This window comes from Pleurodeles waltl, chromosome 4_1, assembly GCF_031143425.1.
Source record: "Pleurodeles waltl isolate 20211129_DDA chromosome 4_1, aPleWal1.hap1.20221129, whole genome shotgun sequence".
Classification (NCBI taxonomy): domain Eukaryota; kingdom Metazoa; phylum Chordata; class Amphibia; order Caudata; family Salamandridae; genus Pleurodeles; species Pleurodeles waltl.
The window spans coordinates 41,837,600-41,909,688 of NC_090442.1; the positions used below are offsets into that span (position 1 = coordinate 41,837,600).

The 72,089-nt window shown below is 42.4% G+C and overlaps 7 non-coding genes across 7 annotated transcripts; all 7 read right to left on the bottom strand.

Annotated features, from left to right (window-relative positions):
- Nucleotides 1-23,193: 23,193 nt before the first annotated feature.
- On the bottom strand, nt 23,194-23,266 carry TRNAR-UCG (transfer RNA arginine (anticodon UCG)). Its single transcript has one exon. It is a non-coding gene; the product is annotated as a tRNA-Arg (tRNA).
- Nucleotides 23,267-26,841: 3,575 nt separating this feature from the next.
- On the bottom strand, nt 26,842-26,914 carry TRNAR-UCG (transfer RNA arginine (anticodon UCG)). Its single transcript has one exon. It is a non-coding gene; the product is annotated as a tRNA-Arg (tRNA).
- A 1,751-nt stretch (nt 26,915-28,665) lies between these two features.
- TRNAR-UCG (transfer RNA arginine (anticodon UCG)) lies at nt 28,666-28,738 on the bottom strand. The gene has a single exon. It is a non-coding gene; the product is annotated as a tRNA-Arg (tRNA).
- A 3,577-nt stretch (nt 28,739-32,315) lies between these two features.
- On the bottom strand, nt 32,316-32,388 carry TRNAR-UCG (transfer RNA arginine (anticodon UCG)). The gene has a single exon. It is a non-coding gene; the product is annotated as a tRNA-Arg (tRNA).
- Nucleotides 32,389-35,964: 3,576 nt separating this feature from the next.
- TRNAR-UCG (transfer RNA arginine (anticodon UCG)) lies at nt 35,965-36,037 on the bottom strand. Its single transcript has one exon. It is a non-coding gene; the product is annotated as a tRNA-Arg (tRNA).
- Nucleotides 36,038-37,789: 1,752 nt separating this feature from the next.
- Nucleotides 37,790-37,862, bottom strand: TRNAR-UCG (transfer RNA arginine (anticodon UCG)). The gene has a single exon. It is a non-coding gene; the product is annotated as a tRNA-Arg (tRNA).
- A 1,755-nt stretch (nt 37,863-39,617) lies between these two features.
- On the bottom strand, nt 39,618-39,690 carry TRNAR-UCG (transfer RNA arginine (anticodon UCG)). Its single transcript has one exon. It is a non-coding gene; the product is annotated as a tRNA-Arg (tRNA).
- Nucleotides 39,691-72,089: the final 32,399 nt, after the last annotated feature.

Here is a 72,089-nt window from a genome sequence, read left to right on the forward strand (position 1 = left end):
TTTTATGCTGCAATGGTATTTTTGGATTATTTGAAAAGAGAATGAAACTGCTTTAATAGTAGTTCAGACTTCCCATTTCTTGACTTGCTAATTTGCTCCCTGAATTAGCTTATACAAGTGACATGAACAGGGCCTTGACCTACGCACGCACCTGAAAGGCTGTCACCACCTCTAGAAATAAAATTCACAGCAGCTCAAAACATTCATTTTGAAAGAGAATATTTCAAGTGAGTCCAAGTTTAATTTCAATAAAGAAAGCTGTATAAAATGACACGCTGCACATTTGGGTAACCAACATGACACTTTTCAGTGAAGAAGTGGAATGGTTCTGTTGCAATATACTATCACCCTGGCAAGCTGCTACGAGGAAGAGTAAACAATATGATTAGGTTTCAGCAAAAATGTATTAGTTCAGGGTGTGCACCTCCGATAGACTTAAACTTACACATCCTGGTCTGTGAGAGTAGTGCCCTATCCATTGCGGCATTGAGGGTAATCTGCAAGACAGAGTTCCAAAATCATCCTTTCATCTCAGTTCATGGCCACATACAGTATTTCTGCAGTCATTCGTTTCACTTTTCTGTCTTTAATTAAACTGACCATTTTAAACCTCCGGCACCCACCACTTCAATCTTACAGTTTTTGTGCTATCATAGGGCCTTGGAACTTTTGGCAAGTGGACAGAAGCAGTCAGAGAACCACATCACAATACATACTCCTTTGCCTGATACCTTTCACAACAAACTGCTCTTGGAAAAAGACGTTAACCGGTTCTTGCTCTCAGACAGACACAGAAAGCCTATCACCACCTCTACGAACATATTTCAATCAAACCAATATATATCATTCAACAATTATGCCTCTGTATCAATATAACTACAACTCGAGACAGAAAGGAATTTAAAAAACAATCTGCCCATTTGAATAACCAGCAGAGTTTTAAGGACGTACAAATTGGAATGTGACAATTTCAGAGTTCCTCATTCAAAAGAAGTATGTGAGATAGTATCTCAGAAAGATCTCAAGTTTATAGCAAAAATGGTTGTAAGGGTGATTTATACCACACAATTGCAACTAGGTGCCTCAATCTGCAAGAGACAAGTCCTTGACAGATTACACAATTGGGGCAACAGCAAAGGCAGCAATTGTGTCAATCCTTTATGATTCTTCTCCAGTACTATATTTTTTCTGAGGGACTGTGAGAAAACAGGGCTGATTGCAGAGGCCCCGTAACTTTTTGCCCCCATTTTCCTCTTTTTGCTGGTGTTTTCCTGACTTTGTTGGTGCCCTGGGTACTGCTAACCAGTCCCAGGGCCTGTGCTCTGTGTAAAATGGATATGCAAATTAGGCTAATTATAATTGGCTAAGTTAACCTACCTATAAGTCCCTAGTATATGGTAGGGCATGTAGGTTTAGGGACCACAGCATAGGTGGTGCACACCTAGGTGCATTGCTGAGGTGCCCAGTGTCATTTTAAAAGCAAGCCTGCCTTGCTGGCTGCTTTTAAATTAAAGTTATATGCAAATTCGACTTTGGAATTAAAGGTACTTCCAAAGTCTTAAACTACCTTATTTTTACATATAAGTCACCCCTAAGGTGTGCCCTATGTGCCCCTAGGGCTGGGTGCCATGTAACTATAAGCAGGGACTTTATAAAAATAGATTTATAAGCCCTGGTGAGGTAAAAACAGCCAAATTTGTTTTTCCCTCATTGAAGTAAATGGCCTTCATAGGCTAGAATGGGCAGACTTTATTTTAAATTTTAAAGTCTCCTTAAATGTTACATACCAAGAATTTGGTATCAAATTGATTGTTGTAATAAATCCCACAACTTCCAGTTGTTAGATTTAATATAACTTGTCCAGGTAAAAAGTTTAGACTTTACCTAAAAAGTTGCCAATTTCAGCTCTGCATTGTTTTTGCTGCTGTGCTCTGATTGGCCAGCCTGCAGCAGCTTCTGCCAGGCTGCCTTGATGAGGTGTGAAGTGGCCAGGCTTCACACAAAGGAATGTGCTTGGGGGAGAGAATCTCCCCTCAGCAGATGGTGAGGCAGGAAGGGGGAGGGCTGCCAAACTGGTCTTCAAAGGCAGAGAAGGACATTTGGAGCACCCAGCAACACCCCCACATCCTGCAACCCCAGACAATTAGGTGCCACCTTGATTAGATTAGGAGAGGGCAGGAGAGGGGTGTGTTTATGATTTTTAGCCACACCAGTGCGTGGGCTCAGCCAGATGTAACCTCCAAAAATCAGATTCATCCATGTTGGATTTTTAGAGACTGTTGCCTTGTGGGATGGATTTTTGCCACACTTCCCAGGAAGTGGTCATCACAGGGGGACGACCCTGTCCCTGATTGGAGAACCAGGGCCCCCCTGCTTTTCACCCAGGAGCAAGGATAAAACTGGCAGACCTGCACCCACGCCTCAGATCCCCACCAAATTTCAAGAAGAAAGAACTTAAGGAGAAGAAGGACTGCCCTGCTGGACCCCTGGCCTGCACCTGGAACCTGCACTCAGAAGGACTGCACCAGCTGCACACTTGGGCTTCACCACAAGAAGGACTTTGCCTGGCTTCAACTGGTTCAAGGAGGGACTCCCTGTTTGCTACAGGTGAAAAATTGCTAAACCAGAGTCCCCTGCACCAACTCCTGAAGAAAGCGACCAGCTGACCACTGTCCAGTGGCCAAAAAGGAGTTTGCGCCAGGTGCATTCTGGGAGTTGAAGTCCGCACCCCCAAGGACCATCACAGAACTTCTGGACCCTTGGGGTGAGCTGTGGACCCCAAAAGAACCTTAAAAGAACATCTGGGTGAAGCCCCAGAAGTTTGGAAAAGATTTGAGAATTTTGGGAAAAAAGCTCCAGAGAGGGACCGACCCGCCGCGGAAATTCTAGCCGGCTTGCCTCAACCGCGACCCGGCCTGACTTCGTGGTTCGTCCCGGTAAAGAAAAACATCCAAAAAAGAGACTAAGTCCGAACGTAAAAAGTTGACCGGGACCTCCCAGCCATCGTATCCGAGAAGGGCTCCATGGACGTCGGATCAAGATCCAGGTTTACCCCGGTCGAAGGATTTTCATCTCGAAAAAACGACTGAGTCCGAAGGTAAAAGTCTCCACCGAGGAAACCCACATCGCGTATCCGGACAAGGGCTCCAGGAGGTCGGATTCAACTGGCAGGTTCGTCCCGGTGAAGAAAAACTTCAAAATAAAGACTAAGTCAGAAGGTAACTTTTTAACCGAGGCCTCCCGCGACCTGTAGACCTGCAGGGCTCCATCGCGGTCGGCCTGAAAGTTTGACTTTGCCCCGGTCGAGGTGCAACCAGATGACCCGATTGGCGCTTTTTGTTTCTAAGCGCTAGAAAAGTAATAATTCTTTAAAAATTCATATCTCCGGTTCCCCTGAACCGATTTTAATCGTTTTTGTGTCATTTTAAAGATAAAAATATAAACTATTTTCATAAATTGGTTTTGGATTTTTAAACTGTTTCCTGTGTTTTATTTAATTACTGTTTTGTGATATTTGAATGCTTTACACTTTGTCTCCTAAGTTAAGCCTTAACGCTCGTTGCCAAGCTACCAAGGGTTGAGCTGGGATTAATTTACTGAGACCTAACTGTACCTATGTGGAGGTTAGTGGCTTGTTGCTAGGTGTAGGTACCTACCTGCCCTACCAATAACCCATTTTCCAACAGGGACAATTAGCATTATTCCTGGAGAAAATCATAGAGCTTCTACGCATGCATAGTTTCTGCTTTCTGCACGCACACACTCCCTGCACTGCATCTACCCACAGTTCTGTTAAGAATGATTGTGCCGTGTCATATTGTTGCATACGTATTGCATATCCATGGAATTTATGAAGAGGTACTTTGGTATGGCAGAAGGACAGAAAAGTAGCAATGCTGAAGGCACAACGTGACTGAGTGTGCAGTTTGCATTGGGCTTTCTTAATGAGTGAGAGTGAAAGGAGTATTGTAAGAGTGTGTTTCCAGTTTGTATGTAAAGATAAGTTGGGTGCTGTGAGAAAAAGACTCAACCATGAAGCTACGCGAACCCTCAATTTTCTGATCCGAAGTCAGACGCCTTATCCATTAGGCCACATTGTCACTGACTGCAATAGGTTTGGGTGTTTAGGGTTAGGTGGTATGAATGGATGAGGAACATATCAATTACTGGTGCTCAGGACAGGATCCCATACCGTTCTTCATCTTCTTTCCATCAAAGGAGTTTTTTCAAACAATATCTAGATAATTTCCAAAGTTTCATATCTTATGATGTGCTTTTTTGCCGTTAATCCTCCTTTCTTCTTTTATTGAATACTCTGTTTTATGCTGCAATGGTATTTTGGGATTATTTGAAAAGAGAATGAAACTGCTTTAACAGTAGTTCAGACTTCCCATTTCTTGACTTGCTAATTTGCTCCCTGAATTAGCTTATACAAGTGACATGAACAGGGCCTTGACCTAAGCACGTACCTGAAAGCCTGTCACCACCTCTAGAAATAAAATTCACAGCAGCTCAAAACATTAATTTTGAAAGAGAATATTTCAAGTGAGTCCAAGTTTAATTTCAATAAAGAAAGCTGTATAAAATGACACGCTGCACATTTGGGTAACCAGCATGACACTTTTCAGTGAAGAAGTGGAATGGTTCTGTTGCAATATACTATCACCCTGGCAAGCTGCTACGAGGAAGAGTAAACAATATGATTAGGTTTCAGCAAAAATGTATTAGTTCAGGGTGTGCACCTCAGATAGACTTAAACTTACACACCCTGGTCTGTGAGAGTAGTGCCCTATCCATTGCGGCATTGAGGGTAATCTGCAAGACAGAGTTCCAAAATCATCCATTTATCTCAGTTCATGGCCACATAGAGTATTTCTGCAGTCATTCGTTTCACTTTTCTGTCTTTAATTAAACTGACCATTTTAAACCTCCGGCACCCACCACTTCAATCTTTCCGTTTTTGTGCTATCATAGGGCCTTGGAACTTTTGGCAAGTGGACAGAAACAGTCAGAGAACCACATCACAATACATACTCCTTTGCCTGATACCTTTCACAACAAATTGCTCTTGGAAAAAGACGTTAACCGGCCCTTTCTCTCAGACAGACACAGAAAGCCTATCACCACCTCTACGAACATATTTCAATCAAACCAATATATATCATTCAACAATTATGCCTCTGTATCAATATAACTACAACTCGAGACAGAAAGGAATTTAAAAAACAATCTGCCCATTTGAATAACCCGCAGAGTTTTAAGGACGTACAAATTGGAATGTGTCAATTTCAGAGTTCCTCATTCATAAGAAGTCTGTGAGATAGTATCTCAGAAAGATATCAAGTTTATAGCAAAAATGGTTGTAAGGGTGATTTTTACCACACAATTGCAACTAGGTGCCTCAATCTGCAAGAGACCAGTCCTTGACAGATTACACAACTGGGGCAACAGCAAAGGCAGCAATTGTGTCAATCCTTTATGATTCTTCTCTAGTACTATACTTTTTCTGAGGGACAATTTGCATTGTTCCTGGAGAAAATCATAGAGCTTCTACCCATGCATAGTTTCTGCTTTCTGCACGCACACACTCCATGCACTGAATCTACCCACAGTTCTATTCAGAATGACTTGGGCCATGTCATGTTATTGCATACGTATTGCATATCCATGGCATTTATGAAGAGGTACTTTGGTATGGCAGAAAGACAGAAAAGTAGCGATGCTGAAGGCATAACTTGACTGATTGTGCAGTTTGCATTGGGCTTTCTTAATGAGTGAGAGTGAAAGGAGTATTGTAAGAGTGTGCCTCGAGTTTGTATGTAAAGATAGGTTGGGTGCTGTGAGAAAAAGTCTCAACTATGAAGGGACTCGAACCCTCAATCTTCTGATCCAAAGTCAGACGCCTTAGCCATTATGCCACATCACCACTGACTGCAATATGTTTGGGTGTTTAGGGTTAGGTGGTATGAATGGATGTGGAAAATATCAATTACAGGTGCGCAGGACAGGATCCCATACCGTACTTCATCTTCTTTCCATCAAAGGAGTTTTTTCCAACAATATCTAGATAATTTCCAAAGTTTCATATCTTATGCTGCGCTTTTTTCCCGTTAATCCTCCTTTCTTCTTTTATTGAATACTCTGTTTTATGCTGCAATGGTATTTTTGGATTATTTGAAAAGAGAATGAAACTGCTTTGGCAGTAGTTCAGACTTCCCATTTCTTGACTTGCTAATTTGCTCCCTGAATTAGCTTATACAAGTGACATGAACAGGGCCTTGACCTAAGCACGTACCTGAAAGCCTGTCACCACCTCTAGAAATAAAATTCACAGCAGCTCAAAACATTAATTTTGAAAGAGAATATTTCAAGTGAGTCCAAGTTTAATTTCAATAAAGAAAGCTGTATAAAATGACACGCTGCACATTTGGGTAACCAGCATGACTCTTTTCAGTGAAGAAGTGGTATGGTTCTGTTGCAATATACTATCACCCTGGCAAGCTGCTACGAGGAAGAGTAAACAATATGATTAGGTTTCAGCAAAAATGTATTAGTTCAGGGTGTGCACCTCCGATAGACTTAAACTTACACACCCTGGTCTGTGAGAGTAGTGCCCTATCCATTGCGGCATTGAGGGTAATCTGCAAGACAGAGTTCCAAAATCATCCTTTCATCTCAGTTCATGGCCACATAGAGTATTTCTGCAGTCATTCATTTCACTTTTCTGTCTTTAATTAAACTGACCATTTTAAACCTCCGGCACCCACCACTTCAATCTTACCGTTTTTGTTCTATCATAGGGCCTTGGAACTTTTGGCAAGTGGACAGAAGCAGTCAGAGAACCACATCACAATACATACTCCTTTGCCTGATACCTTTCACAACAAACTGCTCTTGGAAAAAGACGTTAAACGGTCCTTGCTCTCAGACAGACACAGAAAGCCTATCACCACCTCTACAAACATATTTCAATCAAACCAATATATATCATTCAACAATTATGCCTCTGTATCAATATAACTACAACTCGAGACAGAAAGGAATTTAAAAAAACAATCTGCCCATTTGAATAACCAGCAGAGTTTTAAGGACGTACAAATTGGAATGTGACAATTTCAAGGTTCCTCATTCATAAGAAGTCTGTGAGATAGTATCTCAGAAAGATCTCAAGTTTATAGCAAAAATGGTTGTAAGGGTGATTTTTACCACACAATTGCAACTAGGTGCCTCAATCTGCAAGAGACCAGTCCTTGACAGATTACACAACTGGGGCAACAGCAAAGGCAGCAATTGTGTCAATCCTTTATGATTCTTCTCTAGTACTATACTTTTTCTGAGGGACAATTTGCATTATTCCTGGAGAAAATCATAGAGCTTCTACCCATGCATAGTTTCTGCTTTCTGCACGCACACAGTCCCTGCACTGAATCTACCCACAGTTCTGTTCAGAATGATTGTGCCATGTCATATTGTTGTATACGTATTGCATATCCATGGCATTTATGAAGAGGTACTTTGGTATGGCAGAAAGACAGAAAAGTAGCAATGCTGAAGGCATAACGTGACTGATTGTGCAGTTTGCATTGGGCTTTCTTAATGAGTGAGAGTGAAAGGAGTATTGTAAGAGTGTGCCTCGAGTTTGTATGTAAAGATAGGTTGGGTGCTGTGAGAAAAAGTCTCAACTATGAAGGGACTCTAACCCTCAATCTTCTGATCCAAAGTCAGACGCCTTATCCATTATGCCACATGACCACTGACTGCAATATGTTTGGGTGTTTAGGGTTAGGTGGTATGAATGGATGTGGAAAATATCAATTACAGGTGCGCAGGACAGGATCCCATACCGTACTTCATCTTCTTTCCATCAAAGGAGTTTTTTCCAACAATATCTAGATAATTTCCAAAGTTTCATATCTTATGCTGCGCTTTTTTCCCGTTAATCCTCCTTTCTTCTTTATTGAATACTCTGTTTTATGCTGCAATGGTATTTTTGGATTATTTGAAAAGAGAATGAAACTGCTTTGGCAGTAGTTCAGACTTCCCATTTCTTGACTTGCTAATTTGCTCCCTGAATTAGCTTATACAAGTGACATGAACAGGGCCTTGACCTAAGCACGTACCTGAAAGCCTGTCACCACCTCTAGAAATAAAATTCACAGCAGCTCAAAACATTAATTTTGAAAGAGAATATTTCAAGTGAGTCCAAGTTTAATTTCAATAAAGAAAGCTGTATAAAATGACACGCTGCACATTTGGGTAACCAGCATGACTCTTTTCAGTGAAGAAGTGGTATGGTTCTGTTGCAATATACTATCACCCTGGCAAGCTGCTACGAGGAAGAGTAAACAATATGATTAGGTTTCAGCAAAAATGTATTAGTTCAGGGTTTGCACCTCCGATAGACTTAAACTTACACACCCTGGTCTGTGAGAGTAGTGCCCTATCCATTGCGGCATTGAGGGTAATCTGCAAGACAGAGTTCCAAAATCATCCTTTCATCTCAGTTCATGGCCACATACAGTATTTCTGCAGTCATTCATTTCACTTTTCTGTCTTTAATTAAACTGACCATTTTAAACCTCCGGCACCCACCACTTCAATCTTACCGTTTTTGTTCTATCATAGGGCCTTGGAACTTTTGGCAAGTGGACAGAAGCAGTCAGAGAACCACATCACAATACATACTCCTTTGCCTGATACCTTTCACAACAAACTGCTCTTGGAAAAAGACGTTAACCGGTCCTTGCTCTCAGACAGACACAGAAAGCCTATCACCACCTCTACAAACATATTTCAATCAAACCAATATATATCATTCAACAATTATGCCTCTGTATCAATATAACTACAACTCGAGACAGAAAGGAATTTAAAAAACAATCTGCCCATTTGAATAACCAGCAGAGTTTTAAGGACGTACAAATTGGAATGTGACAATTTCAAGGTTCCTCATTCATAAGAAGTCTGTGAGATAGTATCTCAGAAAGATCTCAAGTTTATAGCAAAAATGGTTGTAAGGGTGATTTTTACCACACAATTGCAACTAGGTGCCTCAATCTGCAAGAGACCAGTCCTTGACAGTTTACACAACTGGGGCAACAGGAAAGGCAGCAATTGTGTCAATCCTTTATGATTCTTCTCTAGTACTATACTTTTTCTGAGGGACAATTTGCATTATTCCTGGAGAAAATCATAGAGCTTCTACCCATGCATAGTTTCTGCTTTCTGCACGCACACACTCCCTGCACTGAATCTACCCACAGTTCTGTTCAGAATGATTGTGCCATGTCATATTGTTGTATACGTATTGCATATCCATGGCATTTATGAAGAGGTACTTTGGTATGGCAGAAAGACAGAAAAGTAGCAATGCTGAAGGCATAACGTGACTGATTGTGCAGTTTGCAGTGGGCTTTCTTAATGAGTGAGAGTGAAAGGAGTATTTTAAGAGTGTGTTTCCAGTTTGTATGTAAAGATAAGTTGGGTGCTGTGAGAAAAAGACTCAACCATGAAGGGACTCGAACCCTCAATCCTCTGATCCGAAGTCAGAAGCATTATCCATTAGGCCACATGGTCACTGACTTCAATTTGTTTGGTTGTTTAGGGTTAGGTGGTATGAATGGATGTGGAACATATCAATTACTGGTGCGCAGGACAGGATCCCATACCGTTCTTCATCTTCTTTCCATCAAAGGAGTTTTTTCAAACAATATCTAGCTAATTTCCAAAGTTTCATATCTTATGCTGTGCTTTTTTGCCGTTAATCCTCCTTTCTTCTTTTACTGAATACTCTGTTTTATGCTGCAATGGTATTTTTGGATTATTTGAAAAGAGAATGAAACTGCTTTGACAGTAGTTCAGACTTCCCATTTCTTGACTTGCTAATTTGCTCCCTGAATTAGCTTATACAAGTGACATGAACAGGGCCTTGACCTAAGCACGTACCTGAAAGCCTGTCACCACCTCTAGAAATAAAATTCACAGCAGCTCAAAACATTCATTTTGAAAGAGAATATTTCAACTGAGTCCAAGTTTAATTTCAATAAAGAAAGTTGTATAAAATGACACGCTGCACATTTGGGTAACCAGCATGACTCTTTTCAGTGAAGAAGTGGAATGGTTCTGTTGCAATATACTATCACCCTGGTAAGCTGCTACGAGGAAGAGTAAACAATATGATTAGGTTTCAGCAAAAATGTATTAGTTCAGGGTGTGCACCTCAGATAGACTTAGGGGCATATTTATACTCTGTTTGCGCCGAATTTGCGTCGTTTTTTTCGACGCAAATTTGACGCAAAACTAACTCCATATTTATACTTTGGCGTTAGACGCGTCTAGCGCCAAAGTTCATGGAGTTAGCGTCATTTTTTGGCGTGAACACCTCCCTTGCGTTATTGATATGCAAGCGAGGCGTTCCCGTCTTAAAAAATGACTCTGAGGCATGTGCGTGGTATTTATACTCCCGGGCAAAAATGACGCCCGGGAGTGGGCGGGGCAAAAAAACCCGCATTTGCGCCTCTTTTTAACGCCTGGGTCAGGGCAGGCGTTAAGGGACCTGTGGTCTCAGAATGAGCCCAGAGGTGCCCTCCCCTGCCCCCAGGGACACCCCCTGCCACCCTTGCCCACCCCAGGAGGACACCCAAGGATGGAGGGACCCATCCCAGGGAAGAAAAGGTAAGTTGGGGTAAGTATTTTTTTTAATTTTCTCTTTTGGCATAGGGGGGCCTGATTTGTGCCCCCCTACATGCCACTATGCCCAATGACCATGCCCAGGGGACATAAGTCCCCTGGGCATGGCCATTGGGCAAGGGGGCATGACTCCTGTCTTTGGTAAGACAGGAGTCATGTTGATGGGGGATGGGCGTCGAAAGAAAATGGCGCAAATCGGGTTAAGACTATTTTTTTGCCTCGACCTGACTTGCCCCATTTTTTAGACGCCCATACGCCATTTTCCCCTACGCCGGCGCTGCCTGGTGTACGTGTTTTTTTTTCGCGCACACCAGGCAGCGCCGGTCGGCTAACGCCGGCTAACGCCATTCTATAAATACGGCGCCCGCATGGTGCTTCAGAATGGCGTTAGCCGGCGCTAATTTTTTTGACGCTAAACTGCGTTAGCGCAGATTAGCGTCAAAAAGTATAAATACGGGCCTTAAACTTACACACCCTGGTCTGTGAGAGTAGTGCCCTATCCATTGCGGCATTGAGGGTAATCTGCAAGACAGAGTTCCAAAATCATCCTTTCATCTCAGTTCATGGCCACATACAGTATTTCTGCAGTCATTCGTTTCACTTTTCTGTCTTTAATTAAACTGACCATTTTAAACCTCCGGCACCCACCACTTCAATCTTACCGTTTTTGTGCTATCATAGGGCCTTGGAACTTTTGGCAAGTGGACAGAAGCAGTCAGAGAACCACACCACAATGCATACTCCTTTGCCTGATACCTTTCACAACAAACTGCTCTTGGAAAAAGACGTTAACCGGTCCTTGCTCTCAGACAGACACAGAAAGCCTATCACCACCTCTACGAACATATTTCAATCAAACCAATATAAATCATTCAACAATTATGCCTCTGTATCAATATAACTACAACTCGAGACAGAAAGGAATTTAAAAAACAATCTGCCCATGTGAATAACCAGCAGAGTTTTAAGGACGTACAAATTGGAATGTGACAATTTCAGAGTTCCTCATTCATAAGAAGTCTGTGAGATAGTATCTCAGAAAGATCTCAAGTTTATAGCAAAAATGGTTGAAAGGGTGATTTTTACCACACAATTGCAACTAGGTGCCTCAATCTGCAAGACACCAGTCTTTGACAGATTACACAACTGGGGCAACAGCAAAGGCAGCAATTGTGTCAATCCTTTATGATTCTTCTCTAGTACTATACTTTTTCTGAGGGACAATTTGCATTATTCCTGGAGAAAATCATAGAGCTTCTACCCATGCATAGTTTCTGCTTTCTGCACGCACACACTCCCTGCACTGAATCTACCCACAGTTCTGTTCGGAATGATTGTGCCATGTCATATTGTTGTATACGTATTGCATATCCGTGGCATTTATGAAGAGGTACTTTGGTATGGCAGAAAGACAGAAAAGTAGCAATGCTGAAGGCATAACGTGATTGATTGTGCAGTTTGCATTGGGCTTTCTTAATGAGTGAGAGTGAAAGGAGTATTGTAAGAGTGTATTTCCAGTTTGTATGTAAAGATAATTTGGGTGCTGTGAGAAAAAGACTCAACCATGAAGGGACTCAAACCCTCAATCTTCTGATCCGAAGTCAGACGCCATATCCATTAGGCCACATGGTAACTGACTGCAATATGTTTGGGTGTTTAGGGTTAGGTGGTATGAATGGATGTGGAACATATCAATTACAGGTGCGCAGGACAGGATCCCATACCGTTCTTCATCTTCTTTCCATCAAAGGAGTTTTTTCAAACAATATCTAGATAATTTCCAAAGTTTCATATCTTATGATGTGCTTTTTTGCCGTTAATCCTCCTATCTTCTTTTATTGAATACTCTGTTTTATGGTGCTTTGGTATTTTTGGATTATTTGAAAAGAGAATGAAACTGCTTTGACAGTAGTTGAGACTTCCCATTTATTGACTTGCTAATTTGCTCCCTGAATTAGCTTATGCAAGTGACATGAACAGGGCCTTGACCTAAGCACGTACCTGAAAGCCTGTCACCACCTCTAGAAATAAAATTCACAGCCGCTCAAGACATTCATTTTGAAAGAGAATATTTCAAGTGAGTCCAAGTTTAATTTCAATAAAGAAAGCTGTATAAAATGACACGCTGCACATTTGGGTAACCAGCATGACACTTTTCAGTGAAGAAGTGGAATGCTTCTGTTGCAATATACTATCACCCTGGTAAGCTGCTACGAGGAAGAGTAAACAATATGATGAGGTTTCAGCAAAAATTTATTAGTTCAGGGTGTGCACCTCAGATAGACTTAAACTTACACACCCTGGTCTGTGAGAGTAGTGCCCTATCCATTGCGGCATTGAGGGAAATCTGCAAGACAGAGTTCCAAAATCATCCTTTCATCTCAGTTCATGGCCACATACAGTATTTCTGCAGTCATTCGTTTCACTTTTCTGTCTTTAATTAAACTGACCATTTTAAACCTCCGGCACCCACCACTTCAATCTTACAATTTTTGTGCTATCATAGGGCCTTGGAACTTTTGGCAAGTGGACAGAAGCAGTCAGAGAACCACATCACAATGCATACTCCTTTGCCTGATACCTTTCACAACAAACTGCTCTTGGAAAAAGACGTTAACCGGTCCTTGCTCTCAGACAGACACAGAAAGCCTATCACCACCTCTACGAACATATTTCAATCAAACCAATATATATCATTCAACAATTATGCCTCTGTATCAACATAACTACAACTCGAGACAGAAAGGAATTTAAAAAACAATCTGCCCATTTGAATAACCAGCACAGTTTTAAGGACGTACACATTGGAATGTGACAATTTCAGAGTTCCTCATCCATAAGAAGTCTGTGAGATAGTATCTCAGAAAGATCTCAAGTTTATAGCAAAAATGGTTGTAAGGGTGATTTTTACCACACAATTTCAACTAGGTGCCTCAATCTGCAAGAGACCAGTCCTTGACAGATTACACAACTGGGGCAACAGCAAAAGCAGCAATTGTGTCAATCCTTTATGATTCTTTTCTAGTACTATACTTTTTCTGAGGGACAATTTGCATTATTCCTGGAGAAAATCATAGAGCTTCTACCCATGCATAGTGTCTGCTTTCTGCATGCACACACTCCCTGCACTGAATCTACCCACAGTTCTGTTCAGAATGATTGTGCCATGTCATATTGTTGTGTACGTATTGCATATCCGTGGCATTTATGAAGAGGTACTTTGGTATGGCAGAAAGACAGAAAAGTAGCAATGCTGAAGGCATAACGTGACTGATTGTGCAGTTTGCATTGGGCTTTCTTAATGAGTGAGAGTGAAAGGAGTATTGTAAGAGTGTATTTCCAGTTTGTATGTAAAGATAAGTTGGGTGCTGTCAGAATAAGACTCAACCATGAAGGGACTCGAACCCTCAATCTCTGATCCAAAGTCAGACCCCTTATCCATTAGGCCACATGGTCACTGACTGCAATATGTTTGGGTGTTTAGGGTTAGGTGGTATGAATGGATGTGGAACATATCAATTACAGGTGCGCAGGACAGGATCCCATACCGTTCTTCATCTTCTTTCCATCAAAGGAGTTTTTTCAAACAATATCTAGATAATTTCCAAAGTTTCATATCTTATGCTGTGCTTTTTTGCCGTTAATCCTCCTTTCTTCTTTTATTGAATACTCTGTTTTATGCTGCAATGGTATTTTTGGATTATTTGAAAAGAGAATGAAACTGCTTTGACAGTAGTTCAGACTTCCCATTTCTTGACTTGCTAATTTGCTCCCTGAATTAGCTTATTCAAGTGACATGAACAGAGCCTTGACCTAAGCACGTACCTGAAAGCCTGTCACCACCTATAGAAATAAAATTCACAGCAGCTCAAAACATTCATTTTGAAAGAGAATATTTCAAGTGAGTCCAAGTTTAATTTCAATAAAGAAAGCTGTATAAAATGGCACGCTGCACATTTGGGTAACCAGCATGACTCTATTCAGTGAAGAAGTGGAATGGTTCTGTTGCAATATACTATCACCCTGGCAAGCTGCTACGAGGAAGAGTAAACAATATGATTAGGTTTCAGCAAAAATGTATTAGTTCAGGGTGTGCACCTCAGATAGACTTAAACTTACACACCCTGGTCTGTGAGAGTAGTGCCCTATCCATTGCGGCATTGAGGGTAATCTGCAAGACAGGGTTCCAAAATCATCCTTTCATCTCAGTTCATGGCCACATACAGTATTTCTGCAGTCATTCGTTTCACTTTTCTGTCTTTAATTAAACTGACCATTTTAAACCTCCGGCACCCACCACTTCAATCTTACCGTTTTTGTGCTATCATAGGGCCTTGGAACTTTTGGCAAGTGGACAGAAGCAGTCAGAGAACCACATCACAATACATACTCCTTTGCCTGATACCTTTCACAACAAACTGCTCTTGGAAAAAGACGTTAACCGGTCCTTGCTCTCAGACAGACACAGAAAGCCTATCACCACCTCTACGAACATATTTCAATCAAACCAATATATATCATTCAACAATTATGCCTCTGTATCAATATAACTACAACTCGAGACAGAAAGGAATTTAAAAAACAATCTGCCCATTTGAATAACCAGCAGAGTTTTAAGGACGTACAAATTGGAATGTGACAATTTCAGAGTTCCTCATTCATAAGAAGTCTGTGAGATAGAATCTCAGAAAGATCTCAAGTTTATAGCAAAAATGGTTGTAAGGGTGATCTTTACCACACAATTGCAACTAGGTGCCTCAATCTGAAAGATACCAGTCCTTGACAGATTACACAACTGGGGCAACAGCAAAGGCAGCAATTGTGTCAATCCTTTATGATTCTTCTCTAGTACTATACTTTTTCTGAGGGACAATTTGCATTATTCCTGGAGAAAATCATAGAGCTTCTACCGTTGCATAGTTTCTGCTTTCTGCACGCACACACTCCCTGCACTGAATCTACCCACAGTTCTGTTCAGAATGATTGTGCGTGTCATATTGTTGTGTACGTATTGCATATCCGTGGCATTTATGAAGAGGTACTTTGGTATGGCAGAAAGACAGAAAAGTAGCAATGCTGAAGGCATAACGTGATTGATTGTGCAGTTTGCATTGGGCTTTCTTAATGAGTGAGAGTGAAAGGAGTATTGTAAGAGTGTATTTCCAGTTTGTATGTAAAGATAATTTGGGTGCTGTGAGAAAAAGACTCAACCATGAAGGGACTCAAACCCTCAATCTTCTGATCCGAAGTCAGACGCCATATCCATTAGGCCACATGGTAACTGACTGCAATATGTTTGGGTGTTTAGGGTTAGGTGGTATGAATGGATGTGGAACATATCAATTACAGGTGCGCAGGACAGGATCCCATACCGTTCTTCATCTTCTTTCCATCAAAGGAGTTTTTTCAAACAATATCTAGATAATTTCCAAAGTTTCATATCTTATGATGTGCTTTTTTGCCGTTAATCCTCCTATCTTCTTTTATTGAATACTCTGTTTTATGGTGCAATGGTATTTTTGGATTATTTGAAAAGAGAATGAAACTGCTTTGACAGTAGTTGAGACTTCCCATTTATTGACTTGCTAATTTGCTCCCTGAATTAGCTTATGCAAGTGACATGAACAGGGCCTTGACCTAAGCACGTACCTGAAAGCCTGTCACCACCTCTAGAAATAAAATTCACAGCAGCTCAAGACATTCATTTTGAAAGAGAATATTTCAAGTGAGTCCAAGTTTAATTTCAATAAAGAAAGCTGTATAAAATGACACGCTGCACATTTGGGTAACCAGCATGACACTTTTCAGTGAAGAAGTGGAATGCTTCTGTTGCAATATACTATCACCCTGGTAAGCTGCTACGAGGAAGAGTAAACAATATGATGAGGTTTCAGCAAAAATTTATTAGTTCAGGGTGTGCACCTCAGATAGACTTAAACTTACACACCCTGGTCTGTGAGAGTAGTGCCCTATCCATTGCGGCATTGAGGGAAATCTGCAAGACAGAGTTCCAAAATCATCCTTTCATCTCAGTTCATGGCCACATACAGTATTTCTGCAGTCATTCGTTTCACTTTTCTGTCTTTAATTAAACTGACCATTTTAAACCTCCGGCACCCACCACTTCAATCTTACAATTTTTGTGCTATCATAGGGCCTTGGAACTTTTGGCAAGTGGACAGAAGCAGTCAGAGAACCACATCACAATGCATACTCCTTTGCCTGATACCTTTCACAACAAACTGCTCTTGGAAAAAGACGTTAACCGGTCCTTGCTCTCAGACAGACACAGAAAGCCTATCACCACCTCTACGAACATATTTCAATCAAACCAATATATATCATTCAACAATTATGCCTCTGTATCAACATAACTACAACTCGAGACAGAAAGGAATTTAAAAAACAATCTGCCCATTTGAATAACCAGCACAGTTTTAAGGACGTACACATTGGAATGTGACAATTTCAGAGTTCCTCATCCATAAGAAGTCTGTGAGATAGTATCTCAGAAAGATCTCAAGTTTATAGCAAAAATGGTTGTAAGGGTGATTTTTACCACACAATTTCAACTAGGTGCCTCAATCTGCAAGAGACCAGTCCTTGACAGATTACACAACTGGGGCAACAGCAAAAGCAGCAATTGTGTCAATCCTTTATGATTCTTTTCTAGTACTATACTTTTTCTGAGGGACAATTTGCATTATTCCTGGAGAAAATCATAGAGCTTCTACCCATGCATAGTGTCTGCTTTCTGCATGCACACACTCCCTGCACTGAATCTACCCACAGTTCTGTTCAGAATGATTGTGCCATGTCATATTGTTGTGTACGTATTGCATATCCGTGGCATTTATGAAGAGGTACTTTGGTATGGCAGAAAGACAGAAAAGTAGCAATGCTGAAGGCATAACGTGACTGATTGTGCAGTTTGCATTGGGCTTTCTTAATGAGTGAGAGTGAAAGGAGTATTGTAAGAGTGTATTTCCAGTTTGTATGTAAAGATAAGTTGGGTGCTGTCAGAATAAGACTCAACCATGAAGGGACTCGAACCCTCAATCTCTGATCCAAAGTCAGACCCCTTATCCATTAGGCCACATGGTCACTGACTGCAATATGTTTGGGTGTTTAGGGTTAGGTGGTATGAATGGATGTGGAACATATCAATTACAGGTGCGCAGGACAGGATCCCATACCGTTCTTCATCTTCTTTCCATCAAAGGAGTTTTTTCAAACAATATCTAGATAATTTCCAAAGTTTCATATCTTATGCTGTGCTTTTTTGCCATTAATCCTCCTTTCTTCTTTTATTGAATACTCTGTTTTATGCTGCAATGGTATTTTTGGATTATTTGAAAAGAGAATGAAACTGCTTTGACAGTAGTTCAGACTTCCCATTTCTTGACTTGCTAATTTGCTCCCTGAATTAGCTTATTCAAGTGACATGAACAGAGCCTTGACCTAAGCACGTACCTGAAAGCCTGTCACCACCTATAGAAATAAAATTCACAGCAGCTCAAAACATTCATTTTGAAAGAGAATATTTCAAGTGAGTCCAAGTTTAATTTCAATAAAGAAAGCTGTATAAAATGGCACGCTGCACATTTGGGTAACCAGCATGACTCTTTTCAGTGAAGAAGTGGAATGGTTCTGTTGCAATATACTATCACCCTGGCAAGCTGCTACGAGGAAGAGTAAACAATATGATTAGGTTTCAGCAAAAATGTATTAGTTCAGGGTGTGCACCTCAGATAGACTTAAACTTACACACCCTGGTCTGTGAGAGTAGTGCCCTATCCATTGCGGCATTGAGGGTAATCTGCAAGACAGGGTTCCAAAATCATCCTTTCATCTCAGTTCATGGCCACATACAGTATTTCTGCAGTCATTCGTTTCACTTTTCTGTCTTTAATTAAACTGACCATTTTAAACCTCCGGCACCCACCACTTCAATCTTACCGTTTTTGTGCTATCATAGGGCCTTGGAACTTTTGGCAAGTGGACAGAAGCAGTCAGAGAACCACATCACAATACATACTCCTTTGCCTGATACCTTTCACAACAAACTGCTCTTGGAAAAAGACGTTAACCGGTCCTTGCTCTCAGACAGACACAGAAAGCCTATCACCACCTCTACGAACATATTTCAATCAAACCAATATATATCATTCAACAATTATGCCTCTGTATCAATATAACTACAACTCGAGACAGAAAGGAATTTAAAAAACAATCTGCCCATTTGAATAACCAGCAGAGTTTTAAGGACGTACAAATTGGAATGTGACAATTTCAGAGTTCCTCATTCATAAGAAGTCTGTGAGATAGAATCTCAGAAAGATCTCAAGTTTATAGCAAAAATGGTTGTAAGGGTGATCTTTACCACACAATTGCAACTAGGTGCCTCAATCTGAAAGATACCAGTCCTTGACAGATTACACAACTGGGGCAACAGCAAAAGCAGCAATTGTGTCAATCCTTTATGATTCTTTTCAAGTACTATACTTTTTCTGAGGGACAATTTGCATTATTCCTGGAGAAAATCATAGAGCTTCTACCGTTGCATAGTTTCTGCTTTCTGCACGCACACACTCCCTGCACTGAATCTACCCACAGTTCTGTTCAGAATGATTGTGCGTGTCATATTGTTGTGTACGTATTGCATATCCGTGGCATTTATGAAGAGGTACTTTGGTATGGCAGAAAGACAGAAAAGTAGCAATGCTGAAGGCATAACGTGACTGATTGTGCAGTTTGCATTGGGCTTTCTTAATGAGTGAGAGTGAAAGGAGTATTGTAAGAGTGTGTTTCCAGTTTGTATGTAAAGATAAGTTGGGTGCTGTGAGAAAAAGACTCACCCATGAAAGGACTCGAACCCTCAATCTTCTGATCCGAAGTCAGACGCCTTATCCATTAGGCCACATGGTCACTGACTGCAATATGTTTGGCTGTTTAAGGTTAGGTGGTATGAATGGATGTGGAACATATCAATTACAGGTGCGCAGGACAGGATCCCATACCGTTCTTCATCTTCTTTCCATCAAAGGAGTTTTTTCAAACAATATCTAGATAATTTCCAAAGTTTCATATCTTATGCTGTGCTTTTTTGCCGTTAATCCTCCTTTCTTCTTTTATTGAATACTCTGTTTTATGCTGCAATGGTATTTTTGGATTATTTGAAAAGAGAAAGAAACTGCTTTGACAGTAGTTCAGACTTCCCATTTCTTGACTTGCTAATTTGCTCCCTGAATTAGTTTATACAAGTGACATGAACAGGGCCTTGACCTAAGCACGTACCTGAAAGCCTGTCACCACCTCTAGAAATAAAATTCACAGCAGCTCAAAACATTCCTTTTGAAAGAGAATATTTCAAGTGAGTCCAAGTTTAATTTCAATAAAGAAAGCTGTATCAAATGACACGCTGCACATTTGGGTAACCAGCATGACTCTTTTCAGTGAAGAAGTGGAATGGTTCTGTTGCAATATACTATCACCCTGGCAAGCTGCTATGAGGAAGAGTAAACAATATGATTAGGTTTCAGCAAAAATGTATTAGTTCAGGGTGTGCACCTCAGATAGACTTAAGTTACACACCCTGGTCTGTGAGAGTAGTGCCCTATCCATTGCGGCATTGAGGGTAATCTGCAAGACAGAGTTCCAAAATCATCCTTTCATCTCAGTTCATGGCCACATACAGTATTTCTGCAGTCATTCGTTTCACTTTTCTGTCTTTAATTAAACTGACCATTTTAAACCTCCGGCACTCACCACTTCAATCTTACCGTTTGTGTGCTATCATAGGGCCTTGGAACTTTTGGCAAGTGGACAGAAGCAGTCAGAGAACCACATCACAATACATACTCCTTTGCCTGATACCTTTCACAACAAACTGCTCTTGGAAAAAGACGTTAACCGGTCCTTGCTCTCAGACAGACACAGAAAGCCTATCACCACCTCTACGAACATATTTCAATCAAACCAATATATATCATTCAACAATTATGCCTCTGTATCAATATAACTACAACTCGAGACAGAAAGGAATTTAAAAAACAATCTGCCCATTTGAATAACCAGCAGAGTTTTAAGGACGTACAAATTGGAATGTGACAATTTCAGAGTTCCTCATTCATAAGAAGTCTGTGAGATAGAATCTCAGAAAGATCTCAAGTTTATAGCAAAAATGGTTGTAAGGGTGATCTTTACCACACAATTGCAACTAGGTGCCTCAATCTGAAAGAGACCAGTCCTTGACAGATTACACAACTGGGGCAACAGCAAAAGCAGCAATTGTGTCAATCCTTTATGATTCTTTTCAAGTACTATACTTTTTCTGAGGGACAATTTGCATTATTCCTGGAGAAAATCATAGAGCTTCTACCGTTGCATAGTTTCTGCTTTCTGCACACACACACTCCCTGCACTGAATCTACCCACAGTTCTGTTCAGAATGATTGTGCCATGTCATATTGTTGTGTACGTATTGCATATCCGTGGCATTTATGAAGAGGTACTTTGGTATGGCAGAAAGACAGAAAAGTAGCAATGCTGAAGGCATAACGTGACTGATTGTGCAGTTTGCATTGGGCTTTCTTAATGAGTGAGAGTGAAAGGAGTATTGTAAGAGTGTGTTTCCAGTTTGTATGTAAAGATAAGTTGGGTGCTGTGAGAAAAAGACTCACCCATGAAAGGACTCGAACCCTCAATCTTCTGATCCAAAGTCAGGCGCCTTATCCATTAGGCCACATGGTCACTGACTGCAATATGTTTGGCTGTTTAAGGTTAGGTGGTATGAATGGATGTGGAACATATCAATTACAGGTGCGCAGGACAGGATCCCATACCGTTCTTCATCTTCTTTCCATCAAAGGAGTTTTTTCAAACAATATCTAGATAATTTCCAAAGTTTCATATCTTATGCTGTGCTTTTTTGCCGTTAATCCTCCTTTCTTCTTTTATTGAATACTCTGTTTTATGCTGCAATGGTATTTTTGGATTATTTGAAAAGAGAATGAAACTGCTTTGACAGTAGTTCAGACTTCCCATTTCTTGACTTGCTAATTTGCTCCCTGAATTAGCTTATACAAGTGACATGAACAGGGCCTTGACCTAAGCACATACCTGAAAGCCTGTCACCACCTCTAGAAATAAAATTCACAGCAGCTCAAAACATTCATTTTGAAAGAGAATATTTCAAGTGAGTGCAAGTTTAATTTCAATAAAGAAAGCTGTATAAAATGACACGCTGCACATTTGGGTAACCAGCATGACTCTTTTCAGTGAAGAAGTGGAATGGTTCTGTTGCAATATACTATCACCCTGGCAAGCTGCTACGAGGAAGAGTAAACAATATGATTAGGTTTCAGCAAAAATGTATTAGTTCAGGGTGTGCACCTCAGATAGACTTAAACTTACACACCCTGGTCTGTGAGAGTAGTGCCCTATCCATTGCGGCATTGAGGGTAATCTGCAAGACAGAGTTCCAAAATCATCCTTTCATCTCAGTTCATGGCCACATACAGTATTTCTGCAGTCATTCGTTTCACTTTTCTGTCCTTAATTAAACTGACCATTTTAAACCTCCGGCACCCACCACTTCAATCTTACCGTTTTTGTGCTATCATAGGGCCTTGGAACTTTTGGCAAGTGGACAGATGCAGTCAGAGAACCACATCACAATACATACTCCTTTGCCTGATACCTTTCACAACAAACTGCTCTTGGAAAAAGACGTTAACCGGTCCTTGCTCTCAGACAGACACAGAAAGCCTATCACCACCTCTACGAACATATTTCAATCAAACCAATATATATCATTCAACAATTATGCCTCTGTATCAATATAACTACAACTCGAGACAGAAAGGAATTTAAAAAACAATCTGCCAGTTTGAATAACCAGCAGAGTTTTAAGGACGTACAAATTGGAATGTGACAATTTCAGAGTTCCTCATTCATAAGAAGTCTGTGAGATAGTATCTCAGAAAGATCTCAAGTTTATAGCAAAAATGGTTGTAAGGGTGATCTTTACCACACAATTGCAACTAGGTGCCTCAATCTGCAAGAGACCACTCCTTGACAGATTACACAACTGGGGCAACAGCAAAGGCAGCAATTGTGTCAATCCTTTATGATTCTTTTCTAGTACTATACTTTTTCTGAGGGACAATTTGCATTATTCCTGGAGAAAATCATAGAGCTTCTACCCATGCATAGTTTCTGCTTTCTGCAACCACACACTCCCTGTACTGAATCTACCCACAGTTCTGTTCAGAATGATTGTGCCATGTCATATTGTTGTGTACGTATTGCATATCCGTGGCATTTATGAAGAGGTACTTTGGTATGGCAGAAAGACAGAAAAGTAGCAATGCTGAAGGCATAACGTGACTGACTGTGCAGTTTGCATTGGGCTTTCTTAATGAGTGAGAGTGAAAGGAGTATTGTAAGAGTGTGTTTCCAGTTTGTATGTAAAGATAAGTTGGGTGCTGTGAGAAAAAGACTCAACCATGAAGGGACTCGAACCCTCACTCTTCTGAACCGAAGTCAGACGCCTTATCCATTAGGCCACATGGTCACTGACTGCAATATGTTTGGGTGTTTAGGGTTAGGTGGTATGAATGGATGTGGAACATATCAATTACAGGTGCGCAGGACAGGATCCCATACCGTTCTTCATCTTCTTTCCATCAAAGGAGTTTTTTCAAACAATATCTAGATAATTTCCAAAGTTTCATATTTTATGATGTGCTTTTTTGCCGTTAATCCTCCTATCTTCTTTTATTGAATACTCTGTTTTATGCTGCAATGGTATTTTTGGATTATTTGAAAAGAGAATGAAACTGCTTTGACAGTAGTTCAGACTTCCCATTTATTGACTTGCTAATTTGCTCCCTGAATTAGCTTATACAAGTGACATGAACAGGGCCTTGACCTAAGCACGTACCTGAAAGCCTGTCACCACCTCTAGAAATAAAATTCACAGCAGCTCAAAACATTCATTTTGAAAGAGAATATTTCAAGTGAGTCCAAGTTTAATTTCAATAAAGAAAGCTGTATAAAATGACACGCTGCACATTTGGGTAACCAGTATGACTCTTTTCAGTGAAGAAGTGGAATGGTTCTGTTGCAATATACTATCACCCTGGCAAGCTGCTATGAGGAAGAGTAAACAATATGATTAGGTTTCAGCAAAAATGTATAAGTTCAGGGTGTGCACCTCAGATAGACTTAAACTTACACACCCTGGTCTGTGAGAGTAGTGCCCTATCCATTGCGGCATTGAGGGTAATCTGCAAGACAGAGTTCCAAAATCATCCTTTCATCTCAGTTCATGGCCACATACAGTATTTCTGCAATCATTTGTTTCACTTTTCTGTCTTTAATTAAACTGACCATTTTAAACCTCCGGCACCCACCACTTCAATCTTACCGTTTTTGTGCTATCATAGGGCCTTGGACCTTTTGGCAAGTGGACAGAAGGAGTCAGAGAACCACATCACAATACATACTCCTTTGCCTGATACCTTTCACAACAAACTGCTCTTGGAAAAAGACGTTAACCGGTCCTTGCTCTCAGACAGACACAGAAAGCCTATCACCACCTCTACGAACATATTTCAATCAAACCAATATATATCATTCAACAATTATGCCTCTGTATCAATATAACTACAACTCGAGACAGAAAGGAATTTAAAAATCAATCTGCCCATTTGAATAACCAGCAGAGTTTTAAGGACGTACAAATTGGAATGTGACAATTTCAGAGTTCCTCATTCATAAGAAGTCTGTGAGATAGTATCTCAGAAAGATCTCAAGTTTATGGCAAAAATGGTTGTAAGGGTGATTTTTACCACACAATTGCAACTAGGTGCCTCAATCTGCAAGAGACCAGTCCTTGACAGATTACACAACTGGGGCAACAGCAAAGGCAGCAATTGTGTCAATCCTTTATGATTCTTCTCTAGTACTATACTTTTTCTGAGGGACAATTTGCATTATTCCTGGAGAAAATCATAGAGCTTCTACCCATGCATAGTTTCTGCTTTCTGCACGCACACACTCCCTGCACTGAATCTACCCACAGTTCTGTTCAGAATGATTGTGCCATGTCATATTGTTGTATACGTATTGCAGATCCGTGGCATTTATGAAGAGGTACTTTGGTATGGCAGAAAACAGAAAAGTAGCAATGCTGAAGGCATAACGTGACTGATTGTGCAGTTTTCATTGGGCTTTCTTAATGAGTGAGAGTGAAAGGAGTATTGTAAGAGTGTGTTTCCAGTTTGTATGTAAAGATAAGTTGGGTGCTGTGAGAAAAAGACTCTACCATGAAGGGACTCGAACCCTTAATCTTCGGATCCGAAGTTAGACGCCTTATCCATTAGGCCACATGGTCACTGACTGCAATATGTTTGCGTGTTTAGGGTTAGGTGGTATGAATGGATGTGGAACATATCAATTACAGGTGCGCAGGACACGATCCCATACCGTTCTTCATCTTCTTTCCATCAAAGGAGTTTTTTCAAACAATATCTAGATAATTTCCAAAGTTTCATATCTTATGCTGTGCTTTTTTGCCGTTAATCCTCCTTTCTTCTTTTATTGAATACTCTGTTTTATGTTGCAATGGTATTTTTGGATTATTTGAAGAGAGAATGAAACTGCTTTGACAGTAGTTCAGACTTCCCATTTCTTGACTTGCTAATTTGCTCCCTGAATTAGCTTATTAAAGTGACATGAACAGGGCCTTGACCTAAGCACGTACCTGAAAGCCTGTCACCATCTCTAGAAATAAAATTCACAGCAGCTCAAAACATTCATTTTGAAAGAGAATATTTCAAGTGAGTCCAAGTTTAATTTCAATAAAGAAAGCTGTATAAAATGACACGCTACACATTTGGATAACTAGCATGACACTTTTCAGTGAAGAAGTGGAATGGTTCTGTTGCAATATACTATCACCCTGGCAAGCTGCTACGAGGAAGAGTAAACAATATGATTAGGTTTCAGCAAAAATGTATTAGTTCAGGGTGTGCACCTCAGATAGACTTAAACTTACACACCCTGGTCTGTGAGAGTAGTGCCCTATCCATTGCGGCATTGAGGGTAATCTGCAAGACAGAGTTCCAAAATCATCCTTTCATCTCAGTTCATGGCCACATACAGTATTTCTGCAGTCATTCGTTTCACTTTTCTGTCTTTAATTAAACTGACCATTTTAAACCTCCGGCACCCACCACTTCAATCTTACCGTTTTTGTGCTATCATAGGGCCTTGGAACTTTTGGCAAGTGGACAGAAGCAGTCAGAGAACCACATCACAATACATACTCCTTTGCCTGATACCTTTCACAACAAACTGCTCTTGGAAAAAGACGTTAACCGGTCCTTGCTCTCAGACAGACACAGAAAGCCTATCACCACCTCTACGAACATATTTCAATCAAACCAATATATATCATTCAACAATTATGCCTCTGTATCAATATAACTACAACTCGAGACAGAAAGGAATTTAAAAAACAATCTGCCCATTTGAATAACCAGCAGAGTTTTAAGGACGTACAAATTGGAATGTGACAATTTCAGAGTTCCTCATTCATAAGAAGTCTGTGAGATAGTATCTCAGAAAGATCTCAAGTTTATAGCAAAAATGGTTGTAAGTGTGATCTTTACCACACAATTGCAACTAGGTGCCTCAATCTGCAAGAGATCAGTCCTTGACAGATTACACAACTGGGGCAACAGCAAAGGCAGCAATTGTGTCAATCCTTTATGATTCTTTTCTAGTACTATACTTTTTCTGAGGGACAATTTGCATTATTCCTGGAGAAAATCATAGACCTTCTACCCATGCATAGTTTCTGCTTTCTGCACGCACACACTCCTGCACTGAATCTACCCACAGTTCTGTTCAGAATGATTGTGCCATGTCATATTGTTGTGTACGTATTGCATATCCGTGGCATTTATGAAGAGGTACTTTGGTATGGCAGAAAGACAGAAAAGTAGCAATGCTGAAGGCATAACGTGACTGATTGTGCAGTTTGCATTGGGCTTTCGTAATGAGTGAGAGTGAAAGGAGTATTGTAAGAGTGTGTTTCCAGTTTGTATGTAAAGATAAGTTGGGTGCTGTGAGAAAAAGACTCAACCATGAAGGGACTCAAACCCTCAATCTTCTGATCCGAAGTCAGACGCCTTATCCATTAGGCCACATGGTCACTGACTGCAATATGTTTGGGTGTTTAGGGTTAGGTGGTATGAATGGATGTGGAACATATCAATTACAGGTGCGCAGGACAGGATCCCATACTGTTCTTCATCTTCTTTCCATCAAAGGAGTTTTTTCAAACAATATCTAGATAATTTCCAAAGTTTCATATCTTATGCTGTGCTTTTTTGCCGTTAATCCTCCTTTCTTCTTTTATTGAATACTCTGTTTTATGCTGCAATGGTATTTTTGGATTATTTGAAAAGAGAATGAAACTGCTTTGACAGTAGTTCAGACTTCCCATTTCTTGACTTGCTAATTTGCTCCCTGAATTAGCTTATACAAGTGATATGAACAGGGCCTTGACCTAAGCACGTACCTGAAAGCCTGTCGCCACCTCTAGAAATAAAATTCACAGCAGCTCACAACATTCATTTTGAAAGAGAATATTTCAAGTGAGTCCAAGTTTAATTTCAATAAAGAAAGTTGTATAAAATGACACGATGCACATTTGGGTAACCAGCATGACTCTTTCAGTGAAGAAGTGGAATGGTTCTGTTGCAATAAACTATCACCCTGGTAAGCTGCTATGAGGAAGAGTAAACAATATGATTAGGTTTCAGCAAAAATGTATTAGTTCAGGGTGTGCACCTCAGATAGACTTAAACTTACAAACCCTGGTCTGTGAGAGTAATGCCCTCTCCATTGCGGCATTGAGGGTAATCTGCAAGACAGAGTTCCAAAATCATCCTTTCATCTCAGTTCAGGGCCACATACAGTATTTCTGCAGTCATTCGTTTCACTTTTCTGTCTTTAATTAAACTGACCATTTTAAACCTCCGGCACCCACCACTTCAATCTTACCGTTTTTGTGCTATCATAGGGCCTTGGAACTTTTGGCAAGTGGACAGAAGCAGTCAGAGAACCATATCACAATGCATACTCCTTTGCCTGATACCTTTCACAACAAACTGCTCTTGGAAAAAGACGTTAACCGGTCCTTGCTCTCAGACAGACACAGAAAGCCTATCACCACCTCTACGAACATATTTCAATCAAACCAATATATATCATTCAACAGTTATGCCTCTGTATCAATATAACTACAACTCGCGACAGAAAGGAATTTAAAAAACAATCTGCCCATTTGAATAGCCAGCAGAGTTTTAAGGACGTACAAATTGGAATGTGACAATTTCAGAGTTCCTCATTCATAAGAAGTCTGTGAGATAGTATCTCAGAAAGATCTCAAGTTTATAGCAAAAATGGTGGTAAGGGTGATTTTTACCACACAATTGCAACTAGTTGCCTCAATCTGCAAGAGACCAGTCCTTGACAGATTACACAACTGGGGCAACAGCAAAGGCAGCAATTGTGTCAATCCTTTATGATTCTTCTCTAGTACTATACTTTTTCTGAGGGACAATTTGCATTATTCCTGGAGAAAATCATAGAGCTTCTAACCATGCATAGTTTCTGCTTTCTGCACGCACACACTCCCTGCACTGAATCTACCCACAGTTCTGTTCGGAATGATTGTGCCATGTCATATTGTTGTATACGTATTGCATATCCGTGGCATTTATGAAGAGGTACTTTGGTATGGCAGAAAGACAGAAAAGTAGCAATGCTGAAGTCATAACGTGACTGATTGTGCAGTTTGCATTGGGCTTTCTTAATGAGTGAGAGTGAAAGGAGTATTGTAAGAGTGTATTTCCAGTTTGTATGTAAAGATAAGTTGGGGGCTGTGAGAAAAAGACTCAACCATGAAGGGACTCGAACCCTCAATCTTCTGATCCGAAGTCAGACACCTTATCCATTAGGCCACATGGTCACTGACTGCAATATGTTTGGGTGTTTAGGGTTAGGTGGTATGAATGGATGTGGAACATATCAATTACAGGTGCGCAGGACAGGATCCCATACCATTCTTCATCTTCTTTCCATCAAAGGAGTTTTTTCAAACAATATCTAGATAATTTCTAAAGTTTCATATCTTATGATGTGCTTTTTTGCCGTTAATCCTCCTATCTTCTCTTATTGAATACTCTGTTTTATGCTGCAATGGTATTTTGGGATTATTTGAAAAGAGAATGAAACTGCTTTGACAGTAGTTCAGACTTCCCATTTCTTGACTTGCTAATTTGCTCCCTGAATTAGCTTATACAAGTGACATGAACAGGGCCTTGACCTAAGCACGTACCTGAAAGCCTGTCACCACCTCTAGAAATAAAATTCACAGCAGCTCAAAACATTCATTTTGAAAGAGAATATTTCAAGTGAGTCCAAATTTAATTTCAATAAAGAAAGCTGTATAAAATGACACGCTGCACATTTGGGTAACCAGCATGACTCTTTTCAGTGAAGAAGTGGAATGGTTCTGTTGCAATATACTATCACCCTGGCAAGCTGCTACGAGGAAGAGTAAACAATATGATTAGGTTTCAGCAAAAATGTATTAGTTCAGGGTGTGCACCTCAGATAGACTTAAACTTACACACCCTGGTCTGTGAGAGTAGTGCCCTATCCATTGCGGCATTGAGGGTAATCTGCAAGACAGAGTTCCAAAATCATCCTTTCATCTCAGTTCATGGCCACATACAGTATTTCTGCAGTCATTCGTTTCACTTTTCTGTCTTTAATTAAACTGACCATTTTAAACCTCCGGCACCCACCACTTCAATCTTACCGTTTCTGTGCTATCATAGGGTCTTGGACCTTTTGGCAAGTGGACAGAAGCAGTCAGAGAACCACATCACAATACATACTCCTTTGCCTGATACCTTTCACAACAAACTGCTCTTGGAAAAAGACGTTAACCGGTCCTTGCTCTCAGACAGACACAGAAAGCCTATCACCACCTCTACGAACATATTTCAATCAAACCAATATATATCATTCAACAATTATGCCTCTGTATCAATATAACTACAACTCGAGACAGAAAGGAATTTAAAAAACAATCTGCCCATTTGAATGACCAGCAGAGTTTTAAGGACGTACAAATTGGAATGTGACAATTTCAGAGTTCCTCATTCATAAGAAGTCTGTGAGATAGTATCTCAGAAAGATCTCAAGTTTATAGCAAAAATGGTTGTAAGGGTGATTTTTACCACACAATTGCAACTAGGTGCCTCAATCTGCAAGAGACCAGTCCTTGACAGATTACACAACTGGGGCAACAGCAAAGGCAGCAATTGTGTCAATCCTTTATGATTCTTCTCTAGTACTATACTTTTTCTGAGGGACAATTTGCATTATTCCTGGAGAAAATCATAGAGCTTCTACCCATGCATAGTTTCTGCTTTCTTCACGCACACACTCCCTGCACTGAATCTACCCACAGTTCTGTTCGGAATGATTGTGCCATGTCATATTGTTGTATACGTATTGCATATCCGTGGCATTTATGAAGAGGTACTTTGGTATGGCAGAAAGACAGAAAAGTAGCAATGCTGAAGGCATAACGTGACTGATTGTGCAGTTTGCATTGGGCTTTCTTCATGAGTGAGAGTGAAAGGAGTATTGTAAGAGTGTATTTCCAGTTTGTATGTAAAGATAAGTTGGGTGCTGTGAGAAAAAGGTTCAACCATGAAGGGACTCGAACCCTCAATCTTCTGATCCGAAGTCAGACGCCTTATCCATAAGGCCACATGGTCACTGACTGCAATAGATTTGGGTGTTTAGGGTTAGGTGGTATGAATGGATGTGGAACATATCAATTACAGTTGCGCAGGACAGGATCCCATACCGTTCTTCATCTTCTTTCCATCAAAGGAGTTTTTTCAAACAATATCTAGATAATTTCCAAAGTTTCATATCTTATGATGTGCTTTTTTGCCGTTAATCCTCCTATCTTCTTTTATTGAATACTCTGTTTTATGCTGCAATGGTATTTTTGGATTATTTGAAAAGAGAATGAAACTGCTTTGACAGTAGTTCAGACTTCCCATTTATTGACTTGCTAATTTGCTCCCTGAATTAGCTTATACAAGTGACATGAACAGGACCTTGACCTAAGCACGTACCTGAAAGCCTGTCACCACCTCTAGAAATAAAATTCACAGCAGCTCAAAACATTCATTTTGAAAGAGAATATTTCAAGTGAGTCCAAGTTTAATTTCAATAAAGAAAGCTGTATAAAATGACACGCTGCACATTTGGGTAACCAGCATGACACTTTTCAGTGAAGAAGTGGAATGGTTCTGTTGCAATATACTATCACCCTGGCAAGCTGCTATGAGGAAGAGTAAACCATATGATTAGGTTTCAGCAAAAATGTATTAGTTCAGGGTGTGCACCTCAGATAGACTTAAACTTACACACCCTGGTCTGTGAGAGTAGTGCCCTATCCATTGCGGCATTGAGGGTAATCTGCAAGACAGAGTTCCAAAATCATCCTTTCATCTCAGTTCATGGCCACATACAGTATTTCTGCAGTCATTCGTTTCACTTTTCTGTCTTTAATTAAACTGAACATTTTAAACCTCCGGCACCCACCACTTCAATCTTACCGTTTTTGTGCTATCATAGGGCCTTGGAACTTTTGGCAAGTGGACAGAAGCAGTCAGAGAACCACATCACAATACATACTCCTTTGCCTGATACCTTTCACAACAAACTGCTCTTGGAAAAAGAAGTTAACCGGTCCTTGTTCTCAGACAGACACAGAAAGCCTATCACCACCTCTACGAACATATTTCAATCAAACCAATATATATCATTCAACAATTATGCCTCTGTATCAATATAACTACAACTCGAGACAGAAAGGAATTTAAAAAACAATCTACCCATTTGAATAACCAGCATAGTTTTAAGGACGTACACATTGGAATGTGACAATTTCAGAGTGCCTCATTCATAAGAAGTCTGTGAGATAGTATCTCAGAAAGATCTCAAGTTTATAGCAAAAATGGTTGTTAGGGTGATTTTTACCACACAATTGCAACTAGGTGCCTCAATCTGCAAGAGACCAGTCCTTGACAGATTACACAACTGGGGCAACAGCAAAGGCAGCAATTGTGTCAATCCTTTATGATTCTTCTCTAGTACTATACTTTTTCTGAGGGACAATTTGCATTATTCCTGGAGAAAATCATAGAGCTTCTACCCATGCATAGTTTCTGCTTTCTGCACGCACACACTCCCTGCACTGAATCTACCCACAGTTCTGTTCGGAATGATTGTGCCATGTCATATTGTTGTATACGTATTGCATATCCGTGGCATTTATGAAGAGGTACTTTGGTATGGCAGAAAGACAGAAAAGTAGCAATGCTGAAGTCATAACGTGACTGATTGTGCAGTTTGCATTGGGCTTTCTTAATGAGTGAGAGTGAAAGGAGTATTGTAAGAGTGTATTTCCAGTTTGTATGTAAAGATAAGTTGGGTGCTGGGAGAAAAAGACTCAACCATGAAGGGACTCGAACCCTCAATCTTCTGATCCGAAGTCAGACACCTTATCCATTAGGCCACATGGTCACTGACTGCAATATGGTTGGGTGTTTAGGGTTAGGTGGTATGAATGGATGTGGAACATATCAATTACAGGTGCGCAGGACAGGATCCCATACCATTCTTCATCTTCTTTCCATCAAAGGAGTTTTTTCAAACAATATCTAGATAATTTCTAAAGTTTCATATCTTATGATGTGCTTTTTTGCCGTTAATCCTCCTATCTTCTCTTATTGAATACTCTGTTTTATGCTGCAATGGTATTTTGGGATTATTTGAAAAGAGAATGAAACTGCTTTGACAGTAGTTCAGACTTCCCATTTCTTGACTTGCTAATTTGCTCCCTGAATTAGCTTATACAAGTGACATGAACAGGGCCTTGACCTAAGCACGTACCTGAAAGCCTGTCACCACCTCTAGAAATAAAATTCACAGCAGCTCAAAACATTCATTTTGAAAGAGAATATTTCAAGTGAGTCCAAGTTTAATTTCAATAAAGAAAGCTGTATAAAATGACACGCTGCACATTTGGGTAACCAGCATGACTCTTTTCAGTGAAGAAGTGGAATGGTTCTGTTGCAATATACTATCACCCTGGCAAGCTGCTACGAGGAAGAGTAAACAATATGATTAGGTTTCAGCAAAAATGTATTAGTTCAGGGTGTGCACCTCAGATAGACTTAAACTTACACACCCTGGTCTGTGAGAGTAGTGCCCTATCCATTGCGGCATTGAGGGTAATCTGCAAGACAGAGTTCCAAAATCATCCTTTCATCTCAGTTCATGGCCACATACAGTATTTCTGCAGTCATTCGTTTCACTTTTCTGTCTTTAATTAAACTGACCATTTTAAACCTCCGGCACCCACCACTTCAATCTTACCGTTTCTGTGCTATCATAGGGTCTTGGACCTTTTAGCAAGTGGACAGAAGCAGTCAGAGAACCACATCACAATACATACTCCTTTGCCTGATACCTTTCACAACAAACTGCTCTTGGAAAAAGACGTTAACCGGTCCTTGCTCTCAGACAGACACAGAAAGCCTATCACCACCTCTACGAACATATTTCAATCAAACCAATATATATCATTCAACAATTATGCCTCTGTATCAATATAACTACAACTCGAGACAGAAAGGAATTTAAAAAACAATCTGCCCATTTGAATAACCAGCAGAGTTTTAAGGACGTACAAATTGGAATGTGACAATTTCAGAGTTCCTCATTCATAAGAAGTCTGTGAGATAGTATCTCAGAAAGATCTCAAGTTTATAGCAAAAATGGTTGTAAGGGTGATTTTTACCACACAATTGCAACTAGGTGCCTCAATCTGCAAGAGACCAGTCCTTGACAGATTACACAACTGGGGCAACAGCAAAGGCAGCAATTGTGTCAATCCTTTATGATTCTTCTCTAGTACTATACTTTTTCTGAGGGACAATTTGCATTATTCCTGGAGAAAATCATAGAGCTTCTACCCATGCATAGTTTCTGCTTTCTGCACGCACACACTCCCTGCACTGAATCTACCCACAGTTCTGTTCGGAATGATTGTGCCATGTCATATTGTTGTATACGTATTGCATATCCGTGGCATTTATGAAGAGGTACTTTGGTATGGCAGAAAGACAGAAAAGTAGCAATGCTGAAGGCATAACGTGACTGATTGTGCAGTTTGCATTGGGCTTTCTTCATGAGTGAGAGTGAAAGGAGTATTGTAAGAGTGTATTTCCAGTTTGTATGTAAAGATAAGTTGGGTGCTGTGAGAAAAAGGTTCAACCATGAAGGGACTCGAACCCTCAATCTTCTGATCCGAAGTCAGACGCCTTATCCATAAGGCCACATGGTCACTGACTGCAATAGATTTGGGTGTTTAGGGTTAGGTGGTATGAATGGATGTGGAACATATCAATTACAGTTGCGCAGGACAGGATCCCATACCGTTCTTCATCTTCTTTCCATCAAAGGAGTTTTTTCAAACAATATCTAGATAATTTCCAAAGTTTCATATCTTATGATGTGCTTTTTTGCCGTTAATCCTCCTATCTTCTTTTATTGAATACTCTGTTTTATGCTGCAATGGTATTTTTGGATTATTTGAAAAGAGAATGAAACTGCTTTGACAGTAGTTCAGACTTCCCATTTATTGACTTGCTAATTTGCTCCCTGAATTAGCTTATACAAGTGACATGAACAGGACCTTGACCTAAGCACGTACCTGAAAGCCTGTCACCACCTCTAGAAATAAAATTCACAGCAGCTCAAAACATTCATTTTGAAAGAGAATATTTCAAGTGAGTCCAAGTTTAATTTCAATAAAGAAAGCTGTATAAAATGACACGCTGCACATTTGGGTAACCAGCATGACACTTTTCAGTGAAGAAGTGGAATGGTTCTGTTGCAATATACTATCACCCTGGCAAGCTGCTATGAGGAAGAGTAAACCATATGATTAGGTTTCAGCAAAAATGTATTAGTTCAGGGTGTGCACCTCAGATAGACTTAAACTTACACACCCTGGTCTGTGAGAGTAGTGCCCTATCCATTGCGGCATTGAGGGTAATCTGCAAGACAGAGTTCCAAAATCATCCTTTCATCTCAGTTCATGGCCACATACAGTATTTCTGCAGTCATTCGTTTCACTTTTCTGTCTTTAATTAAACTGAACATTTTAAACCTCCGGCACCCACCACTTCAATCTTACCGTTTTTGTGCTATCATAGGGCCTTGGAACTTTTGGCAAGTGGACAGAAGCAGTCAGAGAACCACATCACAATACATACTCCTTTGCCTGATACCTTTCACAACAAACTGCTCTTGGAAAAAGAAGTTAACCGGTCCTTGCTCTCAGACAGACACAGAAAGCCTATCACCACCTCTACGAACATATTTCAATCAAACCAATATATATCATTCAACAATTATGCCTCTGTATCAATATAACTACAACTCGAGACAGAAGGAATTTAAAAAACAATCTGCCCATTTGAATAACCAGCATAGTTTTAAGGACGTACACATTGGAATGTGACAATTTCAGAGTTCCTCATTCATAAGAAGTCTGTGAGATAGTATCTCAGAAAGATCTCAAGTTTATAGCAAAAATGGTTGTTAGGGTGATTTTTACCACACAATTGCAACTAGGTGCCTCAATCTGCAAGAGACCAGTCCTTGACAGATTACACAACTGGGGCAACAGCAAAGGCAGCAATTGTGTCAATCCTTTATGATTCTTCTCTAGTACTATACTTTTTCTGAGGGACAATTTGCATTATTCCTGGAGAAAATCATAGAGCTTCTACCCATGCATAGTTTCTGCTTTCTGCACGCACACACTCCCTGCACTGAATCTACCCACAGTTCTGTTCGGAATGATTGTGCCATGTCATATTGTTGTATACGTATTGCATATCCGTGGCATTTATGAAGAGGTACTTTGGTATGGCAGAAAGACAGAAAAGTAGCAATGCTGAAGGCATAACGTGACTGATTGTGCAGTTTGCATTGGGCTTTCTTCATGAGTGAGAGTGAAAGGAGTATTGTAAGAGTGTATTTCCAGTTTGTATGTAAAGATAAGTTGGGTGCTGTGAGAGAAAGGTTCAACCATGAAGGGACTCGAACCCTCAATCTTCTGATCCGAAGTCAGACGCCTTATCCATTAGGCCACATGGTCACTGACTGCAATAGATTTGGGTGTTTAGGGTTAGGTGGTATGAATGGATGTGGAACATATCAATTACAGTTGCGCAGGACAGGATCCCATACCGTTCTTCATCTTCTTTCCATCAAAGGAGTTTTTTCAAACAATATCTAGATAATTTCCAAAGTTTCATATCTTATGATGTGCTTTTTTGCCGTTAATCCTCCTATCTTCTTTTATTGAATACTCTGTTTTATGCTGCAATGGTATTTTTGGATTATTTGAAAAGAGAATGAAACTACTTTGACAGTAGTTCAGACTTCCCATTTATTGACTTGCTAATTTGCTCCCTGAATTAGCTTATACAAGTGACGTGAACAGGGCCTTGACCTAAGCACGTACCTGAAAGCCTGTCACCACCTCTAGAAAATACAATTCACAGCAGCTCAAAACATTCATTTTGAAAGAGAATATTTCAAGTGAGTCCAAGTTTAATTTCAATAAAGAAAGCTGTGTAAAATGACACGCTGCACATTTGGGTAACCAGCATGACTCTTTTCAGTGAAGAAGTGGAATGGTTCTGTTGCAATATACTATCACCCTAGCAAGCTGCTACGAGGAAGAGTAAACAATATGATTAGGTTTCAGCAAAAATGTATTAGTTCAGGGTGTGCACCTCAGATAGACTTAAACTTACACACCCTGGTCTGTGAGAGTAGTGCCCTATCCATTGCGGCATTGAGGGTAATCTGCAAGACAGAGTTCCAAAATCATCCTTTCATCTCAGTTCATGGCCACATACAGTATTTCTGCAGTCATTCGTTTCACTTTTCAGTCTTTAATTAAACTAACCATTTTAAACCTCCGGCACCCACCACTTCAATCTTACCGTTTTTGTGCTATCATAGGGCCTTGGAACTTTTGGCAAGTGGACAGAAGCAGTCAGAGAACCACATCACAATACATACTCCTTTGCCTGATACCTTTCACAACAAACTGCTCTTGGAAAAAGAAGTTAACCGGTCCTTGCTCTCAGACAGACACAGAAAGCCTATCACCACCTCTACGAACATATTTCAATCAAACCAATATATATCATTCAACAATTATGCCTCTGTATCAATATAACTACAACTCGAGACAGAAGGAATTTAAAAAACAATCTGCCCATTTGAATAACCAGCATAGTTTTAAGGACGTACACATTGGAATGTGACAATTTCAGAGTTCCTCATTCATAAGAAGTCTGTGAGATAGTATCTCAGAAAGATCTCAAGTTTATAGCAAAAATGGTTGTTAGGGTGATTTTTACCACACAATTGCAACTAGGTGCCTCAATCTGCAAGAGACCAGTCCTTGACAGATTACACAACTGGGGCAACAGCAAAGGCAGCAATTGTGTCAATCCTTTATGATTCTTCTCTAGTACTATACTTTTTCTGAGGGACAATTTGCATTATTCCTGGAGAAAATCATAGAGCTTCTACCCATGCATAGTTTCTGCTTTCTGCACGCACACACTCCCTGCACTGAATCTACCCACAGTTCTGTTCGGAATGATTGTGCCATGTCATATTGTTGTATACGTATTGCATATCCGTGGCATTTATGAAGAGGTACTTTGGTATGGCAGAAAGACAGAAAAGTAGCAATGCTGAAGGCATAACGTGACTGATTGTGCAGTTTGCATTGGGCTTTCTTCATGAGTGAGAGTGAAAGGAGTATTGTAAGAGTGTATTTCCAGTTTGTATGTAAAGATAAGTTGGGTGCTGTGAGAAAAAGGTTCAACCATGAAGGGACTCGAACCCTCAATCTTCTGATCCGAAGTCAGACGCCTTATCCATTAGGCCACATGGTCACTGACTGCAATAGATTTGGGTGTTTAGGGTTAGGTGGTATGAATGGATGTGGAACATATCAATTACAGTTGCGCAGGACAGGATCCCATACCGTTCTTCATCTTCTTTCCATCAAAGGAGTTTTTTCAAACAATATCTAGATAATTTCCAAAGTTTCATATCTTATGATGGGCTTTTTTGCCGTTAATCCTCCTATCTTCTTTTATTGAATACTCTGTTTTATGCTGCAATGGTATTTTTGGATTATTTGAAAAGAGAATGAAACTACTTTGACAGTAGTTCAGACTTCCCATTTATTGACTTGCTAATTTGCTCCCTGAATTAGCTTATACAAGTGACGTGAACAGGGCCTTGACCTAAGCACGTACCTGAAAGCCTGTCACCACCTCTAGAAAATACAATTCACAGCAGCTCAAAACATTCATTTTGAAAGAGAATATTTCAAGTGAGTCCAAGTTTAATTTCAATAAAGAAAGCTGTGTAAAATGACACGCTGCACATTTGGGTAACCAGCATGACTCTTTTCAGTGAAGAAGTGGAATGGTTCTGTTGCAATATACTATCACCCTAGCAAGCTGCTACGAGGAAGAGTAAACAATATGATTAGGTTTCAGCAAAAATGTATTAGTTCAGGGTGTGCACCTCAGATAGACTTAAACTTACACACCCTGGTCTGTGAGAGTAGTGCCCTATCCATTGCGGCATTGAGGGTAATCTGCAAGACAGAGTTCCAAAATCATCCTTTCATCTCAGTTCATGGCCACATACAGTATTTCTGCAGTCATTCGTTTCACTTTTCAGTCTTTAATTAAACTAACCATTTTAAACCTCCGGCACCCACCACTTCAATCTTACCGTTTTTGTGCTATCATAGGGCCTTGGAACTTTTGGCAAGTGGACAGAAGCAGTCAGAGAACCACATCACAATACATACTCCTTTGCCTGATACCTTTCACAACAAACTGCTCTTGGAAAAAGACATTAACCGGTCCTTGCTCTCAGACAGACACAGAAAGCCTATCACCACCTCTACGAACATATTTCAATGAAACCAATATATACCATTCAACAATTATGCCTCTGTATCAATATAACTACAACTCGAGACAGAAAGGAATTTAAAAAACAATCTGCCCATTTGAGTAACCAGCATAGTTTTAAGGACGTACAAATTGGAATGTGACAATTTCAGAGTTCCTCATTCATAAGAAGTCTGTGAGATAGTATCTCAGAAAGATCTCAAGTTTATAGCAAAAATGGTTGTAAGGGTGATTTTTACCATACAATTGCAACTAGGTGCCTCAATCTGCAAGAGACCAGTCCTTGACAGATTACACAACTGGGGCAACAGCAAAGGCAGCAATTGTGTCAATCCTTTATGATTCTTCTCTAGTACTATACTTTTTCTGAGGGACAATTTGCATTATTCCTGGAGAAAATCATAGAGCTTCTAGGCATCCATACTTTCTGCTTTCTGCACGCACACACACTCCCTGCACTGAATCTACCCACAGTTCTGTTCAGAATGATTGTGCCATGTCATATTGTTGTATATGTATTGCATATCCGTGGCATTTATAAAGAGGTACTTTGGTATGGCAGAAAGACAGAAAAGTTGCAATGCTGAAGGGATAATGTGACTGATTGTGCAGTTTGTATTGGGCTTTCTTAATGAGTGAGAGTGAAAAGAGTATTGTAAGAGTGTGCCTCCAGTTTGTATGTAAAGATAAGTTGGGTGCTGTGAGAAAAAGACTCAACCATGAAGGGACTCGAACCCTCAATCTTCTGATCCGAAGTCAGACGCCTTATCCATTAGGCCACATGGTCACTGACTGCAATAAGTTTGGGTGTTTAGGGTTAGGTGGTATGAATGGATGTGGACCATATCAATTACAGTTGCGCAGTTCAGGATCCCATACCGTTCTTCATTTTCTTTCCATCAAAGGAGTTTTTTCAAACAATATCTTGATAATTTCCAAAGTTTCATATCTTATAACGTGCTTTTTTGCCGTTAGTCCTCCTTTCTTCATTTATTTAATACTCTCTTTCATGCTGCAATGGGATTTTTGGATTATTTGAAAAGAGAATGAAACTGCTTTGACAGTAGTTCTGAGTTCCCATTTCTTGACTTGCTAATTTGCTCCCTGAATTAGCTTATACAAGTGAAATGAACAGGGCCTTGACCTAAGCACGGACCTGAAAGTCTGTCAGCACCTCTAGAAATAAAATTCATAGCAGCTCAAAACAATAATTTTGAAAGAGAATATTTCAAGTGAGTCCAAGTTTAATTTCAATAAAGAAAGCTGTATAAAATGACACGCTGCACATTTGGGTAACCAGCATGACTCTTTTCAGTGAAGAAGTGGAATGGTTCTGTTGCAATATACTATCACCCTGGCAAGCTGCTACGAGGACGAGTAAACAATATGATTAGGTTTCAGCAAAAATGTATTAGTTCAGGGTGTGCACCTCAGATAGACTTAAACTTACACACCCTGGTCTGTGAGAGTAGTGCCCTATCCATTGCGGCATTGAGGGTAATGTGCAAGACTGAGTTCCAAAATCATCCTTTCATCTCAGTTCATGGCCACATACAGTATTTCTGCAGTCATCCATTTCACTTTTCTGTCTTTAACTAAACTAACCATTTTAAACCTCTGCCACCCACCACTTCAATCTTACCGTTTTTGTGCTATCCTAGGGCCTTGGAACTTTTGGCAAGTGGATAGAAGCAGTCAGAGAACCACATCACTATACATACTCCTTTGCCTGATACCTTTCACAACAAACTGCTCTTGGAAAAAGACGTTAACCGGTCCTTGCTCTCAGACAGACACAGAAAGCCTATCACCACCTCTACGAACATATTTCAATCAAACCAATATATATCATTCAAACAATTATGCCTCTGTATCAATATAGCTACAACTCGAGACAGAAAGGAATTTACAAAACAATCTGCCGATTTGAATAACCAGCATGGTTTTAAGGACGTACAAATTGGAATGTGACAATTTCAGAGTTCCTCATTCATAAGAAGTCTGTGAGATAGTATCTCAGAAAGATCTCAAGTTTATAGCAAAAATGGTTGTAAGGGTGATTTTTACCACACAATTGCAACTAGGTGCCTCAATCTGCAAGAGATCAGTCCTTGACAGATTACACAACTGGGGCAACAGCAAAGGCAGCAATTGTGTCAATCCTTTATGATTCTTCTCTAGTACTATACTTTTTCTGAGGGACAATTTGCATAATTCCTGGAGAAAATCATAGAGCTTCTACGCATGCATTGTTTCTGCTTTCTGCACGCGCACACACACCCTGCACTGCATTTACCCACAGTTCTGTTCAGAATGATTGTGCCATGTCATATTGTTGCATACGTATTGCATATCCGTGGAATTTTTGAAGAGGTACTTTGGTATGGCAGAAAGACAGAAAAGTAGCAATGCTGAAGGCATAGTGTGACTGATTGTGCAGTTTGCGTTGGGCTTTATTAATGAGTGAGAGTGAAACGAGTATTGTAAGAGTGTGCCTCCAATTTGTATGTAAAGATAAGTTGGGTGCTGTGAGAAAAAGACTCATCCATGAAGGGACTCGAACCCTCAATCTTCTGATCTGAAGTCAGACGCCTTATCCATTAGGCCACATGGTCACTGCCTGCTATATTTGTGGGTGTTTAGGGTTAGGTGGTATGAATGGATGTGGAACATATCAATTACAGTTGTGCAGTTCAGGATCCCATATCGTTCTTCATCTTCTTTCCATCAAAGGAGTTTTTTCAAACAATATCTTGATAATTTCCAAAGTTTCATATCTTATAACGTGCTTTTTTGCTGTTAATCCTCCTTTCTTCTTTTATTTAATACTCTCTTTCATGCTGCAATGGGATTTTTTGATTATTTGAAAAGAGAATGAAACTGCTTTGACAGTAGTTCTGAGTTCCCATTTCTTGACTTGCTAATTTGCTCCCTGAATTAGCTTATACAAGTGAAATGAACAGGGCCTTGACCTAAGCACGTACCTGAAGGCCTGTCACCACCTCTAGAAAAAATAAAATTCACAGCAGCTCAAAACAATCATTTTGAAAGAGAATATTTTAAGTGAGTCCAAGTTTAATTTCAATAAAGAAAGCTGTATAAAATGACACGCTGCACATTTGGGTAACCAGCATGACTCTTTTCAGTGAAGAAATGGAACGGTTCTGTTGCAATATACTATCACCCTGGCAAGCTGCTACGAGGAAGAGTAAACAATATGATTAGGTTTCAGCAAAAAAGTATTAGTTCAGGGTGTGCACCTCAGATAGACTTAAACTTACACACCCTGGTCTGTGAGAGTAGTGCCCTATCCATTGCGGCATTGAGGGTAATGTGCAAGACTGAGTTCCAAAATCATCCTTTCATCTCAGTTCATGGCCACATACAGTATTTCTGCAGTCATCCATTTCACTTTTCTGTCTTTAACTAAACTAACCATTTTAAACCTCCGCCACCCACCACTTCAATCTTACCGTTTTTGTGCTATCATAGCGCCTTGGAACTTTTGGCAAGTGGACAGAAGCAGTCAGAGAACCACATCACAATACATACTCCTTTGCCTGATACCTTTCAGAACAAACTGCTCTTGGAAAAAGACGTTAACCGGTCCTTGCTCTCAGAGAGACACAGAAAGCCTATCACCACCTCTATAAACATATTTCAATCAAACCAATATACATCATTCAACAATTATGCCTCTGTATCAATATAACTACAACTCGAGACAGAAAGGAATTTAAAAAACAATCTGCCCATTTGAATAACCAGCATAGTTTTAAGGAAGTACAAATTGGAATGTGACAATTTCAGAGTTCCTCATTCATAAAAAGTCTGTGAGATAGTATCTCAGAAAGATCTCAAGTTTATAGCAAAAATGGTTGTAAGGGTGATTTATACCACACAATTGCAACTAGGTGCCTCAATCTGAAAGAGACCAGTCCTTGACAGATTACACAATTGGGGCAACAGCAAAGGCAGCAATTGGGTCAATCCCTTATGATTCTTCTCTAGTACTATACATTTTCTGAGGGACTGTAGGAAAGTCCTTTTTTTTTTGCCTGATCACCCCCACTCTTTCTGGATAGGTACTGGTGGTTACTGACTCTTGGCTGTGCCCTGGGTACTGCTTACCAGTCCCAGGGCCAGTGCTCTGTGTAAAATGGATATGCAAATTAGGCTAATTATAATTGGCTAAGTTAACCTACCTATAAGTCCCTAGTATATGGTAGGGCATGTAGGTTTAGGGACCACAGCATAGGTGGTGCACACCTAGGTGCATTGCTGAGGTGCCCAGTGTCATTTTAAAAGCAAGCCTGCCTTGCTGGCTGCTTTTAAATTAAAGTTATATGCAAATTCGACTTTGGAATTAAAGGTACTTCCAAAGTCTTAAACTACCTTATTTTTACATATAAGTCACCCCTAAGGTGTGCCCTATGTGCCCCTAGGGCTGGGTGCCATGTAACTATAAGCAGGGACTTTATTAAAATAGATTTATAAGCCCTGGTGAGGTAAAAACAGCCAAATTCGTTTTTCCCTCATTGAAGTAAATGGCCTTCATAGGCTAGAATGGGCAGACTTTATTTAAAATTTTAAAGTCTCCTTAAATGTTACATACCAAGAATTTGGTATCAAATTGATTGTTATAATAAATCCCACAACTTCCAGTTGTTGGATTTAATATAACTAGTGCAGGTAAAAAGTTTAGACTTTACCTAAAAAGTTGCCAATTTCAGCTCTGCATTGTTTTTGCTGCTGTGCTCTGATTGGCCAGCCTGCAGCAGCTTCTGCCAGGCTACTTTAATGAGGTGTGAAGTGGCCTGGCTTCACACAAAGGAATGTGCTTGGGGGAGAAAATCTCCCCTCAGCAGATGGTGAGGCAGGAAGGGGGAGGGCTGCCAAACTGGTCTTCAAAGGCAGAGAAGGACATCTGGAGCACCCAGCAACACCCCCACATCCTGCAACCCCAGACAGCTAGGTGCCCCCTTGATTAGATTAGGAGAGGGCAGGAGAGGGGTGTGTTTATGATTTTTAGCCACACCAGTGGGTGGGCTCAGCCAGATCTCTCCTCCAAAAATCAGATTCATCCATTTTGGATTTTTAGAGACTGTTGCCTTCTGGGATGGATTTTTGCCACACTTCCCAGGAAGTGGTCATCACAGGGGGACGACCCTGTCCCTGATTGGAGGACCAAGGCCCCCCTGCTTTTCACCCAGGAGCAAGGATAAAACTGGCAGACCTGCACCCACGCCTCAGATCCCCTCCAGAATTCAACAAGAAAGGAACTAAAGAAGAAGAAGGACTGCCCTGCTGGACCCCAGGCCTGCACCTGGACCCTGCACTCAGAAAGACTGCACCAGCTGCACACTTGGGCTTCACCACAAGAAGGAAAAACATCCAAAAAAGAGACTAAGTCCGAACGTAAAAAGTTGACCGGGACCTTCCAGCCATCGTATCCGAGAAGGGCTCCACGGACGTCGGATCAAGATCCAGGTTTACCCCGGTCGAAGGATTTTCATCTCGAAAAAACGACTAAGTCCGAAGGTAAAAATCACCACCGAGGAAACCGACTTTGCGTATCCGGACAAGGGCCCCAGGAGGTCGGATCCAACTGGCAGGTTCGTCCCGGGGAAGAAAAACATCAAAAAAGAGACTAAGTCAGAAGGTAACTTTTTAACCGAGGCCTCCCGCGACTTGTAGCCGAGCAGGGCTCCATCGCGGTCGGCCTGAAAGTTTGACTTTGCCCCGGTCCTGGTGCAACCAGATGACCCGATTGGCGCTTTTTGTTTCTAAGCGCTAGAAAATAATAATACTTTAAAAATTCATATCTCCGGTTCCCCTGAACCGATTTTAATCGTTTTTGTGTCATTTTAAAGATAAAAATATAAGCTATTTTTATAAATTGGTTTTGGATTTTTAAACTGTTTCCTGTGTTTTATTTAATTACTGTTTTGTGATATTTGAATGCTTTACACTTTGTCTCCTAAGTTAAGCCTTGACGCTCGATGCCAAGCTACCAAGGGTAGAGCTGGGATTAATTTACTGAGACCTAACTGTACTTATGTGGAGGTTTGTGGCTTGTTGCTAGGTGTAGGTACCTACCTGCCCTACCAATAACCCATTTTCCAACATAATTGGAAGCAGCGACGGGATCCTGTACTTGTGTTCAATATCACGTTACAGTGTTAGATAAAACAAATTAAAAATCCTTTAAATTGTCCTAGTGCAAAAATTGTTTTTAATTTTTAATTTTAATTTTTTTTTAAATTAATTTGGATTAATTTCAATTATTGAATTTTTGTAATTTTTTCTAAATTCTTGTTTCCAATTTTTGCAAAAAGTTTTTGTTGACACAAAACTAGGGAACCATGGAGCTTGATCTGGCTAGCCTACCCACACTGACAGTAGTCCAGCTTAGGGGGTTGTGTATTGAGAGGGGGTTGCCTGCAACCCCTGATCTCAGGAAGCAAATCCTGATTAAATCCCTGACAGCATGGGCTGAGGCCCAAGAGGTAGAGACAGAGGAAGCTCCAGAGGAGGAAGAAAAAGAGGAAGATGCTAACTCTAACCACTCAGGGGAGGGAAGGCATCAGACCCCAAGTGAGGAAGAGGAGGAACGGTCCTCACTGGATACAGTCACTAGGGGCAGACCCAAAGCTAGTGGTAGGAAGAGGGTCCTTTCAGGAGGAGAGAACCCATCCATCAGGGAAAGAGAGCTGGAAGCCCAGCTAGCCTACATAGCTTTGGAAGCAGATAAGCTTGCCCTAGAAAAGAAAAAGTGGGCAAGCAAAGAATAAAAAGATGGAGGCAGCGAGAAAGAAACTGAGGTGTCCCTGGGTGGGGGTTTTGCCCCCAGATTACCCAAAGGGGTGGTTCCTGCCTATGTAGAGGGGGATGACATAGATAAGTGGCTGGGGGCCTTTGAGAGGGCCCTCCAGATGAGGAAAGTCAAGCCTCAGTACTGGGGTTCACTCCTTTGGGAGTTAGTTCCCAACTCTGGGAGGGATAGGCTCCTAACCATGAGTGGGGAGGATGCAGACTCATACCCCAGTATGAAGAGTTGCTTGACTAAAAAGTTTGGTCTAACCCCGGAGCAGTATAGGCTTAAGTTTAGGGACACCCAAAAGACAAGCACCCAGTCCTGGGTGGACTTTGTGGACATTTCAGTAAAAGCACTGGAGGGCTGGATACAGGGCAACAGGGTAAGTACCTTTGAGGGGCTGTACAATTTGATTATGAGGGAGCACCTTCTAACTAATTGTGTCCAAGAGAGGCTCCGCCAGTATCTAGTAGACTCTAGGTTGACCAACCCCAGAGAGCTGGGGGAGGCAGCAGATGACTGGTTAAGAACTAGAGTTAACCAGAGACCCCCAGGGGGTGATCAGAAAAAGGGAGGACATGGTTCTTCTCAGGGGAAGAACCAGGGGAAAGATGACAAAAAACCCAAAGAGTCCTCACAAGAGTCCCCAAAAACTTCTCAGGGAGGGGGAACCCCGAGCCAATTCACTTTTAAAGGGAAAGGGTATCAGGGAAAGAATTTTGATCCTGCTAAAGCAGGAAAGTTTCAGGAGCTTGCTAAGGCCGGCAAGTGTTTTGACTGTTATCAGCCAGGACATAAAAGAGGAGATGCTATCTGCACCAAGAAGCCCCCCACTGGTGGGCAATCCCAGGGGATTGCTAGTGTAGGGTTGGAAGTTGGCCCAGGGGTGGAATCAGGGTACACTGAAGTCACCTTAGTATCCGTGGGTGGGGTGGACATTGCAACTATGGCCACCTTACCTCCCATCATGCAGAGGTATAGGCAGAGGCCTAAAGTCAATGGGACTGAAGTGGAAGCTCTGAGAGATACAGGAGCCAGTGTGACAATGGTTGCAGAAAAGCTGGTTTCTCCAGAGCAGGTCTTACCTGGTGTCTTCCACCAGGTGACTTATGCAGATACCAGAACCAAACTCCATCCCATGGCTATGGTGAGTCTGGAATGGGGAGGTGTGACTGACCCTAAAAAAGTAGCTGTAGCTCCTGCCCTCCCAGTAGAGTGTCTGCTGGGAAATGATCTTGAAGCATCTGAATGGTCAGAAGTGGAGAGAAGGGTCCATGCACAGATGCTGGACCTCCCTGAATGGGTGTGTGCTGTGACCAGGTCACAGGCAGCACAACAGGGAAATGCTGGACACTTGGACCCTGGAACAATGGGCCAAGCCTCCAAGAAGAAGAGAAAGGGCACTGGGTCTGGCTTACCAGCCCCAACAAGTACAGAGGGTCAGGAAGAATCCAACCCTGAGGGGGAGGATCTGAACTCTGAGGGAGGGACACCTTCCCTGCAAACTCTGCCTGACTTGGCAGAACTGCAAGGGGCAGGTGGGCCCACCAGAGAAGATTTGTGCCAGGGACAAAGAGAGTGTCCCACTCTTGAGGGCCTGAGGCAGACTGCTGCCAGGCAAGAACAAGGGGATACCAGTGGTACCCACAAGGTTTACTGGGAGGATGGAGTTCTCTACACTGAGGCTAGGACCCTTAAAGAAGGGGCTACTAGGAGAGTAGTGGTCCCCCAAAAGTATAGAGAATTCCTCCTTACCTTAAGCCATGATATCCCCTTAGCTGGTCATTTGGGACAGACCAAGACCTGGAGCAGGCTGGTCAACCATTTTTTTTGGCCTGAAATGTCAGAAAAAGTCAGGGAGTTTTGCAGCTCCTGTGTCACCTGTCAAGCCAGTGGCAAGACAGGGGGCAAACCAAAGGCTCCCTTGATTCCACTGCCAGTGGTTGGGACTCCCTTTGAGAGGGTGGGGATTGACATTGTTGGTCCCCTAGACCCACCAACTGCTTCAGGTAACAGGTACATTGTGGTGGTAGTGGACCATGCCACCAGGTACCCTGAGGCAATACCCCTCCGGACAGTCACTGCACCCACAGTGGCTAGGGCCCTACTTGGTGTGTTCACCAGAGTGGGATTCCCAAAGGAGGTGGTCTCAGATAGGGGCACAAACTTTATGTCAGCCTATCTGAAAGCCATGTGGGAGGAGTGTGGTGTTACTTATAAGTTCAGCACACCCTACCATCCACAGACCAATGGTCTGGTGGAAAGATTCAATAAGACCCTGAAGGGCATGATCATGGGTTTGTCTGACAAACTCAGGAGGAGATGGGATGTCCTCCTCCCATGCCTGCTGTTTGCCTACAGGGAGGTGCCACAGAAGGGGGTTGGATTCAGCCCCTTTGAGTTACTGTTTGGGCACCCTGTAAGAGGCCCATTGTGCTTGGTGAGAGAGTCTTGGGAAAAGCCTCTCAAGGAATCCAAGGAGAATGTGCTGGATTATGTACTAGGCCTGCGGTCTCGCATGGCTGAGTATATGAAGAAGGCAAGCAGAAACCTGGAGGCCAGTCAGGAGCTCATGAAGCTCTGGCATGATCAAAAGGCTACCATGCCTGAGTATCACCCAGGACAGCTGGTGTGGGTTTTGGAGCCCATGGCTCCTAGGGCACTACAGGCCAAATGGACTGGGCCCTATCCAATTCTGGAAAAAAAAGGTGAGGTCACCTACTTGGTGGACCTTGGCACCCCCAGGAATCCTCACAGGATCCTGCATGTAAACAGGATGAAACCCCACCAGGACAGGGCAGACATGACCATGCTGATGGTCACTGATGAAGGGAAGGAGGAGGAGGGTGAACCTCTGCCAGACCTCCTGTCCTCAAAGGAAAAAGATGGGTCAGTGGAGGGAGTGGTACTCTCTCCCAAATTGACAGATCAGCAACAACAAGACTGTAAGCAAGTCTTGGGACAGTTTGCTAGTCTGTTCTCCCTGACCCCTGGACTCACCAATTGGTGTGTCCATGATGTTGACACTGGTGACAGCTTGCCTGTCAAGAACAAGCTGTACAGGCTGTCTGACCAGGTCAAGGCCAACATCAAAGCTGAAGTGGCTAAGATGTTGGACCTGAAGGTAATTGAGCCCTCTGATAGTCCTTGGTCCAGTCCAGTGGTACTGGTGCCCAAAGCTAATCCCCAAGGTGGGAAGAAAGAATTAAGATTCTGTGTGGACTACAGAGGTCTAAATGCAGTCACTAGGACTGATGCTCACCCCATACCTAGAGCTGATGAGCTCATTGACAGGTTGGGGGCTGCCAAATTCCTGAGCACATTTGATCTGACCTCAGGATATTGGCAGATTGCCTTAAGTCCAAGAGCTAAGGAGAGGTCAGCATTTTCCACACCAGAGGGCCACTTTCAGTTCAAGGTGATGCCCTTTGGCATGAAAAATGCTCCTGCCACCTTCCAACGGTTGGTGAATAGAGTCCTATCTGGGTTGGAATCTTTTAGTGCAGCTTATCTAGATGATATAGCTGTATTTAGTTCCACCTGGAGGGACCACCTGGTCCACCTGAAGGAAGTGCTTCAGGCCCTGCTTCAAGCAGGCCTGACTATCAAGGCAAGCAAGTGCCAGATAGGGCAAAGTTCTGTTGTGTACCTGGGCCACCTTGTTGGTGGAGGCCATGTACAACCTCTCCAGCCCAAGATCCAGACTATCCTGGATTGGGAGGCTCCAAAAACCCAGACTCCGGTCAGGGCCTTTCTTGGCCTGACTGGGTATTACAGGAGGTTTGTTCAGAATTTTGGGACCATAGTGGCCCCTCTGACTGAGCTTACCTCCAAGAAACAACCCAAGAAGGTCATTTGGACCCCAGAGTGTCAGAAAGCTTTTGACACCCTAAAACAGGCTATGTGTTCAGCACCAGTGTTACTGGCCCCTGACTATAGCAAGGAGTTTGTAGTGCAAACAGATGCTTCAGAGGAAGGGATTGGGGCAGTGTTAGCACAAGTTAATGAAGAGGGCCATGATCACCCAGTTGCCTTCATCAGCAGGCGACTACTCCCCAGAGAGAAAAAATGGAGTGCCATTGAGAGGGAGGCCTTTGCTGTGGTTTGGTCCCTGAAGAAGTTGAGGCCTTACTTGTTTGGCACTCACTTCCGTGTACAAACTGACCACAGACCTCTCAGATGGTTGATGCAGATGAGGGGGGAGAACCCAAAACTGTTAAGGTGGTCCATTTCCCTACAGGGGATGGACTTCACAGTGGAGCACAGACCTGGGACTGCTCATGCCAATGAAGATGGCCTTTCCAGGTTTTTCCACTTAGCTGATGAGGACTACCAGGGTGTAGGTTAGTACCCATCACCTTTCATCTGGGGGGGGCAGTGTAGGAAAGTCCTTTTTTTTTTGCCTGATCACCCCCACTCTTTCTGGATAGGTACTGGTGGTTACTGACTCTTGGCTTTGCCCTGGGTACTGCTTACCAGTCCCAGGGCCAGTGCTCTGTGTAAAATGGATATGCAAATTAGGCTAATTATAATTGGCTAAGTTAACCTACCTATAAGTCCCTAGTATATGGTAGGGCATGTAGGTTTAGGGACCACAGCATAGGTGGTGCACACCTAGGTGCATTGCTGAGGTGCCCAGTGTCATTTTAAAAGCAAGCCTGCCTTGCTGGCTGCTTTTAAATTAAAGTTATATGCAAATTCGACTTTGGAATTAAAGGTACTTCCAAAGTCTTAAACTACCTTATTTTTACATATAAGTCACCCCTAAGGTGTGCCCTATGTGCCCCTAGGGCTGGGTGCCATGTAACTATAAGCAGGGACTTTATAAAAATAGATTTATAAGCCCTGGTGAGGTAAAAACAGCCAAATTCGTTTTTCCCTCATTGAAGTAAATGGCCTTCATAGGCTAGAATGGGCAGACTTTATTTAAAATTTTAAAGTCTCCTTAAATGTTACATACCAAGAATTTGGTATCAAATTGATTGTTATAATAAATCCCACAACTTCCAGTTGTTGGATTTAATATAACTAGTGCAGGTAAAAAGTTTAGACTTTACCTAAAAAGTTGCCAATTTCAGCTCTGCATTGTTTTTGCTGCTGTGCTCTGATTGGCCAGCCTGCAGCAGCTTCTGCCAGGCTACTTTAATGAGGTGTGAAGTGGCCTGGCTTCACACAAAGGAATGTGCTTGGGGGAGAAAATCTCCCCTCAGCAGATGGTGAGGCAGGAAGGGGGAGGGCTGCCAAACTGGTCTTCAAAGGCAGAGAAGGACATCTGGAGCACCCAGCAACACCCCCACATCCTGCAACCCCAGACAGCTAGGTGCCCCCTTGATTAGATTAGGAGAGGGCAGGAGAGGGGTGTGTTTATGATTTTTAGCCACACCAGTGGGTGGGCTCAGCCAGATCTCTCCTCCAAAAATCAGATTCATCCATTTTGGATTTTTAGAGACTGTTGCCTTCTGGGATGGATTTTTGCCACACTTCCCAGGAAGTGGTCATCACAGGGGGACGACCCTGTCCCTGATTGGAGGACCAGGCCCCCCCTGCTTTTCACCCAGGAGCAAGGATAAAACTGGCAGACCTGCACCCACGCCTCAGATCCCCTCCAGAATTCAACAAGAAAGGAACTAAAGAAGAAGAAGGACTGCCCTGCTGGACCCCTGGCCTGCACCTGGACCCTGCACTCAGAAAGACTGCACCAGCTGCACACTTGGGCTTCACCACAAGAAGGACTTTGCCTGGCTTCCACTGGTTCAAGGAGGGACTCCCTGTTTGCTACAGGTGAAAAATTGCTAACCAGAGTCCCCTGCACCAACTCCTGAAAAAGTGACCAGCTGACCACTGTCCAGTGGCCAAAAAGGAGTTTGCGCCAGGTGCATTCTGGGAGTTGAAGTCCGCACTTCCCAAGGACCATCACAGAACTTCTGGACCCTTGGGGTGAGATGTGGACCCCAAAAGAACCTTAAAAGAACATCTGGGTGAAGCCCCAGAAGTTTGGAAAAGATTGGAGAATTTTTGGAAAAAAGCTCCATAAAGTGACCGACCCGACGCGGAAATTCTAGCCGGCTTGCCTCAACCGCGACCCGGCCTGACTTCGTGGTTCGTCCCGGTAAAGAAAAACATCCAAAAAAGAGACTAAGTCCGAACGTAAAAAGTTGACCGGGACCTTCCAGCCATCGTATCCGAGAAGGGCTCCACGGACGTCGGATCAAGATCCAGGTTTACCCCGGTCGAAGGATTTTCATCTCGAAAAAACGACTAAGTCCGAAGGTAAAAATCACCACCGAGGAAACCGACTTCGCGTATCCGGACAAGGGCCCCAGGAGGTCGGATCCAACTGGCAGGTTCGTCCCGGGGAAGAAAAACATCAAAAAAGAGACTAAGTCAGAAGGTAACTTTTTAACCGAGGCCTCCCGCGACTTGTAGCCGAGCAGGGCTCCATCGCGGTCGGCCTGAAAGTTTGACTTTGCCCCGGTCCTGGTGCAACCAGATGACCCGATTGGCGCTTTTTGTTTCTAAGCGCTAGAAAATAATAATACTTTAAAAATTCATATCTCCGGTTCCCCTGAACCGATTTTAATCGTTTTTGTGTCATTTTAAAGATAAAAATATAAGCTATTTTTATAAATTGGTTTTGGATTTTTAAACTGTTTCCTGTGTTTTATTTAATTACTGTTTTGTGATATTTGAATGCTTTACACTTTGTCTCCTAAGTTAAGCCTTGACGCTCGATGCCAAGCTACCAAGGGTAGAGCTGGGATTAATTTACTGAGACCTAACTGTACTTATGTGGAGGTTTGTGGCTTGTTGCTAGGTGTAGGTACCTACCTGCCCTACCAATAACCCATTTTCCAACATAATTGGAAGCAGCGACGGGATCCTGTACTTGTGTTCAATATCACGTTACAGTGTTAGATAAAACAAATTAAAAATCCTTTAAATTGTCCTAGTGCAAAAATTGTTTTTAATTTTTAATTTTAATTTTTTTTTAAATTAATTTGGATTAATTTCAATTATTGAATTTTTGTAATTTTTTCTAAATTCTTGTTTCCAATTTTTGCAAAAAGTTTTTGTTGACACAAAACTAGGGAACCATGGAGCTTGATCTGGCTAGCCTACCCACACTGACAGTAGTCCAGCTTAGGGGGTTGTGTATTGAGAGGGGGTTGCCTGCAACCCCTGATCTCAGGAAGCAAATCCTGATTAAATCCCTGACAGCATGGGCTGAGGCCCAAGAGGTAGAGACAGAGGAAGCTCCAGAGGAGGAAGAAAAAGAGGAAGATGCTAACTCTAACCACTCAGGGGAGGGAAGGCATCAGACCCCAAGTGAGGAAGAGGAGGAACGGTCCTCACTGGATACAGTCACTAGGGGCAGACCCAAAGCTAGTGGTAGGAAGAGGGTCCTTTCAGGAGGAGAGAACCCATCCATCAGGGAAAGAGAGCTGGAAGCCCAGCTAGCCTACATAGCTTTGGAAGCAGATAAGCTTGCCCTAGAAAAGAAAAAGTGGGCAAGCAAAGAATAAAAAGATGGAGGCAGCGAGAAAGAAACTGAGGTGTCCCTGGGTGGGGGTTTTGCCCCCAGATTACCCAAAGGGGTGGTTCCTGCCTATGTAGAGGGGGATGACATAGATAAGTGGCTGGGGGCCTTTGAGAGGGCCCTCCAGATGAGGAAAGTCAAGCCTCAGTACTGGGGTTCACTCCTTTGGGAGTTAGTTCCCAACTCTGGGAGGGATAGGCTCCTAACCATGAGTGGGGAGGATGCAGACTCATACCCCAGTATGAAGAGTTGCTTGACTAAAAAGTTTGGTCTAACCCCGGAGCAGTATAGGCTTAAGTTTAGGGACACCCAAAAGACAAGCACCCAGTCCTGGGTGGACTTTGTGGACATTTCAGTAAAAGCACTGGAGGGCTGGATACAGGGCAACAGGGTAAGTACCTTTGAGGGGCTGTACAATTTGATTATGAGGGAGCACCTTCTAACTAATTGTGTCCAAGAGAGGCTCCGCCAGTATCTAGTAGACTCTAGGTTGACCAACCCCAGAGAGCTGGGGGAGGCAGCAGATGACTGGTTAAGAACTAGAGTTAACCAGAGACCCCCAGGGGGTGATCAGAAAAAGGGAGGACATGGTTCTTCTCAGGGGAAGAACCAGGGGAAAGATGACAAAAAAAACCAAAGAGTCCTCACAAGAGTCCCCAAAAACTTCTCAGGGAGGGGGAACCCCGAGCCAATTCACTTTTAAAGGGAAAGGGTATCAGGGAAAGAATTTTGATCCTGCTAAAGCAGGAAAGTTTCAGGAGCTTGCTAAGGCCGGCAAGTGTTTTGACTGTTATCAGCCAGGACATAAAAGAGGAGATGCTATCTGCACCAAGAAGCCCCCCACTGGTGGGCAATCCCAGGGGATTGCTAGTGTAGGGTTGGGGGTGGAAGTTGGCCCAGGGGTGGAATCAGGGTACACTGAAGTCACCTTAGTATCCGTGGGTGGGGTGGACATTGCAACTATGGCCACCTTACCTCCCATCATGCAGAGGTATAGGCAGAGGCCTAAAGTCAATGGGACTGAAGTGGAAGCTCTGAGAGATACAGGAGCCAGTGTGACAATGGTTGCAGAAAAGCTGGTTTCTCCAGAGCAGGTCTTACCTGGTGTCTTCCACCAGGTGACTTATGCAGATACCAGAACCAAACTCCATCCCATGGCTATGGTGAGTCTGGAATGGGGAGGTGTGACTGGCCCTAAAAAAGTAGCTGTAGCTCCTGCCCTCCCAGTAGAGTGTCTGCTGGGAAATGATCTTGAAGCATCTGAATGGTCAGAAGTGGAGAGAAGGGTCCATGCACAGATGCTGGACCTCCCTGAATGGGTGTGTGCTGTGACCAGGTCACAGGCAGCACAACAGGGAAATGCTGGACACTTGGACCCTGGAACAATGGGCCAAGCCTCCAAGAAGAAGAGAAAGGGCACTGGGTCTGGCTTACCAGCCCCAACAAGTACAGAGGGTCAGGAAGAATCCAACCCTGAGGGGGAGGATCTGAACTCTGAGGGAGGGTCACCTTCCCTGCAAACTCTGCCTGACTTGGCAGAACTGCAAGGGGCAGGTGGGCCCACCAGAGAAGATTTGTGCCAGGGACAAAGAGAGTGTCCCACTCTTGAGGGCCTGAGGCAGACTGCTGTCAGGCAAGAACAAGGGGATACCAGTGGTACCCACAAGGTTTACTGGGAGGATGGAGTTCTCTACACTGAGGCTAGGACCCTTAAAGAAGGGGCTACTAGGAGAGTAGTGGTCCCCCAAAAGTATAGAGAATTCCTCCTTACCTTAAGCCATGATATCCCCTTAGCTGGTCATTTGGGACAGACCAAGACCTGGAGCAGGCTGGTCAACCATTTTTTTTGGCCTGAAATGTCAGAAAAAGTCAGGGAGTTTTGCAGCTCCTGTGTCACCTGTCAAGCCAGTGGCAAGACAGGGGGCAAACCAAAGGCTCCCTTGATTCCACTGCCAGTGGTTGGGACTCCCTTTGAGAGGGTGGGGATTGACATTGTTGGTCCCCTAGACCCACCAACTGCTTCAGGTAACAGGTACATTGTGGTGGTAGTGGACCATGCCACCAGGTACCCTGAGGCAATACCCCTCCGGACAGTCACTGCACCCACAGTGGCTAGGGCCCTACTTGGTGTGTTCACCAGAGTGGGATTCCCAAAGGAGGTGGTCTCAGATAGGGGCACAAACTTTATGTCAGCCTATCTGAAAGCCATGTGGGAGGAGTGTGGTGTTACTTATAAGTTCAGCACACCCTACCATCCACAGACCAATGGTCTGGTGGAAAGATTCAATAAGACCCTGAAGGGCATGATCATGGGTTTGTCTGACAAACTCAGGAGGAGATGGGATGTCCTCCTCCCATGCCTGCTGTTTGCCTACAGGGAGGTGCCACAGAAGGGGGTTGGATTCAGCCCCTTTGAGTTACTGTTTGGGCACCCTGTAAGAGGCCCATTGTGCTTGGTGAGAGAGTCTTGGGAAAAGCCTCTCAAGGAATCCAAGGAGAATGTGCTGGATTATGTACTAGGCCTGCGGTCTCGCATGGCTGAGTATATGAAGAAGGCAAGCAGAAACCTGGAGGCCAGTCAGGAGCTCATGAAGCTCTGGCATGATCAAAAGGCTACCATGCCTGAGTATCACCCAGGACAGCTGGTGTGGGTTTTGGAGCCCATGGCTCCTAGGGCACTACAGGCCAAATGGACTGGGCCCTATCCAATTCTGGAAAAAAAAGGTGAGGTCACCTACTTGGTGGACCTTGGCACCCCCAGGAATCCTCACAGGATCCTGCATGTAAACAGGATGAAACCCCACCAGGACAGGGCAGACATGACCATGCTGATGGTCACTGATGAAGGGAAGGAGGAGGAGGGTGAACCTCTGCCAGACCTCCTGTCCTCAAAGGAAAAAGATGGGTCAGTGGAGGGAGTGGTACTCTCTCCCAAATTGACAGATCAGCAACAACAAGACTGTAAGCAAGTCTTGGGACAGTTTGCTAGTCTGTTCTCCCTGACCCCTGGACTCACCAATTGGTGTGTCCATGATGTTGACACTGGTGACAGCTTGCCTGTCAAGAACAAGCTGTACAGGCTGTCTGACCAGGTCAAGGCCAACATCAAAGCTGAAGTGGCTAAGATGTTGGACCTGAAGGTAATTGAGCCCTCTGATAGTCCTTGGTCCAGTCCAGTGGTACTGGTGCCCAAAGCTAATCCCCAAGGTGGGAAGAAAGAATTAAGATTCTGTGTGGACTACAGAGGTCTAAATGCAGTCACTAGGACTGATGCTCACCCCATACCTAGAGCTGATGAGCTCATTGACAGGTTGGGGGCTGCCAAATTCCTGAGCACATTTGATCTGACCTCAGGATATTGGCAGATTGCCTTAAGTCCAAGAGCTAAGGAGAGGTCAGCATTTTCCACACCAGAGGGCCACTTTCAGTTCAAGGTGATGCCCTTTGGCATGAAAAATGCTCCTGCCACCTTCCAACGGTTGGTGAATAGAGTCCTATCTGGGTTGGAATCTTTTAGTGCAGCTTATCTAGATGATATAGCTGTATTTAGTTCCACCTGGAGGGACCACCTGGTCCACCTGAAGGAAGTGCTTCAGGCCCTGCTTCAAGCAGGCCTGACTATCAAGGCAAGCAAGTGCCAGATAGGGCAAAGTTCTGTTGTGTACCTGGGCCACCTTGTTGGTGGAGGCCATGTACAACCTCTCCAGCCCAAGATCCAGACTATCCTGGATTGGGAGGCTCCAAAAACCCAGACTCAGGTCAGGGCCTTTCTTGGCCTGACTGGGTATTACAGGAGGTTTGTTCAGAATTTTGGGACCATAGTGGCCCCTCTGACTGAGCTTACCTCCAAGAAACAACCCAAGAAGGTCATTTGGACCCCAGAGTGTCAGAAAGCTTTTGACACCCTAAAACAGGCTATGTGTTCAGCACCAGTGTTACTGGCCCCTGACTATAGCAAGGAGTTTGTAGTGCAAACAGATGCATCAGAGGAAGGGATTGGGGCAGTGTTAGCACAAGTTAATGAAGAGGGCCATGATCACCCAGTTGCCTTCATCAGCAGGCGACTACTCCCCAGAGAGAAAAAATGGAGTGCCATTGAGAGGGAGGCCTTTGCTGTGGTTTGGTCCCTGAAGAAGTTGAGGCCTTACTTGTTTGGCACTCACTTCCGTGTACAAACTGACCACAGACCTCTCAGATGGTTGATGCAGATGAGGGGGGAGAACCCAAAACTGTTAAGGTGGTCCATTTCCCTACAGGGGATGGACTTCACAGTGGAGCACAGACCTGGGACTGCTCATGCCAATGCAGATGGCCTTTCCAGGTTTTTCCACTTAGCTGATGAGGACTACCAGGGTGTAGGTTAGTACCCATCACCTTTCATCTGGGGGGGGCAGTGTAGGAAAGTCCTTTTTTTTTTGCCTGATCACCCCCACTCTTTCTGGATAGGTACTGGTGGTTACTGACTCTTGGCTGTGCCCTGGGTACTGCTTACCAGTCCCAGGGCCAGTGCTCTGTGTAAAATGGATATGCAAATTAGGCTAATTATAATTGGCTAAGTTAACCTACCTATAAGTCCCTAGTATATGGTAGGGCATGTAGGTTTAGGGACCACAGCATAGGTGGTGCACACCTAGGTGCATTGCTGAGGTGCCCAGTGTCATTTTAAAAGCAAGCCTGCCTTGCTGGCTGCTTTTAAATTAAAGTTATATGCAAATTCGACTTTGGAATTAAAGGTACTTCCAAAGTCTTAAACTACCTTATTTTTACATATAAGTCACCCCTAAGGTGTGCCCTATGTGCCTTAGGGCTGGGTGCCATGTAACTATAAGCAGGGACTTTATAAAAATAGATTTATAAGCCCTGGTGAGGTAAAAACAGCCAAATTCGTTTTTCCCTCATTGAAGTAAATGGCCTTCATAGGCTAGAATGGGCAGACTTTATTTAAAATTTTAAAGTCTCCTTAAATGTTACATACCAAGAATTTGGTATCAAATTGATTGTTATAATAAATCCCACAACTTCCAGTTGTTGGATTTAATATAACTAGTGCAGGTAAAAAGTTTAGACTTTACCTAAAAAGTTGCCAATTTCAGCTCTGCATTGTTTTTGCTGCTGTGCTCTGATTGGCCAGCCTGCAGCAGCTTCTGCCAGGCTACTTTAATGAGGTGTGAAGTGGCCTGGCTTCACACAAAGGAATGTGCTTGGGGGAGAAAATCTCCCCTCAGCAGATGGTGAGGCAGGAAGGGGGAGGGCTGCCAAACTGGTCTTCAAAGGCAGAGAAGGACATCTGGAGCACCCAGCAACACCCCCACATCCTGCAACCCCAGACAGCTAGGTGCCCCCTTGATTAGATTAGGAGAGGGCAGGAGAGGGGTGTGTTTATGATTTTTAGCCACACCAGTGGGTGGGCTCAGCCAGATCTCTCCTCCAAAAATCAGATTCATCCATTTTGGATTTTTAGAGACTGTTGCCTTCTGGGATGGATTTTTGCCACACTTCCCAGGAAGTGGTCATCACAGGGGGACGACCCTGTCCCTGATTGGAGGACCAGGGCCCCCCTGCTTTTCACCCAGGAGCAAGGATAAAACTGGCAGACCTGCACCCACGCCTCAGATCCCCTCCAGAATTCAACAAGAAAGGAACTAAAGAAGAAGAAGGACTGCCCTGCTGGACCCCTGGCCTGCACCTGGACCCTGCACTCAGAAAGACTGCACCAGCTGCACACTTGGGCTTCACCACAAGAAGGACTTTGCCTGGCTTCCACTGGTTCAAGGAGGGACTCCCTGTTTGCTACAGGTGAAAAATTGCTAACCAGAGTCCCCTGCACCAACTCCTGAAAAAGTGACCAGCTGACCACTGTCCAGTGGCCAAAAAGGAGTTTGCGCCAGGTGCATTCTGGGAGTTGAAGTCCGCACTTCCCAAGGACCATCACAGAACTTCTGGACCCTTGGGGTGAGATGTGGACCCCAAAAGAACCTTAAAAGAACATCTGGGTGAAGCCCCAGAAGTTTGGAAAAGATTGGAGAATTTTTGGAAAAAAGCTCCATAAAGTGACCGACCCGACGCGGAAATTCTAGCCGGCTTGCCTCAACCGCGACCCGGCCTGACTTCGTGGTTCGTCCCGGTAAAGAAAAACATCCAAAAAAGAGACTAAGTCCGAACGTAAAAAGTTGACCGGGACCTTCCAGCCATCGTATCCGAGAAGGGCTCCACGGACGTCGGATCAAGATCCAGGTTTACCCCGGTCGAAGGATTTTCATCTCGAAAAAACGACTAAGTCCGAAGGTAAAAATCACCACCGAGGAAACCGACTTCGCGTATCCGGACAAGGGCCCCAGGAGGTCGGATCCAACTGGCAGGTTCGTCCCGGGGAAGAAAAACATCAAAAAAGAGACTAAGTCAGAAGGTAACTTTTTAACCGAGGCCTCCCGCGACTTGTAGCTGAGCAGGGCTCCATCGCGGTCGGCCTGAAAGTTTGACTTTGCCCCGGTCCTGGTGCAACCAGATGACCCGATTGGCGCTTTTTGTTTCTAAGCGCTAGAAAATAATAATACTTTAAAAATTCATATCTCCGGTTCCCCTGAACCGATTTTAATCGTTTTTGTGTCATTTTAAAGATAAAAATATAAGCTATTTTTATAAATTGGTTTTGGATTTTTAAACTGTTTCCTGTGTTTTATTTAATTACTGTTTTGTGATATTTGAATGCTTTACACTTTGTCTCCTAAGTTAAGCCTTGACGCTCGATGCCAAGCTACCAAGGGTAGAGCTGGGATTAATTTACTGAGACCTAACTGTACTTATGTGGAGGTTTGTGGCTTGTTGCTAGGTGTAGGTACCTACCTGCCCTACCAATAACCCATTTTCCAACAGGGACAATTTGCATTATTCCTGAAGAAAATCATAGAGCTTCTACGCATGCATAGTTTCTGCTTTCTGCACGCACACACACTCCCTGCACTGCATCTGCCCACAGTTCTGTTCAGAATGATTGTGCCGTGTCATATTGTTGCATACGTATTGCATATCCGTGGCATTTATGAAGAGGTACTTTGGTATGGCAGAAAGACAGAAAAGTAGCAATGCTGAAGGCATAACGTGACTGATTGTGCAGTTTGTATTGGGCTTTCTTAATGAGTGAGAGTGAAAGGAGTACTGTAAGAGTGTGCCTCCAGTTTGTATGTAAAGATAAGTTGGGTGCTGTGAGAAAAAGACTCAACCATGAATGGACTCGAACCCTCATTCTTCCGATTCGAAGTCAGATGCCTTATCCATTAGGCCACATGGTCACTGATTGCAATATGTTTGGGTGTTTAGGGTTAGGTGGTATGAATGGATGTGGAACATATCAATTACAGTTGCACAGGACAGGATCCCATACCGTTCTTCATCTTCTTTCCATCAAAGGAGTTTTTTTAAACAATATCTTGATAATTTCCAAAGTTTCATATCTTATGATGTGCTTTTTTGCCGTTAATCCTCCTTTCTTCTTTTATTGAATACTCTGTTTTATGCTGCAATGGTATTTTTGGATTATTTGAAAAGAGAATGAAACTGCTTTGACAGTAGTTCAGACTTCCCATTTCTTGACTTGCTAATTTGCTCCCTGAATTAGCTTATACAAGTGACATGAACAGGGCCTTGACCTAAGCACGTACCTGAAGGCATGTCACCACCTCTAGAAATAAAATTCACAGCAGCTCAAAACAATCATTTTGAAAGAGAATATTTTACGTGAGTCCAAGTTTAATTTCAATAAAGAAAGCTGTATAAAATGACACGCTGCCCATTTGGGTAACCAGCATGACTCTTTTCAGTGAAGAAGTGGAATGGTTCTGTTGCAATATACTATCATCCTGGTAAGCTGCTACGAGGAAGAGTAAACAATATGATTAGGTTTCAGCAAAAAAGTATTAGTTCAGGGTGTGCACCTCAGATAGACTTAAACTTGCGCACCCTGGTCTGTGAGAGTAGTGCCCTATCCATTGCGGCATTGAGTGTAATCTGCAAGACAGAGTTCCAAAATCATCCTTTTATCTCAGTTCATGGCCACATAGAGGGGCATATTTATACTCCGTTTGCGCCGAAATTGCGTCGTTTTTTTTGACGCAATTTCGACGCAAAACTAACTCCATATTTATACTTTGGCGTTAGACGCGTCTAGCGCCAAAGTCCATGGAGTTAGCGTAATTTTTTTGCATGAACACCTTCCTTGCGTTAATGAGATGCAAGGTAGGCGTTCCCGTCTAAAAAAATTACTCCCAGGCATGTTCGTGGTATTTATACTCCCGGGCAAAAATCACGCCCGGGAGTGGGCGGGCCAAAAAACCCTGCATTTGCGCTGGATTTTAACGCCTGGGTCAGGGCAGGTGTTAAGGGACCTGTGGGCTCAGAATGAGCCCAGAGGTGCCCTCCCCTGCCCCCAGGGACACCCCCTGCCACCCTTGCCCACCCCAGGAAGACACCCAAAGATGGAGGGACCCACCCCAGGGACATTAAGGTAAGTTCAGGTAAGTATTTTTTTTATTTTTTTTGTGGCATAGGGGGGCCTGATTTGTGCCCCCCTACATGCCACTATGCCCAATGACCATGCCCAGGGGACAGAAGTCCCCTGGGCATGGCCATTGGGCAAGGGGGCATGACTCCTGTCTTTGCTAAGATAGTAGTCATGTTAATGGGGGATGGGCGTCGTAAAGAAATGGCGCAAATCAGGTTAAGACGATTTTTTGGACTCAACCTGACTTGCCCCATTTTGAGACGCCCATACGCCATTTTCCCCTTCGCCGGCGCCGCCTGGTGTACGTGGTTTTTTCCCACGCACACCAGGCTGCGCCGGTTGGCTAACGCCGGCTAACGCCATTCTATAAATACGGCGCCCGCATGGCGCTTCAGAATGGCGTTAGACGGCGCTAATTTATTTGACGCTAAACTGCGTTAGCGCAGTTTAGCGTCAAAAAGTATAAATATGGCCCACAGTATTTCTGCAGTCATTCGTTTCACTTTTCTGTCTTTAATTAAACTGCCCATTTTAAACCTCCGGCACCCACCACTTCAATCTTACCGTTTTTGTGCTATCATAGGGCCTTGGAACTTTTGGCAAGTGGACAGAAGCAGTCAGAGAACCACATCACAATACATACTCCTTTGCCTGATACCTTTCACAACAAACTGCTCTTGGAAAAAGACGTTAACCGGTCCTTGCTCTCAGACAGACACAGAAAGCCTATCACCACCTCTACGAACATATTTCAATCAAACCAATATATATCATTCAACAATTATGCCTCTGTATCAATATAACTACAACTCGGGACAGAAAGGAATTTAAAAAACAATCTGCCCATTTGAATAACCAGCAGAGTTTTAAGGACGTTCAAATTGGAATGTGACAATTTCAGAGTTCCTCATTCATAAGAAGTCTGTGAGATAGTATCTCAGAAAGATCTCAAGTTTATAGCAAAAATGGTTGTAAGGGTGATTTTTACCACACAATTGCAACTAGGTGCCTCAATCTGCAAGAGACCAGTCCTTGACAGATTACACAACTGGGGCAACAGCAAAGGCAGCAATTGTGTCAATCCTTTATGATTCTTCTCTAGTACTATACTTTTTCTGAGGGACAATTTGCATTATTCCTGGAGAAAATCATAGAGCTTCTACCCATGCATAGTTTCTGCTTTCTGAACGCACACACTCCCTGCACTGAATCTACCCACAGTTCTGTTCAGAATGATTGTGCCATGTCATATTGTTGCATACGTATTGCATATCCGTGGCATTTATGAAGAGGTACTTTGGTATGGCAGAAAGACAGAAAAGTAGCAATGCTGAAGGCATAACGTGACTGTGCAGTTTGCATTGGGCTTTCTTAATGAGTGAGAGTGAAAGGAGTATTGTAAGAGTGTGTTTCCAGTTGGTATGTAAAGATAAGTTGGGTGCTGTGAGAAAAAGACTCATCCATGACGGGACTCGAACCCTCAATCTTCTGATCCGAAGTCAGACACCTTATCCATTAGGCCACATGGTCACTGACTGCAGTATGTTTGGGTGTTTAGGGTTAGGTGGTATGAATGGATGTGGAACATATCAATTACAGTTGCGCAGGACAGGATCCCATACCGTTCTTCATCTTCTTTCCATCAAAGGAGTTTTTTCTAACAATATCTTTTTAATTTCCAAAGTTTCATATCTTATGATGTGCTTTTTTGCCGTTAATCCTCCTTTCTTCTTTTATTGAATACTCTGTTTTATGCTGCAATGTATTTTTGGATTATTTGAAAAGAGAATGAAACTGCTTTGACAGTAGTTCAGACTTCCCATTTCTTGACTTCCTAATTTGCTCCCTGAATTAGCTTATACAAGTGACATGAACAGGGCCTTGACCTAAGCACGTACCTGAAAACCTGTCACCACCTGTGGAAATAAAATTCACAGCAGCTCAAAACAATCATTTTGATAGAGAATATTTCAAGTGAGTCTAAGTTTAATTTCAATAAAGAAAGCTGTATAAAATGACACGCTGCACATTTGGGTAACCAGCATGACTCTTTTCAGTGAAGAAGTGGAATGGTTCTGTTGCAATATACTATCACCCTGGCAAGCTCCTACAAGGAAGAGTAAACAATATGATTAGGTTTCAGCAAAAATGTATTAGTTCAGGGTGTGCACCTCAGATAGACTTAAACTTACACACCCTGGTCTGTGAGAGTAGTGCCCTATCCATTGCGGCATTTAGGGTAATCTGCAAGACAGAGTTCCAAAATCATCCTTTCATCTCAGTTCATGGCCACATAGAGTATTTCTGCAGTCATTCGTTTCACTTTTCTGTCTTTAATTAATCTGACCATTTTAAACCTCCACCACCCACCACTTCAATCTTACCGTTTTTGTGCTATCATAGAGCCTTGGAACTTTTGGCAAGTGGACAGAGGCAGTCAGAGAACCACATCACAATACAAACTCCTTTGCCTGATACCTTTCACAACAATTTGCTCTTGGAAAAAGACGTTAACCGGTCCTTGCTCTCAGACAGACACAGAAAGCCTATCACCACCTCTACGAACATATTTCAATCAAACCAATATATATCATTCAACAATTATGCCTCTGTATCAATATAACTACAACTCGAGACAGAAAGGAATTTAAAAAACAATCTGCCCATTTGAATAACCAGCAGAGTTTTAAGGACGTACAAATTGGAATGTGACAATTTCAGAGTTCCTCATTCATAAGAAATCTGTTAGATAGTATCTCAGAAAGATCTCAAGTTTATAGCAAAAATGGTTGTAAGGGTGATTTTTACCACACAATTGCAACTAGGTGCCTCAATCTGCAAGAGACCAGTCCTTGACAGATTACACAACTGGGGCAACAGCAAAGGCAGCAATTGTGTCAATCCTTTATGATTCTTCTCTAGTACTATACTTTTTCTGAGGGACAATTTGCATTATTCCTGGAGAAAATCATAGAGCTTCTACCCATGCATAGTTTCTGCTTTCTGCACGCACACACTCCCTGCACTGAATATTCCCACAGTTCTGTTCAGAATGATTGTGCCATGTCATATTGTTGTATACGTATTGCATATCCGTGGCATTTATGAAGAGGTACTTTGGTATGGCAGAAAGACAGAAAAGTAGCAATGCTGAAGGCATAACGTGACTGATTGTGCAGTTTGCATTGGGCTTTTTTAATGAGTGAGAGTGAAAGGAGTATTGTAAGAGTGTGTTTCCAGTTTGTATGTAAAGATAGGTTGGCTGCTGTGAGAAAAAGACTCAACCATGAAGGGACCCGAACCGTCAATCTTCTGATCGGAAGTCAGACGTCTTATCCATTAGGCCACATGGTCACTGACTGCAATATGTTTGGGTGTTTAGGGTTAGGTGGTATGAATGGATGTGGAACATATCAATTACAGGTGCACAGGACAGGATCCCATACCGTACTTCATCTTCTTTCCATCAAAGGAGTTTTTTCAAACAATATCTAGATAATTTCCAAAGTTTCATATCTTATGCTGTGCTTTTTTGCCGTTAATCCTCCTTTCTTCTTTTATTGAATACTCTGTTTTATGCTGCAATGGTATTTTTGGATTATTTGAAAAGAGAATGAAACTGCTTTGACAGTAGTTCAGACTTCCCATTTCTTGACTTGCAAATTTGCTCCCTGAATTAGCTTATACAAGTGACATGAACAGGGCCTTGACCTAAGCACGTACCTGAAAGCCTGTCACCACCTCTAGAAATAAAATTCACAGCAGCTCAAAACATTCATTTTGAAAGAGAATATTTCAAGTGAGTCCAAGTTTAATTTCAATAAAGAAAGCTGTATAAAATGACACGCTGCACATTTGGGTAACCAGCATGACTCTTTTCAGTGAAGAAGTGGAATGGTTCTGTTGCAATATACTATCACCCTGGCAAGCTGCTACGAGGAAGAGTAAACAATATGATTAGGTTTCAGCAAAAATGTATTAGTTCAGGGTGTGCACCTCAGATAGACTTAAACTTACACACCCTGGTCTGTGAGAGTAGTGCCCTATCCATTGCGGCATTGAGGGTAATCTGCAAGACAGAGTTCCAAAATCATCCTTTCATCTCAGTTCATGGCCACATACAGTATTTCTGCAGTCATTCGTTTCACTTTTCTGTCTTTAATTAAACTGACCATTTTAAACCTCCGGCACTCACCACTTCAATCTTACCGTTTGTGTGCTATCATAGGGCCTTGGAACTTTTGGCAAGTGGACAGAAGCAGTCAGAGAACCACATCACAATACATCCTCCTTTGCCTGATACCTTTCACAACAAACTGCTCTTGGAAAAAGACGTTAACCGGTCCTTGCTCTCAGACAGACAATGAAAGCCTATCACCACCTCTACGAACATATTTCAATCAAACCAATATATATCATTCAACAATTATGCCTCTGTATCAATATAACTACAACTCGAGACAGAAATGAATTTAAAAAACAATCTGCCCATTTGAATAACCAGCAGAGTTTTAAGGACGTACAAATTGGAATGTGACAATTTCAGAGTTCCTCATTCATAAGAAGTTTGTGAGATAGTATCTCAGAAAGATCTCAAGTTTATAGCAAAAATGGTTGTAAGGGTGATTTATACCACACAATTGCAACTAGGTGCCTCAATCTGCAAGAGACCAGTCCTTGACAGATTACACAATTGGGGCAACAGCAAATGCAGCAATTGTGTCAATCCTTTATGATTCTTCTCCAATACTATATTTTTTCTGAGGGACAATTTGCATTATTCCTGGAGAAAATCATAGAGCTTCTACGCATGCATAGTTTCTGCTTTCTGCACGCACACACTCCCTGCACTGCATCTACCCACAGTTCTGTTAAGAATGATTGTGCCGTGTCATATTGTTGCATACGTATTACATATCCGTGGCATTTATGAAGAGGTACTTTGGTATGGCAGAAAGACAGAAAAGTAGCAATGCTGAAGGCATAACGTGACTGATTGTGCAGTTTGTATTGGGCTTTCTTAATGAGTGAGAGTGAAAGGAGTATTGAAAGAGTGTGCCTGCAGTTTGTATGTAAAGATAAGTTGGGTGCTGTGAGAAAAAGACTCAACCACAAAGGGACTCGAAACCTCAATCTTCTAATCCGAAGTCAGACACCTTATCCATTAGGCCACATGGTCACTGACTGCAGTATGTTTGGGTGTTTAGGGTTAGGTGGTATGAATGGATGTGGAACATATCAATTACAGTTGCGCAGGACAGGATCCCATACCGTTCTTCATCTTCTTTCCATCAAAGGAGTTTTTTCAAAAATATCTTTTTAATTTCCAAAGTTTCATATCTTATGATGTGCTTTTTTGCCGTTAATCCTCCTTTCTTCTTTTATTGAAGCCTGTCACCACCTCTAGAAATAAAATTCACAGCAGCTCAAAACATTCATTTTGAAAGAGAATATTTCAAGTGAGTCCAAGTTTAATTTCAATAAAGAAAGCTGTATTAAATGACACGCTGCACATTTGGGTAACCAGCATGACTCTTTTCAGTGAAGAAGTGGAATGGTTCTGTTCCAATATACTATCACCCTGGCAAGCTGCTACGAGGAAGAGTAAACACAATTGCAACTAGGTGCCTCAATCTGCAAGAGACCAGTCCTTGACAGATTACACAACTGGGGCAACAGCAAAGGCAGCAATTGTGTCAATCCTTTATGATTCTTCTCTAGTACTATACTTTTTCTGAGGGACAATTTGCATTATTCCTGGAGAAAATCATAGAGCTTCTACCCATGCATAGTTTCTACTTTCTGCACGCACACACTCCCTGCACTGAATCTACCCACAGTTCTGTTCAGAATGATTGTGCCATGTCATATTGTTGTATACGTATTGCATATTCAAGGCATTTATGAAGAGATACTTTGGTATGGCAGAAAGACAGAAAAGTAGCAATGCTGAAGGCATAAACTGACTGATTTTGCAGTTTGCATTGGACTTTCTTAATGAGTGAGAGTGAAAGGAGTATTGTAGGAGTGTGTTTCCAGTTTGTATGTAAAGATAAGTTGGGTGCTCTGAGAAAAAGACTCGACCATGAAAGGACTCGAACCCTCAATCTTCTGATCCAAAGTCAGAGGCCTGAGCCATTAGGCCACATGGTCACTGACTGGAATATGTTTGGGTGTTTAAGGTTAGGTGGTATGAATGGATGTGGAACATATCAATTACAGGTGTGCAGGACAGGATCCCATACCGTTCTTCATCTTCTTTCCATCAAAGGAGTTTTTTCAAACAATATCTAGATAATTTCCAAAGTTTCATATCTTATGGTGTGCTTTTTTGCCGTTAATCCTCCTTTCTTCTTTTATTGAATACTCTGTTTTATGCTGCAATGGTATTTTTGGATTATTTGAAAAGAGAATGAAACTGCTTTGACAGTAGTTCAGACTTCCCATTTCTTGACTTGCTAATTTGCTCTCTGAATTAGCTTATACAAGTGACATGAACAGGGCCTTGACCTAAGCACATACCTGAAAGCCTGTCACCACCTCTAGAAATAAAATTCACAGCAGCTCAAACATTCATTTTGAAAGAGAATATTTCAAGTGAGTCCAAGTTTAATTTCAATAAAGAAAGCTATTTAAAATGACACGCTGCACATTTGGGTAACCAGCATGACTCTTTTCAGTGAAGAAGTGGAATGGTTCTGTTGCAATATACTATCACCCTGGCAAGCTGCTACGAGGAAGAGTAAACAATATGATTAGGTTTCAGCCTAAATGTATTAGTTCAGGGTGTGCACCTCAGATAGACTTAAACTTACACACCCTGGTCTGTGAGAGTAGTGCCCTATCCATTGCGGCATTGAGGGTAATCTGCAAGACAGAGTTCCAAAATCATCCTTTCATCTCAGTTCATGGCCACATACAGTATTTCTGCAGTCATTCGTTTCACTTTTCTGTCTTTAATTAAACTGACCATTTTAAACCTCCGGCACCCACCACTTCAATCTTACAGTTTTTGTGCTATCATAGGGCCTTGGAACTTTTGGCAAGTGGACAGAAGCAGTCAGAGAACCACATCACAATACATACTCCTTTGCCTGATACCTTTCACAACAAACTGCTCTTGGAAAAATACGTTAACCGGTCCTTGCTCTCAGACAGACACAGAAAGCCTATCACCACCTCTACGAACATATTTCAATCAAGCCAATATATATCATTCAACAATTATGCCTCTGTATCAATATAACTACAACTTGAGACAGAAAGGAATTTAAAAAACAATCTGCCCATTTGAATAACCAGCAGAGTTTTAAGGATGTACAAATTGGAATGGGACAATTTCAGAGTTCCTCATTCATAAGAAGTCTGTGAGATAGTATCTCAGAAAGATCTCAAGTTTAGAGCAAAAATGGCTATAGGGGTGATTTTTACCACACATATGCAACTAGGTGCCTCAATCTGCAAGAGACCAGTCCTTGACAGATTACACAACTGGGGCAACAGCAAAGGCAGCAATTGTGTCAATCCTTTATGATTCTTCTCTAGTACTATACTTTTTCTGAGGGACAATTTGCATTATTCCTGGAGAAAATCATAGAGCTTCTACCCATGCATAGTTTCTGCTTTCTGCACGCACACACTCCCTGCACTGAATCTACCCACAGTTCTGTTCGGAATGATTGTGCCATGTCATATTGTTGTATACGTATTGCATATCCGTGGCATTTATGAAGAGGTACTTTGGTATGGCAGAAAGACAGAAAAGTAGCAATGCTGAAGGCATAAAGTGACTGATTGTGCAGTTTGCATTGGGCCTTCTTAATGAGTGAGAGTGAAAGGAGTATTGTAAGAGTGTATATCCAGTTTGTATGTAAAGATAAGTTGTGTGCTGTGAGAAAAAGACTCAACCGTGAAGAGACTCGAACCCTCAATCTTCTGATCAGAAGTCAGACGCCTTATCCATTAGGCCACATGGTCATTGACTGCAATATGTTTGGGTGTTTAGGGTTAGGTGGTATGAATGGATGTGGAACATATCAATTACAGGTGCGCAGGACAGGATCCCATACCGTTCTTCATCTTCTTTCCATCAAAGGAGTTTTTTCAAACAGTATCTAGATAATTTCCAAAGTTTCATATTGTGAGAAAACAGGGCTGATTGCAGAGGCCCCATAACTTTTTGCTCCCATTTTCCTCTTTTTGCTGGTGTTTTCCTGACTTTGATGGTGCCCTGGGTACTGCTAACCAGTCCCAGGGCCTGTGCTCTGTGTAAAATGGATATGCAAATTAGGCTAATTATAATTGGCTAAGTTAACCTACCTATAATTCCCTAGTATATGGTAGGGCATGTAGGTTTAGGGACCACAGCATAGGTGGTGCACACTTAGGTGCACTGCTGAGGTGCCCAGTGTCATTTTAAAAGCAAGCCTGCCTTGCTGGCTGCTTTTAAATTAAAGTTATATGCAAATTCGACTTTGGAATTAAAGGTACTTCCAAAGTCTTAAACTACCTTATTTTTACATATAGGTCACCCCTAAGGTGTGCCCTATGTGCCCCTAGGGCTGGGTGCCATGTAACTATAAGCAGGGACTTTATAAAAATAGATTTATAAGCCCTGGTGAGGTAAAAACAGCCAAATTCGTTTTTCCCTCATTGAAGTAAATGGCCTTCATAGGCTAGAATGGGCAGACTTTATTTTAAATTTTAAAGTCTCCTTAAATGTTACATAACAAGAATTTGGTATCAAATTAATTGTTGTAATAAATCCCACAACTTCCAGTTGTTGGATTTAATATAACTTGTTCAGGTAAAAAGTTTAGACTTTACCTAAAAAGTTGCCAATTTCAGCTCTGCATTGTTTTTGCTGCTGTGCTCTGATTGGCCAGCCTTCAGCAGCTTCTGCCAGGCTGCCTTGATGAGGTGTGAAGTGGCCAGGCTTCACACAAAGGAATGTGCTTGGGGGAGAGAATCTCCCCTCAGCAGATGGTGAGGCAGGAAGGGGGAGGGCTGACAAACTGGTCTTCAAAGGCAGAGAAGGACATTTGCAGCACCCAGCAACACCCCCACATCCTGCAACCCCAGACAATTAGGTGCCCCCTTGATTAGATTAGGAGAGGGCAGGAGAGGGGTGTGTTTATGATTTTTAGCCACACCAGTGGGTGGGCTCAGCCAGATGTAACCTCCAAAAATCAGATTCATCCATGTTGGATTTTTAGAGACTGTTGCCTTCTGGGATGGATTTTTGCCACACTTCCCAGGAAGTGGTCATCACAGGGGGACGACCCTGTCCCTGATTGGAGAACCAGGGCCCCCCTGCTTTTCACCCAGGAGCAAGGATAAAACTGGCAGACCTGCACCCACGCCTCAGATCCCCACCAAATTTCAAGAAGAAAGAACTTAAGGAGAAGAAGGACTGCCCTGCTGGACCCCTGGCCTGCACCTGGACCCTGCACTCAGAAGGACTGCACCAGCTGCACACTTGGGCTTCACCACAAGAAGGACTTTGCCTGGCTTCAACTGGTTCAAGGAGGGACTCCCTGTTTGCTACAGGTGAAAAATTGCTAACCAGAGTCCCCTGCACCAACTCCTGAAGAAAGCGACCAGCTGACCACTGTCCAGTGGCCAAAAAGGAGTTTGCGCCAGGTGCATTCTGGGAGTTGAAGTCCGCACCTCCCAAGGACCATCACAGAACTTCTGGACCCTTGGGGTGAGCTGTGGACCCCAAAAGAACCTTAAAAGAACATCTGGATGAAGCCCCAGAAGTTTGGAAAAGATTTGAGAATTTTTTTAAAAAAGCTCCAGAGAGGGACCGACCCGCCGCAGAAATTCTAGCCGGCTTGCCTCAACCGCGACCCGGCCTGACTTCGTGGTTCGTCCCAGTAAAGAAAAACATCCAAAAAAAGACTAAGTCCGAACGTAAAAAGTTGACCGGGACCTCCCAGCCATCGTATCCGAGAAGGGCTCCATGGACGTCGGATCAAGATCCAGGTTTACCCCGGTCGAAGGATTTTCATCTCGAAAAAACGACTAAGTCCGAAGGTAAAAGTCTCCACCGAGGAAACCCACATCGCGTATCCGGACAAGGGCTCCAGGAGGTCAGATTCAACTGGCAGGGTCGTCCCGGTGAAGAAAAACTTCAAAATAAAGACTAAGTCAGAAGGTAACTTTTTAACCGAGGCCTCCCGCGACCTGTAGCCGAGCAGGGCTCCATCGCGGTCGGCCTGAAAGTTTAACTTTGCCCCGGTCGAGGTGCAACCAGATGACCCGATTGGCGCTTTTTGTTTCTAAGCGCTAGAAAAGTAATAATTCTTTAAAAATTCATATCTCCGGTTCCCC